General features: G+C 39.9%; 2 protein-coding genes across 2 annotated transcripts; one reads left to right on the top strand and one right to left on the bottom strand.

Moving 5' to 3' along the window:
* Positions 1-31,398: 31,398 nt before the first annotated feature.
* Positions 31,399-32,540, top strand: TSBP1 (testis expressed basic protein 1). Its single transcript, XM_040987568.1, has one exon. The coding sequence runs from the start codon at positions 31,399-31,401 to the stop codon at positions 32,446-32,448; it is 1,050 nt and encodes a 349-aa protein (XP_040843502.1). The 3' UTR covers positions 32,449-32,540.
* Positions 32,541-47,630: 15,090 nt separating this feature from the next.
* LOC121161261 (butyrophilin subfamily 3 member A2-like) lies at positions 47,631-60,636 on the bottom strand. Its single transcript, XM_040987569.1, has 8 exons — positions 60,577-60,636; positions 59,191-59,212; positions 56,864-57,211; positions 54,865-55,146; positions 54,561-54,761; positions 53,620-53,724; positions 53,509-53,535; positions 47,631-48,283 (listed from the first exon to the last, which is right to left on the bottom strand). The coding sequence occupies exons 1-8, from the start codon at positions 60,634-60,636 to the stop codon at positions 47,631-47,633; spliced, it is 1,698 nt and encodes a 565-aa protein (XP_040843503.1).
* Positions 60,637-61,653: the final 1,017 nt, after the last annotated feature.

The raw sequence follows: 61,653 nt of genomic DNA on the forward strand, positions 1-61,653 counted from the left end.
ACATTCCCACTGTCCCTTAAAACAGGCAGATTCATAACTCTGAGACCTTCTGGAACCCTGAAACCAGGTAAGTTTGTGATCTCCAGGATCTCGGTTGGCATGGAAAATTTGATGCTCTAATGGAACTATCCTGATGTTTGCATTATGTAGACTATCAACAGAGATCATCCTTAATCATAACACTAACATTTAATATTTTAGAATCTCTGCCTTATAACTGTCTTTTTATTTACCTCTAAAAGCTGGAAAGTGAATACTTTCCTACAACATTTCTAAAGGATTTTTTCAGTGTTTCCATCTGTTATTATTGCTAATTTTTCGATATAACCTTACACTGTGACAAAAAATACAGTCCCATGTTAAAGATGAGGAAATTCCTGTTCAGAAGATTCAGTGGCTTCTCCAATGTCATAGAATTTAGAAAAGGACAAAACTGGCACTTAGGTCTTTAACCTCATAAGTATTTGTACATCACAACTGGAGAGGAGAAAAAGAGACTCACCTAAATCTCCTGGCTTCTCAAATCTAAATCATAAGATAATATTTGTCTGTTTTCATCATAGATCATACAAAATATGGAAGAACTCAGGAACCCTTGTGTAAGTTTCCAGTATTTACAGCTTAATTCTTCTCTCTGATGGTTCTACATAGTGCCCACTGTTGAAGCATTTAGGAAGGAGATGAGAAGATATATGAAAATGAAGGAAAAAGGAAAAACTGGCTGCTTTAATTGCCTTCCTTTATCAGTATGAGGATCTTGAAATAGATTCCAAAATCCCTTAAATTAACTCACTATTTTTGTTTAACAAAGTGGAAGTGCTGTTAATAAGGCATTGATTTAAATTTATTAAAAGAATCTTGGGGCTAGATAGTTTATGAAAAGGATAGCAAAACTTAGAACCAGAAAAGTAACTGCAAGGCATGTGACCTTAGCAGTCTTCTAAGGAAAAATAGGGAAATGCAGACTTATCCTTTTGTTGTCTTTCCATGAAAATACATTATGCATTAAATGCTTCATCTGAAACTCCCTAAGAATGAACATCCTGAATCACACCAAGTGTTAACTTTTCGTGTTTGTATTTCAGCTGGTGCTGTAGGACCCATCAGTAAGTGTATTGCCCTGTATCTAATTCCTCTGTGCCTTTCTTTGCTACATTGTTAGAGAATTAAGACACTTACATTCTTAGATGTTCTTATTCTTATTTCCTTCCATACAACTTTTCCATTAATCATTCTCTATTCCTTTTTATTGTACATTTTTGTGGAGTACATCATAATCCTATACATAAATCTAATGTGTAATGATCAAACAGTATCAGTTAGCATTTCTACTTCCTTAGACATTTTTAAAATTTTTTAAATAACACATAATAGTAGTTCATATAGTGGATATAGAAAATGATGCCTTAATAGATGTACATTATTTATTTTTTACCTTAGGAAACTTTGATGTTCTTGTGAGAAAGTACTAGCACTTACAATTTTTCTAAAATGATGAGAATCTGCAGCAAAGGCAAAAGTGTGAAAAACAAAAGTGGTTAAGAGAAAGATTGGAAGGGTCTGCTTATTGAAACCTCAGAAACCCTCAGAGGAAGAGACTCAATAGAATTGCTTTCCTTAAGACCACCAACACCATTTCAGTGGAATGTAATGAGTCCAGCTCACTGACAGACCGTCTCCAAGTTGTCAGTGATGGTTATGTAAAATCTGCCCTGCTATGGAAAAGAATAAATCTGGAAGAAGTGCGCATGCAGATAGAATTTTAGAAAATATTAAAACAAATATCTCTGACAGAAACACTAGAAGGAAATAACAAGTGAGGGATAAGATTCAGTTGGAGGGCCCGGCGCGGTGGCGCAGTGATTAAGGTCCTTGCCTTGCTCGCCCAGGATCCCATATGGGCGCCGGTTCTATTCCAGCAGCCCTGCTTCCCTTCCAGCTCCCTGCCTGTGGCCTAGCAAAGCAGTCTTGGACGACCCAAAGCTTTGGGACCCTGCACCCGTGTGGGAGACCTGGAAGAGGCTCCTGACTTCAGATCTGCACAGGATCGGCCGTTGCGCTCACTTGGGGAGTGAATCATCAGAGGGAAGATCTTCCTCTCTGTCTCTCCTCTCTGTATATCCGCCTTTCCAATAAAAAAAAAATAATAAAAATAAATTTAAAAAAAAAGATGCAGTTGGAGAAAGAAAAAAGAAAATGAAATCAGTGATATACAAATTATATCACCACTCCTTTATGGCCAGGCTCTTGAAGTGAGTCCAAGGACCTGCATTAGCTATCCTTAGAATGCCTGACCTACTGAACCCAACTCTGCAGTTCATCAAAATCTCTAGGTGATCTGTGTATGTGCTAACTTTTAAGACAAAATACAGAGCTCTCAATCCATTAAGAAAGAAAATTAAAAACTAGTGCAACTGGTTCCAGAACCTTCCATTTCTACAGAATCTCCATGCAAAAGTAACATTAAAATCAACAAGAAAGATGAAACTTAATTAGTGTTTAATTCATTTCTAAACCCATTTCTATATATCATTTCCAAGGAAATTAACAGTATGAACTTCCATAATTGGGCAACTCAAAAGAGAAGAGTAGAATGATTTGAAGGTTGGGACTCATAATTTGTACTGTGTCTGCTCTTCTATGATCACTTACATAACTTACATACATGAAACATGATTAAAACACTCAAAATTCAAACTTCAATAGCAAACACTGACAGTAAATCATCAAAAATTGCATTTTACACAGTGTGTAGAAGTGAGTGTATGTGAGAAAGAGGGACAGAATGTTGAGAGGCATGTGAGTCTATTGTTTCAATCCATCAACCCACTAACCCTACAAATGAATGTTTTGAAAATATAATTATTAGCTTCTACTACTTCATGTACCAAAATATTACAGCCCAAGTTAATCTGTTGACTCAAGGGCCAAAATCACCACAGACAGGAATTACTGCTACCTATATTGAAACATGAGGCTATTATTGCTAGTCAAACAAGTTCATATCAGCCCAGAAGGAAGAAAGGTTGCAATCCTCTGATTGAAAGATTGTAACCCACAGATACACAGACAGGATTCTCTCCAGTTCACTAGGGAATGGAACTTGACCATTGAATTCAGTAGTTCCAGTTATAAGATTCCAGCAGTAATTGGGGACCCCTTAAGAGAAATTAAATATAAAATTTGTTTCTCTAGTAAAGTGGAAATTTTGCTTTTGGTTTTTTTATGTGTCCCAGGAAAAAATATATACAAAGTATATTTACTCAAACCAAAGAACCATTCTAATCAATGCTTTGTTTTCTCATTTTCTAGGTGGAACTATTGGACCTATCAGTGAGTTCCTCTTCTGTTTCCTAATTCTAATGCTTGTTGGCCTTTGATGGCCTTGGAGCTACATTATACACCCTATTTGTTTCCATTTTTATATTGCAGGGTTTCCTGCTAGTGTTTCTTAATTGAATTCAATTATCCTGGCAACTTGAGATGCCCAGGATATCAGACAGAATTATCACCGATTTTAAAATGAGAAAAGAACAAATAATTCATACTTTAAATTATCAAATTTTATTCTAGTTTTTTAAATTATTTAGGTTCCTCACTTAAGATGAATACTGAAAGATTTGATCAGATGGGTATGATGGCTTCCATGATAAAATTATTTTTAATCCTGCAATAGCTATTTTCCTCTGTCTGAGTTACTATGTAGAGAGAATATTGTTGGTAGGAAATTTATTAATGTCTTACCACACTGACTTCCCTTGTGTTTTGTATTTCAGTGCAATTCACAGCACCTGTCCGTAAGCACCAAGCTTATTTCTTCTTTCTAAAAATTTTACTACTGGCCTAGAAGGTTTTAGGAACTAATCTCTGACTTCTGACACCATCCTTCTTGTCTTCGTTAGCAGTCCTACTATAGTTTCCAAACTGGTCATACAAAGAAAAAAAAAATCAAGAAAACACAAGCCTTAGACTAATGTAAAATAAATAAATACTTGGTCTTAGAAACTGTCATGATGGCCTATCAGCAAGGGAAAAGGATATACTATATTCTGTAAGGCAATGAGAAAAACACCCGAAAGAAAATAGAGCCATCATAAATTACTATAGAATAAGTCTATTCCAGTCCTCAGAAGGATTTTAAACATCACTAAATGTGGAGGGAGGCTTCAATTCTTATAGCTCCCCTATGCTGTACAAAGGGAACCTGTTTGAAAATTCTCATACAAGCAAACCTTGCTCTTCCCAGTTTTTCTATAATAAGGCTGCCTCTAGAGTGAGTGCTGGGAATGGATATTTTCTTCAAGGTAGTGAAATGTATTGAATTCTCTCTCTCTCTCTCTCTTTCTCTCTCTCTTTCTCTCTCTCTCTCAGCTGGAGCTACAGGACCAATCAGTAAGTGTGATGTCTGATTTTCCACCCTGAGGCACTTTACTTTTCTACAATATTTTTAAGGAATCTTTCTGTGTTGGGATTTCAAGGGTTGTTTGGAATTCACATTTTCTTAGTATTTTGGTTTTCTTTCACCTAACACTTTAAGTAAGTCAATGATTCTATGAGAATCCATTTTACTGACACAAACTATGAAATAAACTCTTGGACAAGGATCCCAGTCACACAAAGGATTTGTAAAAACAGAGTGAATTGGGAAGAAGTTAAATGAGAGAAATAATAAACTTTAGGTGGAAAAGGATTTTCTAATCTTCCAGTGTTTAAATAGGCAAAAGTGTTTAGCTGTCATTAAAACCTTTGCTACTCATCCTCCCAATGGATGCACTAAACAAATGGGAATGCTATTCTATATATTAGCTTGCCATAGTATCCCACCAAGAAAGTCAACCATCCAACTGCAGTTAATCTCTACTTTATTGGTACAGATTCTTAGGAGGGAAACCATACGATTAAGAATTTTGTTCTCTAGAGCCTTCAGTACATACTACTTCTGATTTATCTCTTTTTCTTCCCCTAGAGCTAACTCAAAAAACCATTGGTAAGTCATCTAAATTTCAATTAAATTGCCATTTTGCTCTTTACTGTCTTAGAACATCAATCTTTCTTCATCTCAATGATTTACGCCAACAGGCTCAAGAACCGAGCATTTCCATCATGTCATTATCCCACCCATAACTCCTCTAAATTGGACTCATCCAAGTTCTGTCATAAAAACTGTACAGCTGAAATATAAAATGAATAATTTAACTTCCAGGGATGGTTGCTCCTGAGTTATGTCCATTTATAGAAAGAACTTAACTATTTAGGGTCAATGTGTGTTAAAGATTTAAAATATAGTACCTAAACATCTTGTTTTCCTTGCAAATGACTTTTTGCTTATAAGATTTATTTATTTTCTTTTAAAAATAATGTAAATATTAAGTTTATTTTCATGTCCTGCTACTCTGAAAGGTTCAATACAGATTCAATAGGTTTTATTTTCACCAATTTTAACTACTTGCTTTATTTTGCATGAAAATATTGTAAATAGCAGTTATGTTCCAAGGTAGAATTGTTTACAACTTCATGTTTGCAAACTAAGATGTGCCCTCATATAAACAGTTATAAGTTTATTTCACATACCAAATTGTAATATAATTCATCAAAGTAAGAAGTTATTAAATTACAAATCCAAAAAAATATTATTTGTCCTTACTTCCTTTTTCTATATTCATGTGATAGAATGATAAGCCCTATAGTTGTTACATTATTTCAGTAAGTCTTGCATTTTGTCTTGCATTCATGTGCATTATTTCATTGGGTCAATAAATATTTCAATGATGATGATGATGATAAGACAAAAACAATAGAGATATTTTAGAGATAGGAAATCTGAGGCTCAAATGATATTTCTAAAAAATAATAAGAGGAAGAAACAGTTAATAACACAATTTGGACTCCTGTTTATTGGCTTTTTATTTTCTCCATCTCCATGGTTGAGGAGTTATTATTAATAGTGAGCAAAATGAACATCTACCATGGAAAATTAAGGGACAAAGGCTTAGGGAAAAGAAATTCAGAAACAACAAAGCAAAGTAAAAGAATGAAGGTACAAGGTAAAAATAGGAAAAATAGAAAGAAATATACAAAAGTAGGCACAAAATTGGAAGAAGTTTGAATGAACTGGCAGCCAGACCAATAAAGAGTAAATGAATATAAAGTTGAGAAAACAAAGGAAAATGATATAAGAAGTCAAAAATTGAGAGACTTAAAGACAGGTAAAGAAAATATAGGAAAAAATGAATATGTAAAATGAAATTTCAGATTATTATCAGCAGAACCTGAGAAACTCCTGGCTTTGGACTGGCCCAGTTCCAGCTGTTGCAGCCATTTAGGGAGTGAACCAGTGGATGGAAACACTTTTCCACTCTGTAACTCTGCCTTTCAAAAAATCTTAAAAGAGCCCCCCCTCCCCCCCCCGCCCATAGCCTAGCAGCTTAAGTCCTTGCCTTGAATGCCCTGGGATCCCATATGGGTGTCAGTTCTAATCCCACTGGCCCTGCTTCCCATCCAGCTCCCTGCTTGTGGCCTGGGAAAGCAGTCAAGGACGGCCCAATGCCTTGGGACCCTGCACCCCCATGGGAGACCTGGAAGAGGCTCAGCTCCAGCCATTGTCACTTGGGGAGTGAGTCAACAGGCGGAAGATCTCTGTCTCTCCTCTCTGTATATCTTTGTAGTAAAAATAAATCAATCTGTTAAAAAAAAAAAAAGGAATTTAACCATAGCATGTTGCTTGGAGAGCTTCGGTGCCTTCCTCAATATATATGATGGGTAAGAACATCACATCCTTATGGTCATTTGGCTTTAGTAAGACTGGTGCCACACAAAGATTATGGTCAACTTTTGTTCTATGAACAGTAAAACAGCAAGGATAAGTGGCTTATGCTAAGAGGCAGGTGTTCTGAGAGTTCTATTCAGCAGAAAGGGTGTATATTTACAGATACAATGAAAATAAATATCAATGCACTCTACAAAAAAACCTGCATGTTTAGTTTTTCCACTACTCACAACTCAGAATATGCATAACACGAAAACCACCTTATAGATATATTTTCTACTGGAATTAAAGGTCTGGGGCTTAGGGGTCACATCTGGAATATTTCCCATTTTGAGAGTGATGAAGTGAGAGGCTGTGGGAAAGAGACACTGCAATGTCCACATTTCAGATTCGACCATATAATTACACCCAGTCTACTCCAGATCTAAGGCAGGAAACACAGCTTTCCATCAGACAGAATCAGTCTTCCCACACCTATGTGAATTGTCCTCACAGTAGAATACACAGGTATCCACACAGCCAACTTTGGCCTCCCATTAGCTAGGAGTGGGCACTTCCCTAGCTTAGATGCCCCAAAGTGGCCCCAGGAGCTAGAATCTCCTTCAAGAAGCACTACATTTTATCCTATGAATTCCATAAGTAACCTGGCTAAAATGCATGCCTAAATACACATAGGATAGCATGAAACATACCTTACTTATTTTTAATATTTATGTTATGTATTTTAAAGGGATAGTTACAGAATGGCAGAGGAGAGAGCGGGGAGGGAAGGTAGGAGGGAGAGAGAGAAAGAGGGAGAGAGAGAAATCTTCCATTCATTTGTTCACACCAGAAGTCCAGACTTCATCAACTTCTCCCACATGGATGACAGAAGCACCTGAGTTGTTCTTCCCAGTCACACTAGCAGGAAGCTGGACCAAGAGCAGGAGAAGCCAGGACTAGAACTAGCAATCCAACATGGGAGGGGCGGCTCAACCTGCTGCATTACAATGATGACCCCAGCAATATTTTCCTAATAGATATCTGTAAATATCCCAGTTCAGACTCCGTTTACAAATCCAGGCTCACCATGCATAAACAATGTGATAAAGTAATATAATAGGCTTTCTACCTTTGTCAGTTTGCCAGGGGATCAGAGCTAGAAAAATCACCCTAACAGACCCTATTTAAAAACAAGGTTTTTTTTTAATCCCATGCTCACAGATTACAAAGTTGATTAAATCAGCAGTCACAATTGTGGGTCTCCAATAAAGCTAGAAGTTGTAAGAAGGTAGAGCTGAATCCTTTCCTCCTTACTCTAAACATACTTCCTGAATATACTAATTAGTCAGAAAGATCTAGTACAAATATCATCTATTGAGAAAGCAAAATCATCTATTGCTACTAAAAAGCAAGGGTAAGTGCATAATTTTCACTTTTTGCCAACATCATGCAAGTTGACACAGATATCTCAAAAGTCTCATTTCAGGATGACATATTTTAATGAACATTAAAAATCCCTTTTGCTCTATAGTTAACACAAGTGAGTTTGTTCTCTATAATCTCACAACTGGCTTCACTTCCCCTATAGTCTACCTCCCAAATCCCTAACTATAGAATCAAGTTAATCAAAAATATTCTTCAAATGAATAAACATACTAATGTGGTGATTTGAATTTCTTTATAGTGCAAACCCCAGGACCCATTGGTAAGTTGCCTCTCTCAACTAATTCTAGTGGCTTCTTACTACATATAAAGGATTTTTACTTCAACTGATTGTTTCAGGACTAAAGACACAATCATATTTGCCAAACTCAGAGCAACCAATCATATGTTAGAAAATAAAGATATCACTGTCTTACAATTCACAGTAGACAGTGTAATATTTTAGAACATTAGTGAGAAAAGTTTCCTGATGTAATGGTGCAACCAAGAGAGTCAGAAGGTTGTAAGAAATGAGCAAAAAGAAAAATAATGGTTGAAGGAATGAAACAGGAGTGTTATGAAAAAAGGATAGTGGAAGCAAGTAAAAGAATACAATTAAGGATCTCTCCTGCCACAATTGCAATGAAAGGTATCAATGAAGTAGATAGCCATACAACTACAACATGAGTACAATTTTCCAAAGAAAGATCAGATGGTTCTGAGATAGAGGTAGTCATAAAGAAAAAATGCAGCAAAATTATCAATGTTTAGTCATTCCTGTGCAAATCATCTTCTCAAATCTTCTCTGAAAGAAAATGTCAATGATAATATAAACTATATATACAGTAGTTTAATATAAACTATATATATAGTGTGTATATATATATATATATATATATATATATAACTCTAAGAACTTTTTTTTAAATTTTTTAGTTCAATATACTGGATCCAGCAGTGGTAAGTCCTGTACATCTATTTCCTCCTTTTTGTATTATTTCATCTTATCATACTTCTTGTTTTCCTTCATTATGTGCATCTTGTAAAGGGTGGCTTTGGGGTAAAAGGACTTTTCCTGAGGATATATCTTCAAGTGTTTGGTTTGGTACAACACTTCGACCTTATTTGCAGTAGAGTAATATCCCCATATCTCTTTCCACTGTACCACTGTGTTTAGCGACATCAGTTGGGAATGTGGGCTTTCCTTTCAGTTCCAAAAAGACTGCATATCTTCCAAGTATAGTCCTCCAGGTTGGGGCCAGGGTCACAGGAATACCAAACCTCATTCCACTGAGACTGGGGTCCCAGTAGCACTGACTCAAAGTCCAACAGGAGCATCTCCTGGGTACTGGCAGGATTAGGACAAGACTACTACAAGATTAGCCTAAATTCCAGTGGTGGGATAGGATTGAGTCATATTTCCCTAAGCATATATAGAGAGTTAGGAAAGATGAGCTCCTAGTTCCCCTGGAGTAAGTGATCCCACTTCTAAAGCATTCATGGACAAGTCAGCCTGCCACAGCAAACCACCTGTCCTCAACTCTGCAGGGAACTGCTTGAGCTAGGGTATTAAGATCATAGTTGTATTGTTGGATTTTGTGTCCTTATTGCAAATATATCAAGATGTCTGTGTGACCCCTAGGATTTGGAATATGCCAGGGTCTCTGTAACCCAGATCAGCATGGATTTTAAAAGTGGCTTCAAGAACCTGTACTTAGTAGGTACAGGTGGGAGACAATTTAAGCTGCTTCTCTGAGCGAATTACCATGCAAACTCCAGGTAGTTCCCATAAATGGGCCTCAAGCTTGTGGCTGCTACAGATCCCTCATTTGGCTAGAACTGTCAATATCTGCCATCCCCACAGATGCAAACTACCATTTCTCTCCTCTACTGCTGAGAGATTTCTCCTGCCAGTGGACTAAGGTTGTAGTTCCAGGGGCATCTTGTTTTTCTGCTTATGCTGCCAAACTAGATCTCCATGTCCCACATGATTCCCTGGCTGAATTTGAATGTTCTCCCTCAGGCATTCCTCTTTTAAAAATGTTGTTTACTTATTATTTTGGTTCTACTCTGTAGAGGAGTAGGCAAATGTTAATCACAGCTATTCAGCTGTCACGGAGTTTCTATAATTGTAATTTTTAAAATATAAGTGACAAGAAAGACAATAAAAATTAAGCAGGCTAAGATCTTAATTTACTGAGGCATAAAATAATAAACAATGCAGAGAAAAATGTTTTGTTTCTGATGCCATGGAGTAACCAAGCATCCAAGATAACTTGGAATAACAAATATAAAATTAAGAGGACCCACAACTTCCCACACATCATGACATGATTAACTAAAGCTAGCCATTACCTGCCTTAAATGCTAGTTCTAAATATAATTCTCATATATGCATAAAATACATTATTGATTGACTATTCCCTCAGATTAAGGCTCCTCCTTGAATACTCTTAATTATCTGTAAGACCTACAGTATTGAAAATTCTCACAATTTCTATAGAAGAAAAATCCAAGGCACCCTACTTCAGAGGATCTCCATCTAAGCATCTGATGGGAGAACTGATTTATCTTTGTTCTAAATATGCTGATTTTTTTTCCTTTTTCTTCCTTTTTGTTTTTGCAACAGCTGAAGCTTCAGAAATGAACAGTAAGTTCCTCTGCCTATTTTTATATAATAGCTGTCTTTGGCCTCCTATATGGATCCTTTTCCTCCTCTTATTTCTTCCTTGTGGTATGGAAACTCATGTTGCTCCAACTCCTTTTCATAATCCACTGTCTAGTTGATGCTCTGTCTCATACAATGTAACTACTGTTGACTAGAGGGAAAAGAGAGGGGGACAAGGAAGATCAGGGAATTAGGATTGTCTGATTGGAACTGTACCAATGGAACATGTAAAATCCATTCTCTTAAAAAGTGAAAGTCAAACACAAACCCTGTCTATCAACGCAAAATATTGCAATCAAAAGAAGCTAATATTGTAATTATCTATCAACAAGAAAGAGACAATATTTGTCCCAATAATTGAAAGCCAGCAGAAGATAACAGCTATTTGAAGAATAAAAAGGAAGGCAGCTCAATTAAAAGACATTGTCAGTCCCATGCAAGATTTCAAGCAGTTTTAGCAGTCACTGCAAAACGAGAAAAAACAAGTCATCTCTTTCCTGCAGCCCCCTCACACTGGACAGGAGTTGGATGACCCAAGGTGTGGTGGCAGCTGTTCTATGCCCCTCCATTGAGAACGGTCATGCCATTGATATTTCTGAACTTCCCTCTCAGAAAAGTAGAAAGAAGATAAATTCCTGTTTGACCAGTTCTACACTAATTTTTCTTTTTGCTTTTCAGCTGTGGCAGCCACTTGTAAGTTTCACTGTCCCCTACCTTGTGGTAATCAATTGTTTCTTGCAGCATTTAAAGGTCTGAATCTGAAATATATCTACCCTTGTTAGGATACAATAGCTTAAAACTCAAACTTTATTGTCTGCTTTTTTTCCCTTAGCCTAGAACCTTACTAGGTTATTTATAAGTCTCCTGAACGTTCACTGACTCACACAAAAATTATCAGAGTGCGGGGGCGAGGGGGCGGGGAAGACTCTGCATAATGCTAAAGAGCTTCACTCAGGGACTATTTATAGGTAAGAAAAAAAACAGATTTATCTAAATAACATTTTTGTTTCCAGCTCCATAACTACGCAGGAAATGAACAAGCCAAAGTCTAACGAAGACATTATTACCCATGTTTTAATACAAAAACGTTAAATGTGTATTTGTCTAGCCATTCTTTTCCACTATCTAGAAATCTACCAATTGATTAATAGTTTTCTAGAAATTTCAAATTTTCAGCTGAAAAGTTTTTCATGCATGCAACTACAAAAGGTTTCTTCAAAGAGTTCATATGGAAAAGCCATAAGTGAATTTCAATTTTTGTAGTTAAATTTATTTCCACTGTCCACAAACTTTTTGATGTATCCTCTCACTACTAAAAACTTTTATCAATTGGGGAAAAATAAGCAAGATAAGAAACAATGGAGATTTCAAAGGCATTTGCTTATTTGGTGCCCGGGTTACATCCTCAGGTAATCAATAAATCTGTGCTCATTTAATTCTCTTGCACAGGACTTTGGCATGTAAAAGGTTGATGTACATCTTGACCTCTTGCTATTATTAAATCAGTATTAAAATTTCTCTGGGAAAAGATTAAAACTGATCAAAAAACAGGATCAACACCACTGCATGATAGAGTAATCCTCCACATACATTGCTGACATCTCGAATATGTATCAGTCAAATCCCTGGCTGTTCAACTTCTGATCCAGTGCCTTGATGTACCTGGAAAAGCAGTGAACGACTGTCCATTGCTTTGGGTCCCTGCTCCCACATGGGAAAGTCTGAGGCAGCTTCAGATTGGCTTAGCTCTAGCCAGGGAGGGCCATTTGGGGAGAGAACAGTTAGATGAAAGATCTTTTCTCTGTTTCTCCTTCTTTCTAACTCTGTCTTTCCAACAAAAAGTTAAAAATCTTTTTTTTTCAATGAACAAAAAGGAAATGGAGATAATTTTTTCCTGCTCTATTTAAAATTCCACTTGCCACAGTTAAGTCTTTGTGGGGCTCTTAGAATCGCTTTGCTCTGGCAGGGTTGGGAATGCCAAATTTGAGGTGCCTATTACATTACCCACTTATCTTCTGTTACCAAAACCCCAAGAGGTTATTAATGATTATTTTGAAAGTTTGCACTCTAATTCACATTAAAAGTAAATACACACCTACAGCAAAGTCTAATATAATAACAATTCACTAAGAGCAAATTCTCTAAACCAAGGGGAAAAAAGCAATAGAAAAAAAAAAAAAGAGTTGGTAAGGTATGTGTGTTTTTCAGCTGACCCTCCTCCAATACCCCATGGTAAGTTGGATTTTGCCTCTTATTTCCTGTTGCTGTGTTCTCTAAGATCCAGCTCCATGTGCAGCAACCTGAAATTCATGACTTCCAGTTTCCTTTGCCTTTGGTCATCCAATCTTTCCTATGAAGGAAGTTTACATTTAATGACTTTAAAATATGTATTTTCTTGTTATCCCCTATAAGAACTATATAGATGCCTTAATTACATTGTTTCATTTAATCCTGAAGTAGCTCCACTAACCCCTTTCGTAAGGAGTTAGAAATTGAGATGAAGCACCCAGCAAAGAATACATGCTTATAGAACCACGGATCTGGTGTAACAACCAACCAAGCTTCTACATTACACACATGCATATCCTTAGAAGGAATCTTGTACCTTTCAAACAAATCTCTGCCAATTTCTAAGTTGCTTTTTGTGTCTGTGTTTGTTTAGGTCTCCCTCTAGCACCCCTGAGTAAGTATTACTTCTGTGTCTCGACTTTAGTTTTCTTTGGTCCTCTTACACTTTGGTCCCCTGCACTTCTGTTAAATTAATTCAAGTTTCTTATCTCTGTGTTGTTTCCTCATTACCAGCTGATTTAATAAAATACTGACTGTAAGGAAAGTGGCACAGTGTTTAAGACACAACTTGGGATGTTCAAATTCCATATCAAATCCTGGCTTTTCTACTTACACATCAGCTATCTGCTAAAGTGCACCCTGTCTGTCCCGGTGTGTTCGGTGTGTTTTTGTGTCTGTGTATCTGCCTTTCAAAAATTGAAAAATTCGCTTTAAAAAAGGAAATATAACTTGGAAGAAAGTTGTGGTGCAGCTGATAATGCCCATGCATGGTGCTAGCATCCCATATGAGCATGGGTTCAAGTCCCAACTTCCCACTTTTGATCCTGCTCCCTACTATTGTATTTGAGAAAGCTGCTGAAGATCTTACAAATACTTAAACCCCTGCCACCAATGTGGGAGATCTGGATGGAATTCCAGTCTTCGAGATTCTGCCTGGCCTAGCCCCTGGCATTGCAGTCATTTTGGATATGCAAGGCGATTAAAAACAGTCAAGTATTTTAAAAAGAGAAAGAGGTGGCCCATCACTAGTTGTGGATCTGTCGCTGAATAACATCCCCAAGACAAAGAGTCTCTCTTTACCCTTCTTTTTTCACTACTATTCAATATGAGATGTTCATGCTAGAAGGGACATTAGTGAAAACCTATTTCTGTTTCAGCAATTATACTAATTAGTTTGTTTATTTGCTTTTATTAAAGCAAGACCTGGGCAGCCTACAAGTAAGTCTCCTCTTTCAACTTTAATATTAATATTTATTCATTATGCAACCTATTTAGAGATTTTTTGTACCCTCTTGTGACTTAAAATTGTATTTCTGATTCTATGGTTTACTAATTTTTCAGTTTTAATCACTTTCATCTTTTAGTTTCTGTTTTTCTTATTCCTATTTCCGGTGAATTGTTCCATTTTTGGTGATTAATATCCATTTAGAGACTCTAATTGAAGTTTGTATATGATGTGCTACTATAATAATAAATATTTATTCAGTACCAGCAATGTACCAGGCACTGCACACAGGGTTTTACCTATGCACATAACACTAGATAAGCAATTGTATTCCTATTATAAAGAGAAAGAAATTGTGAGTCTAGGTAACTTGTCCAGGGTCACAAAATGCAAGCACTGTCTACCTGCCTGACTTTAAAACGGCAACTCTACCAGCCAAATGGTAAGAAATCTGGTCATGTTCATAAGATATTTAAGCAAATGGATGAAAAATGTTACCATAGTTAACCTAAAGACAAAGTTATTAGCAAAATGTTAGTGCAATAATCATGATAAATCAAGATAAGCATTTCAAAAAAGTGAAAGGAAAGGACAGCCTAGGAAGAAAAGGTAATGAGACATTGGCAGCTCAAAGCAATATCTGAAATTTTGAATTAGCAGAAAGAAATCGGATAAGAATGATTCACTCCTTTCTTTCCAAAACGGTACCCAAATTACAAGAAATTTAAACAAAATATTCTGAAGATATTTGTTATCCCAATATACTTGATTCTTTAAAAAATAATTTATTTGTTTGTTTGTTTGAAAGCCATAAAGTGAGGGAGAGACAAAGATTGTCCATCCTCTGGTTCGTTCCCCAAAAAAATCCCAACAGCTAGACTTCATCAGACCAAAGCCAGGAGCAAGGATTTTCGTTTACGTCTCTCACATAGGGGCCAGGGGCCCAAGTAACTTGCACCATTTTTGCTACCTTTGCCAGGCCATTAGCAGGAAACCTGGTCAGAACTAGGATAGGAATTAGTTTCCATACAGGATGCCAGAATCACAAGTAGCAGTTTTATCTGCTATGTCATAGAGCTGGCCCCTGGTTGATGTGAAAGTTTGTTTATCTCTCAAAGCCTTGTTTTTAAAACTTTAGCAGAAAGAGTTTGAGAAATAATACCTCCATATTTCCCAAATATCTCACTTATCTGCTTAATTTCTTTTTCATAGTAACACAAGAGTGAATTAAACCCTCCATTTTTTTATGAGTTCTGGGGTTGGTTCTTGTTCTTCTCCAAGCTCTTTTAAAACTTTCATGTTCAAATTTCCTGATCTTTTTTTGTCTTACATTCTACTTCTTGTCAAGTTGCTAATGAACATCTCAGAAAGTAAAAAACCCTCTGAGGGCAAATTAAGATATGATCTGAAATTACAGTTACTTTTGAACATATTTTAACTCAGGCTACTTAGCTGACTCATAACTGTATATATTTGCAGTATTCAGTATGATAATACATGCATGTAATGTATAGTGACAAAACCAGGATAATTAGCATTTGCATCTACATAAATATAATTTCTTTGCATTGAAAACCTACAAATTCCTCTCTTCTAGCTCTTTATAAATGTGTAATACATTGTTAACTATAGGCATCTCATTGTTCTATAAAACACTAGAACTTATTCCCTTCAGAAAATTGTGTGTAAAATGTCACATGAAATTACTTGCTCTCTTTGTTACTATAGTATATAAATGATTTGGGTAGAATGGTTTTTAAAAGGAAATGAAACAAACGCAATTAAATTGACAAAGGTAAACTAATTAAGAATTTGCTCATTCAGAAAAATTAATATGTATTGAAAGTCTATCATGTGCCAAACAGGGGGATGAAGCAAGAATCAAGAAAAATAAGATATTGCCCTCTCAAGGTTCACACATGAATTTAACTTTTCTATCTTTCACATCCAGTGAAATTGAGAATAGGAAAAAACATTTCTTATCTCTCCCACTCCTAAAACAGTTTTTACATCTGAAAAATAAGTGGTACTTAAGAGTATATTATTGAAGATAATTTATGAGAACTATGTTCTGAAACCTCACTTTCTTGATCACTACAATTGCAAGAAATTATACATTCGCTAAACATAGCTGTTTCCATTTTAAGGAAAATGTTGGTATTTCTATTTTTTTTTTCCTGCCCAGAATTCTACTAAATATGATTTAGGCAAAGAATAGGTAATAAAGGAAGGAGAGGCACAGATGGGGAACATAGCAGGAAGGAAGCAGGTAGGATGGGAAGTATCACCCATTTCAAGTAAATATAAAGTGAAAATACAGAGAAAACTGCAAAAATTCAAGAGTAAACAATGAGGACATAGAGTAGCTAAAAAATGGAAGTAGAATTTAAAGGAAATGAGGTTTTCCTGCTCTGTAGTATTTCAATTTCTTAGATAAAATGAATGATAGAAAAATACCTCACCTCTCTTTAACCCTTTGAAATTGTTATACTACAAAACAGACACTACAGGAGGTCATCTAAAAGGCTTGGAGTTGCTTTTCCTTTTTATCCCAGAAATTCCTCTATGGAAAAAAAATTTTTATTAAAAAATTGTATTATCATTGTCAATACTGTTACCACTGTCAACTGTTTAATACTTTGTATTTGAATTTTAGCACATGTAGCAGTGCCTATCAGTAAGTCACTTTTCTTTTCATAATGTGATACAGTTAAGGCCCCAAAATATGGAGAAAGTTTTTCTTAACTCTGACCCAAATTCCATGTAATGCTTATATTTTAAAAATACCCCTCTCTTATTCGTCAATTTATTGAGCTACTCAATGAAAAAGATAAACATTTCACTAGGAGATGAGGTAAACAAAGAAGCATTTTGCTTTCTTTTAAAAGATTCACACAGGGTGGTTAAGTATAGTAGAAGTAAGATAAATAATTGCAATCAGCATTTAAATTGATGCTTGTCTTAAACTTTCTGAGTAGTAGCCCTCCTATCCGGCTAAAAGGAAGAATGATCTAAATATGTGTTAGTTGCCTTCTGTCTTTGTCAAATTGAAATATTATATATAGTTAGTCAATAACATCTGATAGAATTCTTCCTTTGCCACAAAATTAATAAAATTAATAATTTTTAAAAAACATATGTATAAGAGAATAACTCCTCTTATTCTGTTATACATAGATATGCTATTATGCTTTATAAATATAAAACATATATACATATATATGATTATATAAGTGTGTATATCATATATGTTTATCATACATGTGTATATGTGTTTTTATATATGGGAATATTGCTGTCCTCCAAACATTTCTTTGTTAACTCCTGGAAAGAACAAGGAAAAAATCATTATTCTTGATCCAAAAACTCTGCTAACATATTTTTGTTTCATGTCATCCTACCAGTTACACCAATACCTATTGGTAAGTTATTACTCATATATTTCTGAACTCCAGTGTCTTTTACAAAATTTTGTTTTAAGCTTTTTTCCATATGTACTTCTTATGCCCCCTTGTCTCTTTAGTACTGACAACTTTAGAGATCCAATGAGTCACATAAAATAATAATGAAATAAAAAGTGAAGGAAAACTTAAGACCTTTAGGCAGCATTTTTCATTTAACAAAGGGAATTTCAAACATAACCAGTGCTAGCAATGCTGTGGCGAAATTTACACAATCATATTTTATTTATAATATAATTTTTTGGAAAGCAAATTTGTTTAGACTTATAATTCCATTTCTACCGAGATGTTTTAAGAAATGCTGAATATGTGATAAAACTATATTAATGATGCTAATACATAAAATGATCCAAAAGTAATAAATTTTGACAGTTATAAGAGTAATCAAATGGATCCAAGTATAAATTCTAGCTAAAACAACTACGAGATTTTCATAATTTATTCAATCTCTAAAAGATTGCAATTTGTTTTTTCTCTACTCAGCATATATTCTGTTTCCAAGAAAACAACTTCTCATTTCCCTTCTTCCACATTACCGTAATATTGAATTAATTTAACTACAAATCGACATAGAGCACAACTCTACTAAGAAAAATAACTGAAAGAAGAAAAAACAAGTATTGATGACAGTTTAAATATTTTATAAACAATAAATTAAGTCACAAGTTAAATTTGAACATGGGGCTAGAGAAAGATTATCAGTCAAAAAAGGCAAAAAATTTGATAGAGTCTCAGCTAGAACATGCCAACAGTTAATTCAATCCTCTTACTACGTGCCAAGAGTCTACTTTAGCATGCTATACATTTGAGAATTTTTCGGGGAATTTTTCGGAGAAACATTTTTTTAAATTAATAATTTTGAAAAAAACATATGTATATTTTTTCCTTCTCCTATCCATCTCCCATAGATATTACATTTATTGTGAAATGATAATCTCACCAACATCTACTGTATTAGCAAGAGAGATAAAGTTAAATACTATTTCAAAATATCACTCCCAGGCAGGATTGATTTGATATGTTTTGTTGGGAGACTCTGAAGTTTCTGTGTACTTCATTTTGTCAGTGGTAAAGAGCTTGGACCAGATAATAAAACCTTTGTCTATTCTACATTTATGCACCATTATTTAGAAAAATTCTGGCTAAGACACTAAGTGGAATCTAGGTGTGATTTTCTGGTAGATCTGCCCATCTTGCATCAGCTTCCATATTCCCTCTACCTCACACACAAAACTAGCCATTCAACTCTTTTCTAAACAACTCATGAGTTGAGAATAATCTTTTTCACTTATTATAATAAGAATCTTTATAGTCACTCCCAGCACATAACTTATAAATATGATATTCATTGCTATTGAATACTACTACAAAAATGCTGATAATACTGCATGCCATTACAGTTATCTACAAACTACATGAAATGATGTACAGATAACAAAGACACAAAGAGAAGCTTTCAGAGAGCTATGAGAAAATAGATTTTTTTAGGCCTTCCATGCAAGCCAGTGTAATGACCCATTTAGGCTCAGAAAAGATGAGCATTCATTGGTGGAACCCAAGTACAAGGCTCTGAAAGTTTAAATGGATCCTTTGGCTGCTCTATTGAGAACTGACTATGAGGCAAAGATGGAAGCAGGAAGAGTAGTTAGAGAGATGATGATCATTTGGAACACAAGAAGATTTAGAAAGTCAGTAAAAAATACAGAGTTCTTATAACACACTAAAGGACTATCATACCACCATACATCATTTTCTACTAGAAATCTTAATATTCAAGAACAACTGCAGAAATAAAAATGGGGAAAAAATTGTATTTCTTATCTGAAAATTCAACAATTAACCCATCTTCTTGTTTTTTCAGGAATAGCTCAAATACCCACTGGTAAGTTTAATTTTTTAAAATTTGTTAAATTGTTTTAAAGGCAGAAGGAGAGAGAAAACCCAGGAAGAGGAGAAGGGAGATTATCAGTGACATCTTCCATATGCTGATTCACTCCCCGAGTGTACAAAACAGCCAGGACTGGCCCAGGCCAAAGTCGGGAGTCAGAAACCCCGTCCAGGTCTCCCAGCCTGGTAGCAAGAGCCCAAGTACTTGGGCCATCCTCCATCTTCCCAGCTGTGTTAGCAGAAAATTCAGAAGCGGAAGAGTCCAGTGTAAAGAATCAATGTGCTAATATGGGTTGCAAATACCCCAGCAGCTGCTTAACCCATGGTACCATAGTGCCCACTTCCTAAATTTCTTGTCTATTTCAGGCACTTTAGTTTCCTCTAAGGGCTGAAGGGTAAGAACAAAGTAGTACAAACTTTTACCATAAAAGGATAGATAATAAATGTTTTTAGTTTTACAAGCCATAAAGACTGCCCCAACTATTCAAACTCATTGTAGTACAATAGCACTGCAATACATATAAGAATGACCACTGTTAATCACAGTAAAATATTTTTGTAGACTTTTTGAAATTCATATATTTCAGTATGTCACTAAATATTACTTGTTTGTTAAACCATTTAAAAATAGAAAATCCATTCCTACCCTCATAAAACAAAAACAAACGTCAAGCTGGATTTGATCCATAGGCTATACTTTGCCAGCCCTATGTTAGGCTTTACATAAGTAACTTAAAATTTTCATCCTTAGTTAAAAAAAAATAAATCTGGTATTATCTTTCTCACAACTTTATGGGGTTTTTATATTAAATACATCAAGTAATACCTATCTGAGGCATCCAAAAATCTTGAAGCCACAGAAAAATTGCTAAAGATTAATGAGAAGTGTGATTTAAAAGTAAGTTATCACAAGTTCTAAACTGTACCAAACTAGACAAGAGAAAGAGGAAGGGAAATGAAGGGCTTTTACACTTGGAGCATAGAATTTAGTTGTAAGGAACATAGTCTTTCAAAGCACTGGCTCAAGGATTGGGAAGAAGAGGAACCCCAATAGCTTCTAATGTGTTTGTCTTTGTTTCCTTCAGTGACCAGATCTGGGAAAATCAGTAAGTCCAGCCTTTCTTACCAATCTCTGCTTCTAAGACCTTTGTATTTTTGTTCTGAAATTTTCTTGCACGGAAAGTTCTTCACTTCAGAGTATGAACTGTTTCTTAAATAATTGGTTTCCTCAATTTTCAATTTTGATATCTTCTTGTTTACTTTTGTGAGAAAATTCAATCATCTTGCATTGTATTATTTACTACCAAAATCACTGATAGTCTATGTTTTCAGCCACCCAATCTGTGCTATGATCTAGTAAATGATGACTGTTACTCTAAAGAAAATCCAAAGTTGATGTAAAAATAGGTATATAGACAAAATTAAATTGATAAATGACAAACAAAACATGGTTTTAAATTAATCATGATAGTGGAATAAAGAACTCACTTGTGAAAGAACCAAGAAATTTTAAAAAACAGCATGTAGTTTTGAATTTTGTTGGAATTAATATTACAACAAATATTATAATATTGTTGGGATTGGATTACAAGAATTCAAATACTTACACTAAACTAAATGACATCCAAATATAATTCTCTCTGTGGAATGGAATGCAGAGCTTTGGTGAGCAGAGACAGGAATATGAAGCAGAAAATGTTACGCGCTCGTTAGATCCTGTTTTTGCATTCACTTAGAGAGGTATTATAGGGAAGCAAGTTCTCCTTAAGTTAGAAAATCTCCACTGATCTTGCCTTGGTGTTTTATTTTTAGCACTGTCTCCTGTGGGTAAGTTTCTTATTTATCTGCATCTCTGGTAATTTACATTGCTTATAGTTGCCCCACTCACCAGCCTTGCTGCTTCTACTCCTAAAATAGTCTAATCTTTATAGGTTATTGTAATATATCTTTTATCTATAATCTGCAAGTCGTTTTTAAAACTACTTTGGGAAAGAGTGCTGCACAAAAAGTGAAGTTCACACAAAAGAATACAATCCCTGGATATATTCTGGATATATTCTATATTTTTAATAAAAATCATCACTGATCCCAGCAAAGTATATTAAAAGAAAGATTGGTTTCTGAATTTCATTAATTCATTATTGGGAATTGAAAAAAATTAGTTATAAGTGAAGGTCACCTGAATAATTTTGGATATTAAGTATTCTTTTAAGAACAAAATTTCACCTATTCTGATGCCTTCAGAATGCCTTGCCTTTGAGGAGTGATAGATATTAGCATCTGCTACGCACTGTGCATTCGCACAAATACAAACAGCAGTTTTCATTACTGCCATTGCTCTGCCTGCTAGCTATTACTGTCTCCTTTACAGAACAGGAAATAATTTGCACAAAGTTAAAAAGTTGGAAAACAGCAGCATCAGGATTTAAACCCAGGTCACTAAAGAGAATACTCTTCTCAGATTTGCCCTTTTAATGATTAATCATGAAATATATTCACTAATCAAATGTTTCTAGACAAGACACATATCAACTAGAGAAACCAGATAATTAAACACACAAAAGAAATTTTTTTTAAAGAGACCTGCTATTTAATCAAAGATTGGCTTTTTAGCTGTTATCTAAATTCAGATTCCTTTATCTTATTATTGTTTAATGCTTGACTCAGCTGCTCAAGGAAACCATATAAAACAAAACAGAAAAGTATTTTAATCCTAAAAATATATAACCATAAGAAGCAAATAAGTGTTCAAATTAATGTAACTAACTTCAAACATTATAAAACATCAACCAACATAAAATATCCTCATATGTAATGTTTTAGGTTCTTTTTCATTCTCAAGACATCCTAGAGAGTGAGTTAGGTAAGAAAAGAGAGAGAGAGAGAATGAGCTGAAATGTGACAATCTGTTTTTAAATTCTGAGAATAAGAAACAATTTCCAAATGCTTAGTAATAAATATGCTCCTGTATCTTTCAAACACCTCCCTCATAGAGAAGGTGGTAAGACTGTGATCTAAGAGAAATTATCTATAACAGTTAACTTTATGCATCAACTTGACTCAAAAATAATTCTGGCAAATACAAAGGCGCCAGGAACAGATTAGAGTCCACATCTTCCAAGAAGAGAATTGTTTTTTGTTGTTGTTGCTTTGTGTGTGTGTGTGAGAGAGAGAGAGAGAGAGCGAGAGAGAGAGAGGGAGAAAATTTTTTCTTTTAATTTAAAGGAAATATATTTCATATATACAATTTTAGGATCATGATATTCCCCATCCTTATTCCCTCCCTGTTTTTTATTTTTACAATAATATCCTTCCCATTTACTTTATAATCACAGGCTTAACCCTCTATTAAATAAAGAATCTGACATGTAGTAAGTGTAGGAGTGTAGACAAGGAAAGTGCATACAGTCATATGTTACATCACTTAGATTTCTGAGAAGTCTGTATTGTCTTCCACAATGGCTCTACTAGTTTACATTCCCATCAACAATGCATTATGAAATCTTTAATTTCCACATTCTCACCAGCATTTGTTAGTTTTTGGTTTGGGGATCATAGCCATTCTAACCAGGGTGAACTGAAACACCCTGGTTATTTGCATTTTCCTGATGGCTAATGAACCTGGGCATCTTTTCATGTGGTCTATCAGCCATTTGTATTTCATGCTTTCAAGAATGCCTATTCAAATCTCAAAATATCAGCTTTGCTCATATAGATTACACTACTTTCTACTCTAGATATTAGTAACCACAGATCAGGGAAAATGTGTATTTGGCTTTCAGGAACTGGCATAGTTTAGTAAGTGTGATGGTTTCTGGTTCCATCCATTTTGTTACAAAAGATCGAATTTTATTCTTTTTATTCTTGAGTACTATTCCATAATGTATATACAAACAAATTTTCTTTTTAAAGATTTTATTTATTTAAATTGAAAGTCAACGTTACAAAGAGAGAGAGAGAGAGAGAGAGAGAGAGAGAGAGAGAGAGAGAGAGAGAGCATCCTCTAATTTACTCCCCAAATGGAGTGAGCTGATCTGGAGCCAGGAGCCAGGAACTTTTCTGGGTCTCCCACATGAGTACAGGGGCCCATGAACTTGAGAAATCCTCCTCCTAAACTATTATCAGCAGGTGGAACCTGAATCAGCATCCATATGTGATGCCAGCACTTCAGGTAAAGAATTAGCCTGCTATGTTATAACACCAGTTTTAGCGTTTTTTATGATGATTATTACATGGTTGACCATGGTGGGAAGAATTGAGGGATAGGGGTAAGTAGATGAAATCACTGCCTCCAAATTCTTTATTTAGTTCTTGTCTCTGAGGGGGTGGGGAGAGTTAAAGGTGGATGCCGCACCCAGCCTCCCAAATGCCCCACTAGAGACGGATGGGGAACCCCCACCAACTATCAATCCAGGGTTTCAATGTAGTGTATGTTCTGACCAAGTGGTTTGGATAGTTCTTAAATGCTGTGGATTTTGCTGATCCAGGGGTGAGGCAACTCTCCCAATGCTTATTGGCTAACATAGTGGACATCAGGGCTCCATTCACCCAGATTTTTACTGTCCTTGTTGTTCAGCTCTCATTCCTCTGGCAACCGCTAATGGGCTGTCATAGTCTCCACATGTGTCAGAGTCTGCATCCACTGTTTTACCTTTTTCACTTGCAGGCAGTTCAAGGGAGACCTGAGCCCCACCAGAAAACCTGGGGATCAGGAACCCATCAACCACTTTGCAGGTGGGCCATAAGACCCAGGCCAGGTGACCCAAGCCCTGCTGGATCCCCAACCTCCAGGGCTCATAAACCCAGCACTCACCTCACAAACAGGCCCCAGGCCAAGCAACCCAAACCCCACCAGAATCTCCACAGTCAGGGCTTATGAACCTGGCACCCACCTTGCTTGTGAGCCTCAGAACTGAAGCCAAGTGACCTGAGCCCCATCAGACTCCCTGCACTTGAGAATCATGAATCCAGCATCCGCTGCTCAGGTGGGCCAAAGGAACAAAGCAAGGTGCCCCAAGCTCCACTGAATCCCTCCCCCCACTCTCCCTGGGCTCACAAACCCAATGCCCACCTTGCAGGCAGGCCCCAAGATTTGGGCCAGGTGACCCAAGTCCTGCTGGATCCTCCACCCCCATAGCTAATAAAACCAGCACCACTCGCAGGTAGACCACAGGACCCTGGTCAGGCAACTCAACCCTTACTGGATTCCCCACCCTCAGGGCTCACAAACCTGGCACCCACTGAGCAGGCAGACCCCAGGACCACACCATGTGACCTGAGCCCTGCTAGAGCCCTTATGCCTGTGGCTCACACTCCCAGATCCCACAGACTTCATGCTGGCATGACTTGCCTCACCTCAGCATTCCCAGTGTGAACTGGTTGGCATTGCAGCCTGACCTGGCTCTTCCTGAACCTTGTCCTGCTTCTTAGATCTGGCAATGGATGTTTTGAACAGATCAAGTCTGATCTGTCCCCAGACCTGAGTAACATGTAGGCTGGCAGATATTGTAACCTGGCATGGTCAAGGCTGCTTCTTGACTTGGTTCTTGTGCTCACCTGCATGGACTACATGTCTACAAAGGAGTTCCCAAGGTTCCTCTGTCGGATCTCCTCCCAGTGGCACATCTTGCACACATCAGTAGGTCCTTGGCCCAAGCTGGTTTTGCCTACTTCTTGTCCTGGCAGGAACAGTGTCACCTTGCTCAACCAGCCCACACCCATTCTGGTTCTTACTGTTGAGTGTTGCAGCCCAGCCACACCTGGTCTGTGTCTAGACACAACTTTCACGTGGTTCAGCAGGACCTAGTCCAGCACATTCTACACCCACCCTAGTGCCCATGAGTACCAGTGTGTGTTGGAGTGTGATCCAATCTGTCACTCCCCAGTCCCAGTCCACACCCACGCCAAGGGAGGCTGTAGCCATGTCCAGCACAGCCTGCTGCCCTCAATCTGGCTTCATGTTCACCAATGGGATTCACAACCCAGCTGGGGTAGCCCCTTAGTTTCCCATCCAAGTCTGTTCCCATCCACAGTTCTTGGGTGTGCCAGCGGAGACTGCAGTTCCACAGGGGTGTGCCCACGTATCCCCACAAATTCAACTACAAGACCCAATTCTCGCATATGCTAGTTATTATCTTGGCCCATCCTAACTTCACCCTTCCCCTGATCCAACTCTCACTGGTGGTTATTGTGATCTTGTCCTGTCTGATAGGCCCCAGCGTTGGTTTTAGTGTGCCAGTGAGTGGTGCTCAAGGATGGTTGATGCTAGCTATCACCGCTCAGGTCTTCTACATGTGCTGGTGCTTCAGACTGACCTTTAAAGGTCTTCCTGTTCTCCTGTTAAACCGCTCAGACTCAGCACCCTCACTTACCTGAAAGTACAGTGGACTTGTCCATTGATGTCCCACAGTAGTCATTCCTCTCCTGGGCATGAACCCAAAGGTCCTGCTAAGCCTCAGATGTACAGTAACCCATATCCCATGTAAGCCTACTCACCCAAGTCCCTAGAACATGTCACCACCAGGTGGCCCTAGGGCTTTGCCCAGTGCTGTTGATGCACAGAGCACCCAGCCTGGAGCCACCACTAGCACTGCCAGCTAGGTAGGGGCAAAAAGACTCCCACAGGTCCCTGAAGATTCCCACTGCTCTTGAGGAGCACATGGAATCAAAGTGACTCCAAGCAGTCCCAGCCCAGATATAAATACTGCATTGTATCTTCACATATTGATATTATAGGTTCTATTACACAGTTTCTCTAAATGACCATATATACATACACATATGTAGGTCTTGTATTTTACATGAAGTTTCTCATATTAAAGATAATATACAATATTTGTTCTTTGGAATTAGCTTATTTCATTGAGCACAATGGTTTCAAATTGGAACCATTTTGTTGCAAGTGTTAGAATTTCACTTTTTTAAATGGCTGCGCAGCATTCTATAGAGGAGATATACCAGTTATTTTAACCATTTATCTTTTCATGGGAATCTGGGTTATTTCCATGTCTTCACTATTGTAAATTGTGCTGCTATAATAAAGGATTTCAGGTCACTTTCTTATATGCAGATTTCATTTCCCTTGGATATGTCCCCAGAAGTGGTATAGCTGGGTCATATGACAGATTGATTTGCTTAGCACTCTCCATACTGACTTCAATAGTTGCTATATTAGACCACACTCAACCAACAGTGAAGGAGGGTAATTTTCTCCCCACACTCACACCAACAACTACTGTTAGCAGAGTTCTGAATGTAGGACAATCTCACTGGAGCTAGGTAGAAACTCATTTAGGTTTTAATTTGTATTTTCCTGACAGCAAGGGAGCTTGACATTTCTTCATATGTCTATGAGCCATTTATTTTAATTTGTTCTTTTGAAAAGATATCTGTTCGTTTCCTTCACCCATTTCTTCAGTTTTGCTGCCACTAAGCTTCTGAAGCTCTTCTTAAACCCTGGATATTAATCCCCTATCTGTTGCATAGCATGCAAAGATTTTCTTCCATACTATTAACTGCTTAATGACTTTGTTAAATGTTTCCTTTACTGTACAAAAGCTTTTAGTTTGATGTAGTCCCATTTGTTTATTTTGGCTTTGGCTGATTGTGCTTTTGGTGTCTCTAACAAGTCCCCAGTTTCCTATGTCTCGCAGGGTATATCCTGTGATTTTCCTCTAATAGTTTGATGGGTTCTGGTTGCAGATCTAGGTCTGTGATCCATTTAGTGCTATTTTTAAGGTGATGTGTTGGAGTCTTCTTTCTCTGCAGACTGCAGTCCAATTGTCCCGATAGTACATGGTCTGTTGTGTTTCCAGATAAACCTTTCTATTATCTTTTTTCTTTTATTTATGAGAAGAATGATGTTGGGGTTTGCATTAGGATCACATTGAATCTGTATATTACTCATGATAACATGGATATTTTAATGATGTTATTCCTACCAATCAAGGAATATGGTAAATTTCCCCATCTTTTAATGTGTTCTATATTTTTGTATGATTTACAGTTATATTCATAAAAATTTTCCACATCTTTGGTTAGGTTAATTCCAAGGCATTCAAAATTCTTCTCTACTATATAAAAGGGGACTTTACTTACAAGTTCTTTCTCATCCATGGAATTATTTGTATATACCAATTTGTGTACATTAATTTTGTATTTTGCTATATTGTCAAATTCTCTAATGAGTTGCACATTGAATCTCTTGCTTCTACTATGTAAAACATCATGCCATTTACAAACAGATTTTTTTTCAATTTCAAAATTTCAAATTCTCATTTCTGACTTGAAATCCTTTCATTTCTTTTTCTTACCTAATAGCTCTAGCAAGAACTTCCAATACTGTATTGTATAGCAGTGGTGAAAGTGGACATCCTCATCTAATTTCACATCTTAGTGTAAAAGTTTTCAGTATTTTGTCACTTAGTATAATGGTGGCATTGTATTTTTATATATTGCCTTGATTGTGTTGTAGAATGTTGCTTCTATACCTGTCTTGTTTAGGTCTTTTTTAGCATGAAATGTTTTTAGACTTTATCAAATGCCTTTTCTGCATCTATTCAGATGAACATATGGTTTTTATTTTCCAATTTGTTAATGTGGTGAATCACATTTATTGATTTGTGAATGTTAAACCATCTCTGCTTGCCAGAGATAAATCCTACCTGGTTCAGGTGAAAAACTTGCTGATATATTGTTTGAGTCTGTTAGCTGGTAATTAGGATTTTAGAGTCTGTGTCCATAAGGGATACTGGTCTGTAGCTCACTTTTTCTTTGTATCTCTATCTGGCTTTGATATGGTTTAAATTCATTAATCAAACATCATAGAATATTTGTTTCTTGCAAGCAGCTATCATCTTGATGTTTGATTAATGAATTTAAACCATTTATACTGAGGGTTAATATTGAAATGTAGGAAATTTGGTCCTGTTATTTTAGCAGTAGGTCATTAATTGTTTGATTTAGTCTTGCTTTGTCGGATGCTCTCCATGTTAGACTTTGGTTTGGGTTTGTGCTGTTCCTTTTCTCTATGAAGAGAACATCTCTAACTGTTATTTGTTGGGTGATCTGGAAAAGGCAAACTATCTGAGCTTTACTTTACTGTGCAAAAATGTTTCTTCATTTTCAGACAAAGGAAAGCTTTGCTAGGTGAGTTATTCTGGGCTGATATTTTCTTCTCTTTAGAATCTGGAATGTGTCACTACATTCTCCTCTGGCCTATACAGTTTCCTCAAAGAGGTCAGTTGTGAGTCTGGTTGGGATTCCTCTAAATATTAATTGATATTTTTCATGGGCATATTTAAGGGTCTTCAACTGGAGAGGATTTGATTATAATTTGTCATGGTGAAGATTGTTTTTGGTCGACCCTATCGGCAATTCTGTGCCACTCTTGCACTATAATTCCCAATTATTTCTCAATGTTAAGGAAGTTTTCCTTATTTTATTCTTCTTATTTTAGTCTTTTAATAATATCCCTTGGGTCCAGTATGGTAGTCTAGCAGCTTAAATTTCTAACCCTCACAAGTCAGGATCCCATATGGCTATCAGTTTGTATGCTGGTGGTTCTGTTTCCCATCCAGCTTTCTTCTTGTGCACTGGGAAAGCAGTAGATGATGGTCCAAAGCCTTGGGACCCTGCACCCACATGGGAACCCCAGAAGAAACTCCTGGATTCAGGTGGGTTGAGTTCTAGCTGTTGTGGCCACTTGGGAAGTGAATCATCAGACATAAGATCTTCGTCTCTGTCTCTCCTCCTCTCTGTATATCTGAATTTCCAATAAAAAATAAATAAATCTTTTTAAAAGTCCATTAATCCTTGAATATTTTCTTTGCTTAACTCCATTCATCTTGCAGCTTTTTGACTGTTTACCCATTGTTTCAGGAATTGTCTTCCACTGAGATTCTTTCTTTTGCCTCATTCATTTTATTATTGAGACTTTCCACTGAATTTTTAATTTGCTCAATTTTATTCTTTTTTTTTTAAAGATTTGTTTATTACTATTGGAATGCCAGATATACAGAGAGGAGAGACAGAGAGCAAGATCTTCCATCAGATGATTCACTCCCCAAGTAGCAGCAACAGCTGGAACCGAGCCAATCCAAAGCCAGGAGCCTCCTCAGGGTCTCCCATGCGGGTGCAGGGTCCCAAAACATTGGGCCATCCTTGACTGCATTCCCAGGCCACAGGCAGGGAGCTGAATGGGAAGTGGGGCCGCCAGGATTAGAACCGGTTCCCATATGGGATCCTGGCATGTTCAAAGTAAGGACCTTAACTGCTATGCTATAATGCCAGGCCCTTTCATTATATTCTCAATTTCCGAAATATTGGCTTTCACTTGATTCAATGCTTCTATTTTCTGGGTAATATATGCTTAAATTTCTGCTACTTCTGTATGTGCTTCTCATTGTTTTGAGATTTATAACAATTTTTTTTTTGTCTTGTGGTTTCTGTTTTTTAATTTTAAATGATCTAGCTAGGCAGGGTCTTTTGTAAGCCCAGCTATGTTTATTCAGCTTTTAATTTTGATATTCTTTTTTGTAAGTTTCAACAACACATAGATTTTAAAAGCAAAATTATCCCTTAGTTTAATACCAAGATCTCATACAATTTTTCTTTGTAGCTTAGCCATCTCTTTATGAGTGGGCAGTTACTCCAATATATAAAGGTTTCAGTCTACAGCAAGGTACCTTAGGTTGAATTCCCAACTCAGGATTCTTGACTCTAGGATGCAGCCTAGCCCTGCACATGTCGTTGTGGGTATTTGGAAACTAGACCAATAGATGAAAGCGTAATCTCTCACATTCTATCTATATCTATTGCAATCTCTCTGCCTCTCAGACAAATAAAACTTAAAATATGTTTTCTTTACCTTATTCAAGGAAGCCAATTACCAAAAAAAGAGTAGAACAACAAAATAAATAATATTTTACAGAAACTAACAAAGTCAAGTTTATTACTTCACATGGAAATTGATACTTGTACATGAATAAAAGTACCAGAAGTGGTTAGAGTGTAAACTAGCAATTACTGCAAAGAACAGTCTAAAATGATAGCAACAACTGGACTATGAAGTCTCACTATACAGGTTCAAATTCCAGCTAGCTCCATCACCTACTAATTTCACAATCTTCTTCATATTCCTTTCTTGTGCATCATTGTCTTCCCCTTTAAAGAGAGAGTAATAATAGTAATAATAAATAGTACCCACTCTGATGGTTGTGAAGGTTAAATGATTTAATATATAAAACGCTCTGAGCAGTGCCTGGTATATGAAATCATTTGCCAACACCTTCAATTATTACAAAAGGAGATATGTGCTTATTTAATATGGAAAGTATATTTGAGTTTCCTTTTTCTGTTTTTTTTTAAGTAATTGTTGCTTCTTTCCACAAACTTTTCTTAAAATACATTTTATTTCTTTTCTGAAAACATTCTTTTTTAGTCCTTAACTTATTACTCATAAACTGGTGTACAAATATCAGTTCATTTATAATACAATTTGCTTTTTTCTTTCATTACCCTCCCAGTTTACTAACAATAGTCTTGAAGTTTATCAATACTTGTATAATTTTATACATAGTTTCCACAATTTTATATTTCCACGAATATCTCAAGGTACCTCCTGTTTGCCAGCTTAATTTTTTAAAAGGAATCAATATGGGGCGAAATAAGAATAGAGAATATATTTGATGTTTATATCATGCACTTTGTTGTATCCCCAGTTATATTTCCAGGTTATATGGATGGAGAATGTGCAAAGAAGTCAGAGTCCAAAGCACAAATTCTAAAGTGTGCAGGAACCGCAAGTTCTCAAAAGAGCCTACAGGACAGCAAGAAAGCACCAAAAAAAGAAATAGCCACAGATTCCACTGAATCTGTGCTTCCAATACAAAAAGGAGAGTTAAAAAGAACAACAAAAGGCACTGAATTGGAAAAACAGAAGAAAGGAAGAGAGGCCAAGGTAGACAGCAATGCTGAAATAACAAAAAGACAAGAATCCCAAATAAAGAAGATTGATTCCAGAATACCAGAAACACTTGAAGCTCAAAAGAAAATGAGAGGAAATGAAATATCAATAGGACAGGAAATCCAAAAAAATAAAAGTGAAATAGTCAGTGTGATAAGACGTGAGGAAGATGTACCAGGACAGAAAGTCCAAACAAAGAAAAGTGAGTTAAGAATTAAGATAGGAAATGAAGAAGACGTACCAGGTCAGGAAGTCCACAAAAAGAAAAGTGAGCTGAGAAGTTTAATAGGAAGTGAGGAAGACGTACCAGGACAGGAAGTCCACAAAAAGAAAAGTGAGCTAAGAGGTAAGATAGGAAAAGAGGAAGACGTACCAGGACAGGAAGTCCACAAAAAGAAAAGTAGAAGAAGTGAGATAGGAAGTGAGGAAGACGTGCCAGGACAGGAAGTCCAAACAAAGAAAAATAGAAGAAGAAGTGAGATAGGAAGTGAGGAAGACGTACCAGGACAGAAAGTCCAAACAAAGAAAAGTGAGCTAAGAAGTGAGATAGGAAGTGAGGAAGAAGTACCAGGACAGGAAGTCCAAACAAAGAAAAGTGAGCTAGGAAGTGAGATAGGAAGTGAGGAACAAATATTAGGACAGGAAGTCCAAACAAAGAAAAGTGAGCTAAGAAGTGAGATAGGAAGTGAGGAAAACATACCAGGACAGGAAGTCCAAAGGAAGATAAGCCGGAGAAAAGAGTCAGGACAGGAAGTTCAAAAGCAGACAAGTGAGGAAAATTAGGAGAAGGACAAGAAGCCCAAGAAAATAAGGGCTCTGCTGATAAAGGGTATAAAGGCAAAATAAAGAAGATGCAGAAAAAAATCGAGATGAAAGAAAAGATACTAAAGCAAGGAAAGTGGTAAAGGAAAAACAAAATCAGTAAAAGGCTCAATAAAGAACAGAGGCAAATAGAGAAAAGTGGAAGAATAAAAGTAACTTGAAGAAAAGTCCATAATATAATTGATCATTGTGATCCCTGTTCTCCAGATACAAGCCATTGTCTAAAGTCATAAGATCTCTTACAAAATTTCTCTTCAAAAACTTCATCAACAAACCTCGCTTCTAAATGCTTTTCTTATAACTTGATGCATATATTATTTGCTCAAGAGTAATAGCTACCTCCTAAATAAAGCATTTTGATTAACATACAATCATTCCTTTGGTGAGTGTTCCCTCTGCATAACAGCATGACCTGCCAACCAATACTACTTATGTTACAAGCTCCTCTTCTAGCGGTAAGAGATAAAATACAGAAAAAGAAAAAAGTGTCACCCTTCTAATATATACTTGGACAGTGATAAATGGGTATGCAACAATTTCAAAAGTAAAATGTAAGTGTACTTCATGAAGAAGGGAGGAGTGGCACATGGTGTGTCTCAAAACACAGCTATGATGTAATGTTAAAGAGAGAAAAGAACAAAGGCAAAAAGGGGATGAAAGGCTGTCATGCCATGCACAAGTAGCAACAGGTAACTTTTCTGATACATCAGAATTATGAGAGGCATGCTGGCATTTAATTTTGTAAAGCAATGTATTTAGGGGGTGGGGTTGAAACATAGAATAGGAATTTAATTTTGAGGACAGTTGGAAACCTGCTGCAGCATCTGAAAAGGAAAATAAGTGATTGCAGAAATGTAAATTTATTGTGCAAAATACATTGAATAAAATAAACATCATTCACCATATACATTAAAAGATATTTGCAATAAGTCATGGAGAGAAAATGAATAGGGAAGCTAACTATGACCTATTATTTTCAAGGAAGTATCACTTTATCCTCTTTTATATTATTAGAGTGGTGAGGGTCTAGGTATGAAAGAAGCTGAGTGAGACATGCATTTCAGTTCTATCATATATATACATATATACCACAAAGAAGCCTCTTCCAAACCCAAGAAATCTGTGTGTGTTACATAATATTTAGATCTTTTTTAATTTTTTTCATTTTTTATTATATTTTTGACAATCTGTACATAGTTAATTAGGGTAAAAAGGTTCAAGGGCTATAGGGAATTGGGTAAGAGACTATTATTTCCATATTGTTTCCTTCATGTATCGGAGGTAAAGGGGGATATTGAGGGAGAAGCCCCACCCAATTTCCCACCCACCACAGGTCCCAGATGTGGGGCATGCTCTGAGATACTTGCTCAAGTGTTTTTGATAGTTCACCAGTTATGAATCGCTGCCAATCTCGCCACTCCAAGCACAATAATGTCGTTGAAGAATCCACTGATTGACATAGTCCATCACAGAGTCTCCATTTGTCCAGTATTTCACTGCCAACATATAGCTGAGGTGGTTGATTGACCTGTTCTGTCTTCTGTCTTTTCTTGGTTAGGGTTCTGAGTCCAGCATTTCGATTGGGGAGATCCCAAAAGAAACTTTGATGTATTCCCAGACCAGATTCCTGTGTGTTCTAGCAAGCACAGGGCCCAGCACAGTCCACTGTCCCATTAGCTGGTGGTTGCAATTGCTGGGTTGGTTCTGTTTTCAGCCCCGAGTTCCACTGGAAGCAATGGGTGTTGCAGTCCATCCTGGTTCTGCCCAGCACACACTCTGCCCTCATGCAAACCAATCGGAGCTGCAACCTAGCCAGAGCGACTGACAATAACCCCCACCAGGCCTTCCCCCTACACTGATTTGCCAATATGTGCAGCAGACTAGTCCAGTCTGTCCCACATCCCATTTGGCTCTTGTACGGGTCAATGGGTATTGAAGCTTAGTTCATCCAACCAGGCTCAACTCTCCAGCCCTCTTGGATGTTGTTAAGTGCCTCTCTGTCTAGCCACCCCATCCCCTGTCCGAGTTTTCATGCCCTCCTGTGGGAATGGTAACTCAAGAGGGATGAGCCCACTATTTCCCTCCCAGGTCTCTCTCACTCCAGGATTGTGCACTCTCCAGGTGGCTCTGTGGTTTGACTTGACAGAATTAGCCCCCAGTGTCAGCTTCCTCCAGCTGATGCTGTGGCTAAGGCCAACAACCCCCTACCCACTCTAACTTATGCTTGCACCAGTAGGAATAATCAGCTCACCCTGGCTTTTCCCTGATCTGGTCCACATGAGGCCCACAGATGTTGTAGCCCTGCTTAGTCTGGTCTGCCCCCAGCCCAGCCCATGCTTTTCAGTGGGAATAGCTGTCTGGCAAGGGGATGCCCCCTTATTACCCTTGCCGGCTCCGCCCCCTCCCTTCCTGGTTCTCACTCATGCTGGTTGTGTGCTGTGGTCACACCCAGCACGGGCAACCTCACCTTGGCATTCTGTATTGTGCACTGGTTTCTGTTTCGACCGAACCTGGCTCGACCCACACTCTGTTCTGGTGCTCGGATTCGCCAGTGGGTGAAGTGAACTGATTCAGCCTGCTCTGCCCATGACCCATGCCAAATTGTATGCCAGTGGGAAACTTTCCATGTCCTGTTCTGGGCTGTTTCCTGTCATGCTTCTTGCACTTACCTGCCGGGTCTGTGTCCTGCCAGAGGAGTTGCCCAGGATCCTCCATCAGAACCTCTCCCAATGCCAGATTTTGTGCATACCAGGCGGTCCATGAACCAGTACTACTCAGTTTACCTCCTGTCCTAGCAGGAACAGTGGCTTTTCCTGGCTGGCCTTCAAGCCAAGCTGGTTCTTGCTATTAGATGTTTCAGCCCAGCCATGGCTCGTCCATACCCACATACAGCTCACACATGACTCAGTAGGAGTTGAGACCTAGCCTAGTCCATCCCATACCCACCCTGATCCTCCAGGACACCAGACAGTATGTGGGTCTGGGCCAGCTTGGTGCTTCCAGTCCCTGTCCACACTTGTGCCAAGTTGAGACTACAACCATTTCCTGATCAGAACTCAGCCCCCATTCCAGCCTAAACACCCCTTGGTGGAAACCTCAACCCAGTTAGGGTTGTTCCCTTAGCTCCCCAACCAGCCCTGTTCCCAGCCATAGATCACATGCATGCCAGTGGTTGCTCTGACTCAGCTTAGCCCAGCCCCTCACCTGTCCTGACCTCTGCCCTGGACACTGTGACTTAGCGTCCCTGGCTCATGCAGACCAGTAGGTGCAAGGGCCTGGCTCAGCATGACCTGTGCTCCATCCTGGTTTCTAGTTTGCTTGTAGGTTAAGGTTTGCTCAGTCCTGCCCAATACATCCCGTTCTATTACCAATTCACACAATGGCCAGCTGTTGGAGCTACTTTGCCCAGCTTTTCCAACCCCCAGGTCTGGACCACATGTTCACCAGTAGGAACTATGACTCGCCAGAGGAGTTTCCCAAGTTCTTCTGCTTGATCCGCTCCCAGATTCAGTTCTCATACATGCCATTGGGTTTTAGGCTAGTGCCCAGCGCAGTCTGACCTTCCTTTTGGCCTTGTATGAGCTGGTGAATGTTGCAGCCCAGCCCAGCCCAGCCCACACCTTATTCAGGATGCACATTCGGGTGTGCTGCCTTGACCAGTCCAGACTGTTGGGAGTTCCTTTACCTGTGATTGATGGCAGACTCCTTGTTCCCATGTAGTTTAGTCCATCACTACCCAAACACTTGAGCTAACCAGTTTGGCTAGAATTGCCACAAGATGTGTACCACACATCCCTCACAGAATCTTCCCCCGGATATGGTTCTTGAGTGCTAGTTGATGTCATGACCCTGCCTAATGTGACCCATCTGCTAATCCACCATCATGTCAGGTAATAGCATATCCTGCTGGACAAGCTCCAAGCCTTATCTTTTGCATGAACTGGTGTTCGGTGCTCAGCATTCTTAAGTGATTACAAGTTCTTCAAAGGAAGAGTTACTGTCATTGGGAATCTTTACAATTGACTCACATCCCAGAAGCACAGTGGGTTCAACCTGGATCTACCTAAGCAGAGATTCAAAGAACCAAAACTCCAGAGCTCCCTGGCCAGGCAGCCAACAGGCAGAGCCTGGCGCTAAATGGCACACTGGCTGACCCTGGAACAGCTCACCACATGCACATGGTGGCTGTCATCTGGAATCCAGGCGTGAGAAGCCCCATCCTGAAACCCACCCACAGCCAGGAGGCTGCAGAAAGTTTAAATCCCCAGGCCTAAGGTCGCACCCCTCCCCAATCCCATTCACTGTCTAATGAGGGCTGTAGGTGGGCTCTGGACATACCCAGTCACGGATACATCCCCCCTTGGTGTATTCACCGTGAAGGGAGCAACCCCCAGAGCCCAGGCAGACCTGGGGACAGCTCACCACGTGCCTGTGGTGGCTGGCATGTGGGATCCAGGCATGAGACTCCCTGTCCTGAGACCCCTCAGTTCTATCTTATTTTTTTCTCTTATGTTGGTGATAAAATGAGTTGCTCCTTGCTATCCAACAATATCAGCACTTGGGGATTGGGACAGTCATTTGATGATGCATTAGGGACCCTGAAGGGAAATAGTGTTCTGAGGCTGTAACTTGAGTTGTTTTGTTATTTTTGAGATACTATCAGTTTTGTTGCAACACGGTTGGGAAAACCTTACCAAGGTAATATTGGTAATATTACCAAGGTAATATTGGCTGACCAAGTCCACCTTAGTACACCTACACACCCAGGAACATGTTGTAGGCCAGGAGAGTTGTCCAAACTGTTCTTTTTTTCGTCCTCTGATGAGGTACTTAACATCCTCTGCTGGCTGTGGTGAGCTATCTATTATGTTCCGCATGTGCATCTGGACATGCTTTTCATTGCACAGGCATCAATGACTGAGGCTCAGTCCCAGTATACACACTCCAGGGTCAGAACACATGTTATGTGATTTTCCCTGTAACCAAGGTTTGAGTCCACTGGTGTAATTGGAGTCCCGCAAGAAACTTTGTATTGGGTGACCTCAGACTTGATTCATGTAAACCAGCTAATGCAGGATCAAGTTCAATCCATAACCTGTACCAGCCAATGCACATACCTGTGGATGCAGCTACTGGTCAGTTCTTCCTCATCCATTTCTTTCATGCAAACTAATCAATTCTGTAGCCTAGCCCAACTGAGCCCACCACAGGCCCAGTTCTCATATCTGTGGGAGCCATGGCTTCGTTGTGTCTGCATCCCAGTAATCCCACTAGACCTGTACCCAGCCTTGGATTTGGAACATGTTTGTATGTGCTGCAAGTTAGTGTAGCCTGTCTTGTGTTCCACCCAGCTCTGGTACAAATCCATGGGTAATGTGGCTTAACTCAGCATGCTCCACCCAAGACCCAGCCACACATATGCTGACAGGTGCTACTGTCTTGCTTAGTCTGGCCCTACCTCAACCCTGGCACTCATGTTCACCAGTAGCCTAGCAGGGATTTGCCCAGAATTCTTCCACCAAGCCTGTTTATAACCCCAGGTCCTGTGCTTGCCAGGGAGTACCAAGGTCCAGCCAGAAATGACTTGCACACTGTCCTGGCCCTTGCCAATTTGTTTTGAAGCCTAGCCTGGCTGCCCACCCATTCTGGCTCTTTCACATCAGTGATATGGTAACCTAGCCTAACCTGGCCCAACCTTCAGCTTCAGTTCCATGCCCTCTTGTGGACCTGACCTTGCCTATACCCTTCCCTGGCTCTTACTTGTACCAGTCCTGGCCTACTCCTAGATCTAGCCCACACACATGCTAATGGGTGCTGCAGGCTTGCCTGTCATGACCTGCTTCCATATGTGGCTCTTGTGTTTACCAGTAAGACCTGTGGCCCAGCAGGGGAGCTCCCCAAGTTCCCTTACCAGGCTTGCTGCCAGTCCCAGATCTCATATGTGATGACAGATTCTGGAATGCACATGACACCCCCAATCCTGGCACTCACCAGCAGGTACTATTGCCTAATCTGACTAGACTTCATGCCACAGAGTGTTACAATCTAGTCCAACCTGGCCCACCTCTAAGACCAGCTCTCATGCAAACCAGCAGGAGCTCCAGCCTAGCCCAGACTATTCCACGTGTATTGTGGCTTTAGTAGATGATGGAGCTTATCCCAGTCTAGCTTGCCACCATACTTAACTCATATGCATGCCAATAGGAGCTACAGGCTTGCACATCCCATTCCATCTACAGCCCAGTTCTTGTGTTCACTGGTTAGAGCTTGAGCCTAGCAGGAGCATCTCAAAGTTTCCCTACCAGGCCTGTTCCCAGCCCTGGGTTTTATACATGCTTGTGAGTGCTTCAGCTCAGCCTGGTATGTCTCAGTTCTAACTGGGGGTATTGAAGCCTATCCCAGTTTGGTATGGCTCATATCCTGTCCTGTCAGAGGGTGCTTTGACCTGGCACAGCCTAGCCAGTCCCCAGACTCTAGAACCACAAATACTGATGGATGCTGCAGCCTGGCATGGCCTGACCTGCTCCCAGCAAGGGCTCCCTTGCTCCCTGTGGTCTAGCAGGGGAGTTCCCCGAGTTCCTCTACCATGCCTACTCCAAGCCCCATTCTCACACATGATGCTGGGTGCCACAGCTCTGTTTGGCATGGTCCACACTCAGAGCTAGCTTTTGCATATGCTGCCAAATTCTGCAGCTTGGCCCAGACCAGCCCCTCTCACAACTCCAGTTCCCATGAGTGTTGGTGACTTCCAAGGTCCATCCTGGTTCGGCCTATCACCACCTCTAGTTTTTGCATAATCCAGGAGGTCCTTCAGTCCCAAAGAGGTTGCCCCACAAGTCCCTTACAGAATCTACCCCCAATGCTCAGGGCAATATTTAAACTGACTAATCCCTGCCCCCCCTACACACAGGGATATTATGTAAGCCCTGGTTCATGTCCCAACTGCTCCACTCCCCATCCAGATCCCTGCTTGTGACCTGGGAAAGCAATAGAGGATGGCATCAAAATCTTGAAACCCTACACCCTCATTAGAGACCCCCAAAATGCTCTTGGCTTCTGGCTTCAGATCAGCTCAGCCTTGACCATTGCAGTTATTGGGGAGTGAACCAGTGAAAAAGAGATATTTCTCCCTGTTGCTCCTTCTGTATAAATCTGCCTTTCAAAAAAGATTAAGAAAAAGGAGGAGGAAGGGAAGGAAGAGGGGGGGAGGAGGAACAAATACCTAGAATTTGTATGGACCCACAAAATCTCTGAGCAGCCAAAACAATCTTAAGCAAAAGAACAAATCTGGGGTCATCACACTGTGTAACCTCGAAATACAAAAGAAAACACAGCTATCAAACTACTACATTATTGACATAAAAACAGACATGTAGACAAATGGGACAGAAGAGAGCATAGAAATAAATCCACACATTTATGTTAAATTCATAGTCAAAAAAAAATACCAAGAATATACAATAAGGAAGACACAGTCTCCAGTTAATGACACTAACGCAACTGGATATCCACATGTATATAAAAAAATCAAACATTATCATATGCAAAAGTCAATTCAAAATGGGTTAAAGACTTCATACAAATGACTAACACACACAAACACACACACAAATGACCATCAAGAAATGCAAATAAAAACCACAATGAGATTTCAGCTCACCCCACAAGATTGGATATAATCTGAAAACAAATGCAACCAAAAACAATCTGGCCAGATTGTGGGGTAACTGTAACCAAATCCACTATTTGTGGAAATGTAAACTAGTACAGCCATTATGAAAGACAATATGGAATTCCTCAGAGATGTGAAAATAGATTTGCCATATTACCCAGTCATCCATTCCTGAAAATTTACCTAAGCAAAATGAAATAAACATATCAGGGAGTTATTTGTACAACCATAGTTATTAAAGCTCAAGTCACATCAGCTAGGATATGGAAACATGCAACTGCCCACATAATGATTGGATAAAGAAAATGTGGCATATACACATTATGGAAAACTACTTAGCCATAACACTGAATAAAATACAGCCTTCTGCAATAATATGAATGCAAGTGAAAACCATTAAGTTTAGTGAAATAAACTATCCCTCAAATTACAAATACGTTCTATTCTCTCTGGTCAGTGGAAACTAAGAGTGCTATATAAATATATGTGTATGTGTGTGTATGTATGTACGTATATATCTATGTATAATATATAAGTGTGCTCAATATATATGTACTCTTATATATACTATATGTAAAATATATACATATATATATTCCATATGAGCAATGCTGACATTTTCAAGTTTGCATATTGTTAATCGCCTTTACCTATGCCCTTGAGGAACAGTAGTCTTTTTTCTGTTTACTGTTTACTAAATTCTTTACCTAATGCAGTATAAAGTATGTGATTGGAAAGTGAACTGAAAGCATGTTTTGTTATTGAAAGAGTGGAGGATGGAAGAAAGGAAAGAGAGAAAAAGAAATGAGGACAGTAGGTAGGGCATGGAGATGAGTAAGTAGGGTAGGTATAATGGGGTATGTCATTATCCTCCTTACCCTGTATTGTGAAACATATAAAAATTGTCCACTTTATAAAATAAATAAAATCAGTTTCACACATTTTTGTTTTTTAATAGGAGGAAAAATGGAAACTTACTATGCCGTGAAGTTAAGTAACATGCTACTAGATAAAATAGTCTCCATTACACAGTTAAAATACATCCCCTTATATGAATAGCCACAAAACAAAATCAACAATAGGAAGAAAAAAAGAAATTAACAACATGAAATTAAATAACATGCTACTGAATCACTAATGTGTCACTGAAGAAATGAAAATAAAGAACATTCTTGAAGAAAATTATGCTACTGTATGATCTATGAGTCAGTGAAGAACTTAATGAGAAAAAAGTGTTTTAAAAAGATGAAACTAACAAAAAAGAATCAAAATCCATGTTCTGCTGATCTTTGTTGGTGAGATATGTCTTCTGAAAGCAACAAATAGATGGGTTTGTTTTTTCTTAATCCAGTCTACTAATCTATAATGCTTGATTGATGAGTTTAAGCCATTTACATTCAGCGTAATTACGTGTGGTAATTTGGTCCTGTCATTTTAGCAATGGATTATTCATTGATTTAGTCATCTGTTGTTATTTTACTAGGATGTTCTTGGCATTTACCTTTGGTTTTGGTGGGTCCTATTCCTCTTCTCTGTCAAGAGAACATCTTTTAGGTTTGGAAGAGGCATATTCTTTCAACTTTTCTTGACTGTGGAAGTTTTATTTCATTTTTAAAGACAAAAGGAAGCTTTGCTGGGTATGTTATCCTGGGCCAACAATTTTTTTTTTTCTTTTACAATCTGGAATATGTCACTCCATTCTCTTCTGGCTGTAGAGTTTCCTGTGAGAGGTCTCCTGTGAGTTTAATTACCATTCCTCTATATATCAATTTGATTTATTTTCATGTGCACATTTAAGGATCTTTTCCTTATGTTCAATTGAAGAGAGCTTGATTATCATGTGTTGTGGTCAAGATCACTTTTGATCAGCCCTGTTGGGAGTTCTGTGCCCCTCCTGGATGTTGTTTCCCAATACTTTGCCTAAATTGGGGAAATTTTTCCTTATTATTTCATTAAACACACCTTTAATGCCAGTTTCTATTTCTGGACCTTCTGGGACCCCCATAACTCTTATAGTTGGCCTTTTGATAGTGTTTTTCAATTCTTGAATACCTTTTTTAGCCTGATCCAGCTCTGCTTCCAGTGTTTTATTTGTTTCCCCTGGTGACAAGAAATATCTTCGAATTTTGAGATTCTTCTGTCTCCTTCATTCTATTTTGGAGACTCGCCAATGTACTTTTAATTTGCTTCACGGTATTCTTCATTTAAGATACATCAGCTTTCATTTGATTTATTGCTACTATTTGTTGTATAACATATTCCTTAAATTCCTCAAACTCCTACTTTACAAACTTCTCATTGTTGATAAGAAGCTTTATAATGAATATTCTGAACTCTGTATCTCCCATTTTCTTGATGTCTAGTGCAATGCACTAAGCTCAGTGAGTTCACTCCCAGCTCAACACATGCACAGCTCACTATTCTCCCGGCAGTCTTAAAGTTTTCCACACCATACAAAATGGCATGCAATTAGGATCTAGGGGACAGACTGGACTGTGAAATCCACTCTTCCCCAATTGCCCTTCTGGGATCTGCTATTCTCTCTGCTCCTGGTCAAGTCAAACAGACCAGTAGGATGGGCAATTCTTTGTCTGAGCTCACCACCTGAGCTGCTGGAAAACACTCCTTCCCACCTTGTTGCTGGTGGAGTTCCAGCTGCCAGTGGAATTTAGATCATGGCTCACTGAATGTCACTGGAGTATCAGTCACTGCAACACCACACTGCTGTGTCCACTGCTTTCGTGTGTCTGTCAGTGTCCAGGTACCCTTCTGCTGTTGTTCTGATCTTTCCTGTTTGCTGCTTCATATTGACTAATATTTCTCTGTTTAAACATGTCCTTACCCCACTCTGCCATCTTTATTCTCTCAGTTAAATGTATTTTAAAAGACTTAAGCATAAGCACAGAAACTGCAAAGCTGCTAGAAGAAAATAGAGAAAAATCTCTAAAACATTGGTCTGGACTCTGGACAATAATTATAAGAATATTTAAGACATGACCAAAGCATAAATAACAAAAGAAAAAGCAAAGTAAACAAATGCTTTACATAAAACTAAGAATCTTCTGCACAGTAAATGAAACAGTTCCTGGATTGGGAGGGAATATTGTCAAACTGATGAGGCTATACTAAAAAGTATATACAAGTACAAAGAACTCAATTCAAAAGAAGGAAATAACTCAATTGAAAAACGTATCAGAGGCCAGCATTATGTGTGAGTGGGTTAAATCATAGTTAACGATGTTAGCAAATGAATGTTGGTTCAAGTTCAGTCTGCTCTACTTTCAATCCCATTCCTGTCAATTAACCTTGGAAAGATGAAAAATGGTTCAAGTAATTTGCCCTCTTCCACCCACATGGGAAAACTGAATGAAGTTCCAGACTCGGCTTTTTCTTGGCTTTTGTTTGCCATTTGGATATCTATCTATCTATCTACCTACCTATCTATCTTTCTATCTATCTTTCTATTTATCTATCTATCTATCTATCTATCTATCTATCTATCTATCTATCTTATCTCCCCCTCTCCCAAGGCCCAACATTTCAAGTGAAGAAATATTTTTTTAAGATTTATTTATTTTTATTGCAAATTCAGATAAATAGAGAGAAGAGGAAAGACTGAGAAGAAAATCTTTCACCCATGATTCACTCCCCAAGTGACCGCAATGGCCTGAGCTGAGCCAATCTAAGCCAGGAGCTCTTCTATGTCTCCCATGCAGGTACAAGATCCCAAGGCTTTGGACCGTCCTCAACTGCTTTCCCAGGCCACAAGCAGGAAGCTGGATGGGAAGTGGGGATGCCGGGATTAGAACTTGTACCCTTATGGGATCCTGGCACGTTCAAGGTGAGGACTTTAGCTACTATGCCACTGCGCCAGGCCCTCGATGAAGAAATATTTCAAAGGTCCAAAGATCCAAACAGATATTTCTCAAAAACTAGAAACCAAATGGCTGGCAGGAATATTTTTTATGACTAGTGTCACAAATCACAGAAACTAAAAGTAAAACAGCAATGAAACATCTGCAGACACCTTTAATATGTCTTTGGTTTTGATTGCCTGTGCTTTTGGTGACTTTTCTAAAAAGTCTTCCCTTATTTCTGTGTCTTAGTGAGTGCTTTCTATGTTTTTCTCTAATACTTATAAGTTTTCTGGGTAAAGAATTAGATCTTTGATAACTTGTGGTAACTTTCGTGTAAATTGATAGGTGGAGATCTTACTTCTTACCTCTTCAGGCTGCTATTCAAATGTCCCAACAGCATTTTTTCAAGAGAATAGGCTTTTCCCCGAATCATGTTCAGTTCTTCTGTCAAATTCAGTTGACCGCATTGTAGGTTCCCTGCTGGGGTTTCTATTCTGCCTCATTGTCTTCTCTGTTTCTCTACCAGTGTTGGACTATTTTGATGATCACTGCCCTGTAATATGGCTTAAGATCTGGAAATGTAATTCCTCCAGCTTAATTTTTATTCATTGGGATAGTGTTTGCTATTCATGGTCTCTTCTACTCCCAGATAAACTTTTGTACCATCTTTTTTATTTCCAGAAGGAATGTTGGGATTTTTAATGGGGTTGGAATGAATCTGTGTATTATTTTGGTAATACACAAATTTTGATGATGATCCTGCTGATCCAGTAACACAGTGAGCCTTTCCATGTTTTAATGTCTTCTTCCATTTCTCTTTTTTTTAAATATTTTATAACTTTCATTACAGAGGTCTTCCACATCTTCGATTAAGTTAATTACAAGTTGTTTAAGAATCCTCAGTGCTATTTTAAAGAGTACTATATTTATAATTTCTTTCTCAGGAATGAAGTTTTTTATGTATACTAGTGCCATCAATTTGTTATAAATTTTGAATCATGATACTTTGCCAAATTCTCTTATAAGTTTCAATAGTCTCTTAATTGAACCTTTTGTTTCAAAAGGTAGAGAATCATGTCATGTCAAAACAGAGATAATTTAAATTCCTGATTCCTGATTTGAATTCCTTTAATTTGATTTTCTTGTCTAATAGCTCTGGCAAGGATTTTCAATAACATATTGGATAACAGTGGTGAAAGTTGACATACTTGTTTAGTTCCAGTTTTTAGTGGAAAGCTTCCAGTCTTTCCTTATTTAGTATGAAGCTGGTATCAGGTTGTTTATACACACCTCTAATTGTGTTATATAATGTTCTTTTTATGCCTGTTACTTAAGCTTTTTAGCATGAGTGGTGTTGAATTTTATCAAATGCGTTCTCTGTATCTATTAAGATGATCACATGGGCTTTTTACTGTAATTATTATTATTACAATGCGGTTCCTTAGGCTCTGGTGTTTACCCTCCCCCTAAAAAACCCTTTCCTCACTGCTTTCTCCAAGATTATTGCAGTAGTATAGTCCCTCATATGGTTTTTATTTTTCAGTTTGTTGATATGATGTATCACATTTATTAATTTGTGAATGTTAAACCATCCTTGCAAGCCAGGGATAAATCCCACCTGGTCTGGGTGAATGGTCTGTCTGATATACTGTTGGATCCTGTTGGCTAGTATTTTGTTGAGGATCTTAATGTCTATGTTCAACAGGGCTATTTGTCTGTAGTTCTCTTTTTCTGTTTCATTTCTATCTGGCTTGGTTTTAAGGTGATATTGGCTTCATAAAAAGAGTTTTGAAGGATTGCCCCCCTTGGTATTGCTTAGAATAGCTTGTGGGAGATTGGAGTAAGTTCTTCTTGAAGCATTCAGTACAATTCTGCAATGAAGTCATCTGGTCTAGGGCTTTTCCTGGTTGAGAGGGATTTACTTACTGATTTAATTTCATTCCTTATAATAGGTCTATTTAGTTATTAATTGCTTCATGATTCAATTTTGGTAGATTATGTATGTCCAAAAATCTGTCCATTTCTCCTAGGTTTTCACATTAGTTGTCATATAGTTGCTTGTAATAGTTCTTAATAATTCTATGGTAACCATTATTTCCTTTTTTGTCTCTGATGTTATTGATTTGCATCTTCTTCCTTTTTTGATTAGTTGGGCTACTGGGAAATTTATTTTGTTAATTTTCTAAGAGAACCAGCTTTTTGATTCATTGACCTTATATATTGTTCTTTTGTTTTCTATTTCAGTTTTTGGTGATTTATTTTTCCCCACTAGTCTTGGAATTGCTTTGCTGTTGTTTTTGTAGCCCCTTCATCAGTATGGTTAGCTCATTTACTTGGTGCTGTTCTAATCTCTTGACATAAGCATTGATTGAGATGAACTTTCCTATTAACACTGACTTGATTATCTCTCATATTTTTAAAGGTTTATTTATTATTTTTTTAATTTGAAAGTCACATATACAGAGAGGAAGAGAGACAGAGAGGAAGATCTTCTGTCTATTGATTCACTCCCAAAGTGCCACAATGGTCTGAGCTGCACCAATCTAAAGCCAGGAACATCTTCCAGGTTTTCCACATGAGTGCAGGGTCCCAAGGATTTGAGTCATCCTCTACTGCTTTCCCAAGCCACAAGCAGGGAGCTAAATAGGAAGCGGGGCTGCCAGGATTAGAAGCAGCAGCCATTAGCGATCCCAAGGTGAGGACTTTAGACAATAGGTTATCTTGCTGGGCCCCCCATATATTTTAATATGTTGTGCTGTGTTGTTACCTTCCTTCATTTCAACAAATTTTAATATCTGTTTTGATTTATTTTACAAACCACTGTTCATTCAACAGCACATTACTCAAGCTATAAGTATTTGCATATTTTTGGCATATTTTAACTTGTTAGTGTCCTGTTTTACTCCATGATGGTTTCAAAAGATGCATGTATAATTTTATTTTTTTTTAACTTACTGAGGCTTTTTTGTGGCCTGTAATAAGATCAATCCTGAAGAAAGTTTCACATACGAATGAAAAGTATGTCCTCTCAAGCATGAAAGGTTATGTCAATATCAATTAAGTCCATTTGTATCAGGGCTTAAATGCCAGCAGACTTACAGGTCACTGAGGGCAAGACAATGATTTTCCTTGGCCATAAGAAACACTGGAGACAGGCTGGTGAGGAATGTCCATTTATTCAACACAAATTCTAAACACAAATTGAGTTTGAATGTTTAAGAATGAGAGGGAGCAGGGGAAGGAATATTTATGGAGAACAAATTGGAAAAATGAGAAAAATACAATGATCTAAAGCACATATAAAGGATCTCTGCCTTTCTCACAAGAGAAAGGAGGAAGAATCTTTTGGCTTCTAATTTGGTTCAGCTCCATCCCAGCCACTTGGAGCCATTTGGGAGGCAAGCCAGCACATGGACGATATTCTAAAACTATTATCTCATTCTCTCTCTTTCCATCACCCTCAAATAAATAACTAAATCTTAAAAAAAAATTAACAGATTTGATTATTTATTTTAAAGGCTACTGGGACATCCAGGACATTCCACAGAGGCTTTTGTCACAAGAAGTCAGCTGCAACAGAAGGGTCACACTAAGGTGTAAGGGAGGGAGGGGCCCTATGGGGAGCAGAGAAGTAATGGAGACTCAGCCCCTGGGGGAGCACCCACAGTACCAGAGCCAGGGTTGAGCCACTCCCCTGCGGGCGTGCCAGCTTCCACCAAAGCAGGAGAATCACTCGGGGTCACAGGGCACTTCTCAGACCCACCCACTGGAGAGCAGATGCTCAGGGTCACAGCTCCTGACTTAATACTGAAATATGGAAACAGGGGTTCAGAGAAGGATGCTGGGGGAAATGAGTGCATGTGGGACCCATCAGTCATGTTATAGAAGGAGATGTCCCGTTTATCATAGTCCAGGAAGACTCCCACTCTGCAGAGATCCTGCTTAGGGGATAGAGCTATATGTTCCTTGGTGAAGGCATAGTATTTATCTATAAATCTCCCTATAACCCAGAACCCCTTCTCTGGGGATTCTGTATATGGCCCTATCCTTAACACATTCTGCTTACAGACCCCCAGAGTCCACTCGCTGACTGTTCCATTGCTGATCTCTACCTCCCAGTAACATCTTCCTGATGTGATGCTCTTAAAACCCAACACACTGCAGCGGACATCTGAGTTCACACAGATGCCCCTCCAGGTCACACTGGTTCCTTCAGCAGAGATGGCAAGGTCGGCATGGGCAGTGCCTGGATCCAGAGTGACAGACCCTGCAGAAAGAACTCCCAATCAGGCAAGGTCTTTTCTTACCTCATAAACAAGGTGCCCAATTATTTTCAGAGCTCCAAGCTGCATGGGGAAAGGGCAAGGCCCTGAGCTAAGAACCCTGGAACTCAACCTTTTATGCCCAAGCGGGGAAAAGAACCACAGTGCTCTCTGACACTCATGTGTCACAAAGATCTGATAAGCAGACCCAGTATTCTTCTCTTTCAGTCCCAACCCCAGCACTGCTAATGGTATCAGCATCTACATCACCTCAGGGAACTAAAAAAAGAAGCAACAGGCATGGGGCCACAGGAGAAGCACCCAGGAAGACCATGAAGTCACTCACAGGCCTGGAACTCTTCCTTCCGCCAATCTACAAGAGAAAACACACTTATATCAGGCTCTGCACAGACTGCACACATCAACTCAGCATCTGCTCAACTGAGACAGGGATGTGCAAGTGATGGGAAATGTTTGTACATACACACACAGCAGAGCAGAATCCTTCCTGCAAAGGGCAAACATAAAGGTAACATCGCAGAAATGAGAAACTGGACTCTGACGTCAACAAAAAAAACCATTACCCACATTTTACTATCAATCTGTGTAAATTTCCTAGCCACAAAATCATCCTGAAACCTATATTTATCTGAGAGTAAATCAGGGGTATCAAAATCCCAATTATGTATATTATTCAATTTCATTTATGTACAGAGTACTGACTAATCTGAACTTCAGGCTGCTTCTAACCCATGGCGGAGGGAATGCTATTGACTAACTTGGGACATAGAGGCTGACTCCCAGAGCTGACCATATCTGTGTCCCTAGAACCTGTGACTGTGACAGTAAGAGAGCTTTGCTGGTGGGATACAGGTTCAGAACTTTAATTTAGAAGAGTTCACTGCATTATCCAATGGTGCTTATTCTAACCAGATGAACTCAGAAACGGTTCTCAATCTGTGTGTGCTCAGAAGTTATACTACGATAAAAACAAAATCTGTAAAATGCAAACATTGTTGAATTTAAAAACAGAGCACTGGGGCCCTGAACCACACCAGGCTGAAGGCTGGAAGAGGCCAGACTGAGAAAGGAATATGGACTCACATGCATTTATCCCAGTGAGACCTGTTACAATGCACATTACCCCTAAAAAGAATGAACCCTTAGGCACATAAGAAATTCTACTGAAGTAGGAGAAATGGGTGTGAAAAATACTACATCACATTTTTGTTCTTGTTTTTCTAAAAAAAAAAAAAAAAAAAAAAAAAAGCACCTACTAATCGGTAGCCATTAGGCTTCATGGCTTACAGTAGAGCTACTGATTAGGTTCTGCACTATACATGTCTGAGAGCTTGGCCCTGATGCCCAAATCCAGCTCCAACTCCCAATGCTTTCTTCCTGCCTGCACACTGTTGGAGGCAGCAGATAATGGATCACATAGTTATATCCCTGCCACCCATGTGGGAGTTTAAAAACAAGTTCCCGGCTCCTGTATTTGGCCTCAGAATAGCACTGAACAATCCTGGATAATTGGATAATACGGCAATTACAGAGTAGAGAAACAAATGAGAGTGAGCTTTCATTCTCTCTCTCAATTTCTCTCTCTCCCCTCATTCAGATACTTAAAAGATAGCAGAATATGGAAAGACCACCTTTTATAGACAAACATTAGCATGGTTGAAGCAGAGAGGGGATCTAGAAAATAGTAAAGGACTGACAGAAGGCAGAGTAGCACCTGGAGACTGGCAGACATGGGAAAGCAGCAGTAACTACAATGGTGTTGTAGTGACCAGGTATCACACTAACATACCCAGCAGTGATCTCTACTGCACCAGTGAACTGCACCAGCAACCAGGTGGGAACAGGAGTTCATTGGGGATCAGCAGGTAAACCCAGGCAAGAAACTGCCTGTCCTGCTGGTTTGTTTGATTTGACCAAGAACAGAAACAAAGCAGCAGATCCCAAAATGGTAATGCAGAAACAAGACGGATTTAACAGTTCAGACACCCAACAAAGTTGATCTTGGCATAATGGTGTGTAGAGAGGCAAAGGCTATTGAGCAGAACTGTGTATGCAATAAGGTGGAAACAAACTCATTTCTGGCTCAGTGAATTGCAACAATGTGACATCCTATAGGTTTCACCCAACATAAGTCAGGTAGCCCCAGAACTAATGGCCAGTAGATCAAGAACTCCATGAGTGGCACATCAGGCACCATTTTGTACAGTGTAGTAAAGGCTCTGAGACTACAGGGACAACAATGAGCTGTTTGTGCACTGAGCTGGAAGCAAATTCACTAAGTTCAGTGAATTGTACAGGTGGCCACTCATTGGAGGGAGTGGCAGAAGTGACTGCAAACACAGATCTGGGTACCAACCAAAACAACTAAATTGAATTGTAGATCTGTGGGTGACAGATCTTAGAAACCTGCCCTAATGAGAAAAATCTGCAAACCAGAAGCACAAGGACCAAGAGCAAAAGAAGAGACAGAGGCACAATGAATATTACTGAAGAATCCCCTGCAACAGAGCAAAATCCTTTGCCAACCTCAGAGTTAATTTACGAAGACATTGTGAAAATGGGGAACACAGAAATCAGAAAATTCATTATAAAGCTTCTTATCAACAATGAAAAGCACATAAAAGAGTTCAAGGAATTTAAGGTGTATGTCACACAGGAAATAGCAACACTGAAACAAAATCAAGCCAAATTATTGGGAATTTTTAACGGAGCAAATTAAAAATTCAGTGGAAAGTCTTGATAACTGAACGCAGCAAAAAAAAAAAAAAAGAATCTCAGAATTGGAAGATATTTCCTGTCACCAGGGGGGAAACAAATAAAAAGCTGGAAGAGGAGCTGGGTCAAGCTAAAAAAAAAATTATTCAAGAATTGAAAGGCACTATTAAAAAGCCAAATATAAAAGTTATGGGAGTCCCCTAGGATGTGCAAAAACAGAAACTTGGTTTGAAAAACATATTCAATGAAATATTAAAGAAAAATTTTCCTAATCTGCAGAATGAATTGAAAAACAACATCCAGGAGAGGCACAGAACTCCCAACAGAGCAGACCAAAAGCGATCTTCACCACAACACATAATAATCAAGCTCTCTTCAATTGAACAGAAGGAAAATATCCTTAAATGCTAGTGAAAAAAAAAATCAGTTGACATATATAGAGGAATGGCAATTAAACTCACAGGAGACCTGCTTACCCTCATTCAGCCACTCCCTGCCTGACAAGTAATACATACAGAATACTCAGAATGCTGCACATCATTTCAGATATTTCACAGATACCAACAAAAACATCTATCCACAAACAACCTGGATGGTCTGTTTCCATATTTAGAAAATTTACTCAGAGTAACTCATTCCTCAGCAACCAAATATGTGTAGAGGAAGACACAAAGCTTGAACAGTGATCAAAGTATGAAACAAAAAGAGCAGCATCCAAGAAAACCAAGAAGAGATAGGAAAGCAAAACTGCTACTTGCAGCATAGCAATCTGGGGATAAAAAGGGATAGAACTAACAACCCTCTTAGTGACATCTGAGGTATAACAGGCGGGTGTGGCTTCCAGCATTTTTAGAGACCAGCAATTCTTGATCTGGAGAGCTGTCACTCTGCTGCTCTCTCACCGGGGGAATCACACCAATGAAGGATCATCTAAAGAAGGGCTTTCAGAGAGTGTCGCTAAACGTAACAGTGACCTGCAGTAGAGGGAGAGCCCAGAATGGAGGCAGAGCTGTGCTCCCAAGGACAAGCCCCTGTTGTCCTCCCATGAAGGCCACAACAGGGACAGGGAGACTGGGGACCCCTCTCTCATGCTGTGGGGGGTGGGGGGAGGGAGGTCCAAAGACAGATGAAGGGCAGGGCAGAGCAGAAGAGGGGGGTGGCAGAGGAAATGTCAGTTCACTTACCAGCATACAGAAGCGCCTTCCTCCAGGCTGAAAGGAAACACACCTGTGAGACCACAGCCACCACCTGCTCAGCCCCCACCTGCCCTCTGTGCTGAGGGGAGAGACAGCAGGAGGAGGGAGGCTGCAGAGGATGGTCTCCTGCGATGTCAGACAGCAGAGGACAGTGGGAAATTCCCTGGGCCATAGATCAGGAAGCCTGGCTACAGGTGCAGTTGCTTTCCCTTACCCTTGCTTTTTGACATGTGACTATCAACTCCCTGTCCTGGGCCTCAAAGCCCACAACTTCCTATGTCATTTACTCCTCAATGATGCTTATAAGAAAAAAAAATGAACTGCATATGATTTAAAAAGTTAATGAAAAGCATAACTGACTCTGTCACAATTGATTATTAAATAGCATTTCCAGGAAACAGATTTGAATACAAAAGGAGAATAAGGGGCTGACTCCATAGTATAGAACATTAACCTAACACCTGCAGTGCAACATAAAGTCCAAATTAAAACTCAGTAGTTCCGCTTCTAATCCAGGTCCCACCTGATGCATATTGAAAAGCAGAAGAGGAAAGTCCAAGTGCCTGGGCCATTGCACAAATGTAGGAAACCAGCAAAAACTTCCTGGTTGCAACCTTTTGTGGAGTGACCAGCAGATGGAAGACATCTTTTTGACTCTCACTCTCTCAATGTAATTCATTCAACTAAATAAAATAAATCCTCAAAATGAAAAATGAAACCAGAATGAGAAGACTCAAAATCCTCATACAATATTTCTGGAGAGAAGCATCACTACTCACAGAAATATTCACCCCCCATTACATTCCCATACCTGGTCAGCAGCCCAGGCCTCTCCCTATCCATTCTCAAATGTACCTGTGAGAAACAGCAGAGAAATGGTTCTGCTGGTGGCATTTTGGGAATAAGATGGGAGCTCACATTCCCAAAATCAATGAGCCATTCATTTATATCCCACCTCTCATGAAATCTAGAGCGTCTGCTTTTGGCTTCCTGGTGCACATCAATGGATCAGTGCATTGCAGGCTAAACATTAACAATCCTCATAAGAAGAATGGGACAGAATTGGAGTAAAACAGGATGCAGTATGCTCTGCTTGGGACATTTCATACCCTTGTCCTAAAGCATAGACAGGAAACAATTGCACAGATGAGAAAAAGCACTGTGAGCAGGTCTCTACCTCCCACCACCAAACACTGCAGTCAGCAGAGAGAAGGGCCTGTGTCTAGACACAAACAAGGAGGGGATACAGCTGGGCTCAGTGGGACAGGAAGCCTCAGGACATCTCCAAAGTCACTCACCAGCCTGGTACGCTGCCTTCCTCCTACCTGAAAAGCACACAGGGAACAAGTGAACTGAGAGCCACAGTGTCCTCTCCAAGGGACAGAGTCAGGAGGGAGAGCAGAGCTTACCGAGTTCTGCCTGGAGCTCATCTGAAAGAGAGTGGAAACACCGTGAACTCCACACCAGGAAGAAGAGAGACAATGTGTCTGGAGACCCCACAGCAAAAACCTTCTCTGGTGAGGGAGCAGTTTTTTGACTCAATACATTAACCCACTGCCTACAGCATTGGCCATCCCATCTCAACGCCTTCCAAGTACATGCTGTTCCATCAGAAACAGTTTCCTGCTAGTCACTGTGGGAAAGCAACCACATGGGCCTTGCTTGGATAAAACTAAAGGCTCTTAGCTTTGGCCTCTCCTAGCCCCGGCTATTATGCCCATTTGAAGAAAGAAAAAAAAAAACACTTAAATGGAAGATTTCTCTCTCTCTCTCTCTCTCTCTCTCTCACTCTCTCTCTCTCTCTTTCTCATATATCTGATTATATAAATATACTTACATAAGTTTATGTATATATATGTGTGTGTGTGTGTGCTTCCAAATATTATTTTTAAATCTTCAAGGTAAATAAATCTTAAAAAAAAAAAAAAAAAACAGGTCCTGCTCTGCAGTCATTTGAATGGCCAAAAGCAATCTCCTCAGGGACCCTTCCATTTGACACTGTAGCCATCAGACTTCTACCAGCCACCCTCCATAGATTTGTTTTTCTCTTTAATAATAAATCCAATTTGACTATGAATGCCTACCCTGTCCCTTTCTCTGTTCTGCATGTGATTCCAAACATTCTCTGTGTTCTACAAAAGTTTTGACTCCAAACCCACTCACACCTTCATACTTCTTCCCCTTTTACCCCATCTTTTCTGTTCCTGCACAGCATCTGCTCTGTGCCTGATGTCCTGGATGCCCCCTGCAGCTGCACCCATAGACACCAATCATTCAAGGTTGTCCCTCTCAGCACATTTTCTGCCCCCACCCTGCCTGGCCCAATCCTGCCTGGCCCCGCCCTGCTTACCTATGACCTTCAGAGCCTCCTCCTTTGCCTGCTGGTCTTCCTCCTTAGCCCGTTTCAGATCGTTCCAATTCTGCCTCTCCTGCACCTTTGCAGAATGCTCTCTCTTGGTGACAAAGCCAGCCACAACCAGTAGCAGCCCCAGCACAGTCAGGCTTACAGCACAGGCTGCCTTCCAGGGAGAGGCCTGAGGGAAAAAGGGCTCTGTGCCCAGTGGGACACACAGTCAGGGGAGGACCCAAGCCCAACCAGCACACCCAGGGACACCCCCTCTCTAAACCTGCTGAGAAGGACAGACAGCACTGACCTGGGATGGGAATGGCCATGACCTTCTCCTGGCCCAGGATGGGATTGAGGATGGAGCAGGTCACATCCCCTGCAGAGCTGTCTCTCACCACCAGAGCAGCCTCCACGCTGAACAGCCCTGCTGCATCTTGGGTGTTGGTCTCAGAGAACTCCAGGAGCTTCTCTCCACGGACGTCTCTCCACTGCACCTGGGGCTTCGGGAACCACCCTGAGGCCTTGCACACCACATGAACTCCGTCCTTCTCTGGCCCTTCAATGTGCACTTGTGGGGCAGAGCCCAGGCCTGCAAGAGGGGAGCTGTGGAAGTCTTGGAGACCCATGTGGGGCACATGGTCTCAGCAAAGTCTAGTGCTGCCCACCTTCAGGAGTCACTTGTGTTGCATTCTGGGGACGCCATGGAAAAGGCATGCCACAAAAGAGACCAAGAGCCCTGGGACCTTTAGGAGGCATGAGCTATGGCACTTTTATTACTGAGAGTCAGAGACAACAGTAGATGTTTTTTCCCAGGACTGCATCCTCAATTTCTAGTCTTCATCTCACACACTCCTAAAGCATCTACTTCTATCCCAAAGCTTCTCTTTTAAATAAATCACTTTCAGAGTTATACACCTCCTCAACTTCTTTGCCTCATATGTACATCACTATGAACTACCTCAACTAGGTTTCCTTAAAGACTCTTAGAACTAAACATTTCAGAAACAAATATACAATGTTGACTCATTTGTGATAGAGCTTGTCCTCTACCAAATTCCTCACACTCTGACTCTGGTGTTGGTCATGTGATTTATTTGGCAGTAGGAGATTAATGTGACAAGCAGAGGTCTGAAAAGTATTGGTGCCATTGTCTTTGCCTCAGCACTACTCTGGTATCTTCTACATTTTGACCCAATTTATCTGCAGTACTCCAAGCCCCAACATCTTTGCCCTTAGGACAGACACACCTAGCCTGAAGAACTGCTTGATTAATCATGATTGGCCTCATCAGCAGGCTGTGCAGGCCACTGCCCTCTCATGTGCAATCCACAGGGGACTCTTGGAATCTCACTGCAGTACTCAGGTGCCTGCACAAGTACTTAGGCTGAATGATTTTTCCTGTTCACAGTGAACAGTGTTATTCCAGGACAGACCATGTCTTAATTACAATATAGTCATTCTTGCCATCTCCATCATAGCTCCCACCTCCTCCAATGGCCTCCTGGTGTGCCAAGAGTAAATCTCACACACACTCCCACACCAAGGGTTTCACTCTGGGTACCTCCCTGTATCAAATACTGTGCCTCCAGAAACATGTAAGACACTATACCTACATCTTTTGAGCCATGCTCAGATCATCCATAAAGCCACGCATGCAACACTGTGTAACTGCACAGTTACCTTCATTCCCCACCCCATATCCTGATCCCCAACTCCTGGTGCACTTGTCCCCACCTAATATCATCCGTTTATTTATTTATTTTGCTTTTTCTATCTCAGCCTCTGGAATATACACAGCAAGGGCAAGGATCTTTACTGACCTTGGTGCCTAGAGCAAGGCATGGCATTCATAAGGAGCTATACATTTGGGATTAATATTGACAAGGTTGGTGCTCTGCCTCAGCAGCTGAGCTTCTGTCCCTGTTTCTGCCTCATTCCTCATCCAGCATGCTGTTAGTGAGTCAGGGAAAGCTGTAGAAAATGACCTAGGACTTGGAACCCTGCACCTACACAGGAGACCTGTAAAAACCTTCTACCTCCAATTTCCACTGCATTGCAGTCAAATGAATGAACAGGTTGGGAGAAGATCTCTCTCTCTCTCTCTCTCTCTCTCTCACGCACATGCTCTCTCTCAGGCTGCCTTAAAAAATAAATAATATTTACTTTTTAAGATTAGTATTTCAAATATAAATCAGTAAATGAACTGGCTCTTTCTCACTACAAAGTAAAATGTTAAATTGCATGAGTTTTCTGCCAAAACCAATCTACCCAAGGTCTGTGTCTAGAATACAGACTAAGACACCAACCTGCCACCTTCAATTCTAAAATGTCTTCTTCATAGTAATCTCCCTTCTGGAAAAAGCAGGTGTACTTCCCGTTGTCTGAAACCTGGATATTCTGGATGCGCACAGCAGCCTGCCCCAGGGAAAGGAAATCCCTCACCAGTGAGGTCCGCCCTGCATACTGGGGCATCAGCTCCTCATTCTGCTCCTGGCCATTCTGATAGATGAGCACTGCTTCTGAGAACTTGGAACGGAACCACCGCAGATCCATGTCCGCTGCATTCATGACTGGTGACAGGAAGCAGGGCAGAGTGGCATCACCACCCAACACTGCCACTATAGGGTCGGTTGGACCAGCTACCAGGAATTCATCTGTGGACGCAAACACAAGACAGAGAACACTGGGAGACATAGATCAAGGACAGACACACAGACCATCAAGAGGGGGAACAGGCAGACTGGGAACAGGTGCTGAAGGTGGGACCCCAAGGATGAGGACTGAGTAGTGATAACTCTGTATCTGAATAGGATCTCAGATCATGAGTACATGGCCCAGAAATGACATCATGGATGCCCTCAATTGCCTGGCTACTGGCCCCAGGCTGTCCCATGAGAAGAAACCTCTACCTCTATGGGTCTCATTCCTGAGCATACACCAGAATCAAAAGTCAGACTGTAAAACTCAAATCCAAGACCCTATCCTCATGGTGCACGTGTCTGGAATGAGTACAGAAATTTCTAAGCACCCCTCCGGTAGCTGACACTGTTGGTCCAGAAACCACACTTGGAGATCCACAGCTCTGACTTGGTGTGTATGAGGACATGCTGGACACTGACCACAGCACATATCTGGGGCTTCTTCAGAACTCCTAAATCCTTCAGCCACACCCTTAGAAATGTCCACTCCCACATCTAAGTTTATTGCTTCTACACATATTAATCTTACCCACTAAATTTGAAATTAATCTAAAACAAACTCCAAGGATATTTCTACAGTAACCCTGCCCTTGGGGCCAGCACTGAGTATAGCTAATAAGGCAGCCAACTGGGACACCAGTGTCTCATATTTGGAACCTGTTTGTGTTCCTGCTTCTCTGCTTCTATTCAGTTCCCTGATGATGTGCCAGGGAACGTAGCAGAGGATGGCCTGAGTGCATGTGCCCTGCACCCATGTGGGAGGCCCAGAAAATGCTTCTGGCTTTAGACCAGCCCAGCTCCAAGCATTGTGGTTCTATGGGGAGTAGAACAACAAATGAAAAACATCTCTCATTCTCTTATTCTCTCTTTCTCTCTCTCTCTCTCTCTCTCTCTCTGAAATTCTGCCTTTTTAAATAAAATAAACTTTAAAGAAAAAAGGGGGAAAGGAGAAGGTCAGCCATCATCTCTATGTCCTCTCCCTTGGCATCTGAGCCTCGTGACAGAGTCACGGGAGCACCCTGCTGCAAGACAAGTTACCATGCGCCAAGATATATATGCCAGGGGCCCCCTCAGCACTGTGCTGCTCCACCCTGGCCCAGCCAACCTCGTCTCTCACCAGGTGATGGCAGTAGACCAGGCACATGGCTCTCTCCCCAGTACAATATTTGAGATCTGCATCCCTACTCTGCCCAAGGCACTTCTGTTCCCCAGTGTCCCCAGGCCCAGCAAGTGTACCCAATCCTGCCCCGACCACAGTTCCTGCTTCTCCACTCCAGAACCAGTATGCTCTGCTGCTCCTCATACCCAGGCACACTGCAGCCTCTCATAGGCTGCCTCTGTGGAACTATCTTTCATACCTATCCTCACAGCTAACCCCTACCCCACATCCTGATCCGCTCTCTATCTACACTGCCTGTCTCTGAATGTGGCTGCTGCTCTCACACACCTCCGGCACCCCTGCCTACAGGTTCCCTGTCCTGCCTTGTTTCCCTATACTTGTTTCCTGTCACAGACACAGGCCTGAGAGCTGCTCACTGTCCCTGATAGAAGGAAAGTCCCAGGGGGAAGAGCACAGCTCTATGTGAAGGGCTCTCAGACAGTACTGGCACAGAGTGGGCACACAATGACACGGCTTGGGGGATCAGTGACTGCTGAGCATGCCTGGGCAAGAAAGAAACCAGGAATTAGAAAAATGTAATCTTTAGGTTTTTCTAATGCTTACTTTTTAAACACATATCAGAAAAATACTTGGACATTTTTCAAGATCCCTCAAACTCTTTAATGTTTATTGACTTACCTTAAACATGTAACAAGCCTCAGGGTTTGGGAGCACCATACTCTTTCAGACCTGGGCCCCCAAATCTCATCCCATCCTACAAGAGAGCATCAGGGCCTCCTTCAATCAAAGGGAGGAGAGACAGGGACACACTTACCTGCAGAGCCCCATGTGGACAGCTGCACAAGGAGAAGCAGTGAGGGGAGACTGCATAGCAGAGTGGGGCGGTAGCCATGTTCCATATCCTCAGAGCTAGGAGATGGGTAGGGGAGGAGGCAGCTGGACCTGCAGACAGGAGCAGGAAGCAGGTTCAGCACAGAGGGTCAGTTAGGTGGTAACAGAAGGGTGAGGGTCACCTCATCATCCTTCACAGATGACGGTATCTCCTATAGGATCTTCAATCCCAATCCTCACAGAGCCCATGTGCCCATTACAGGCACCCAGCAGCCTGTCTGGCTTTTTGCCTGTGATGTCAAATCACTTGGAATCCCAATCCAGCCCCTTCCTGCATGGACCCAGAACAAGCCCCACATTCAACAGGTACCCAAACAGTTCCCCAGTGACAGGTGAATACCCATTATGTGTAGGATGATTTCTCCATGAGCATTTAAGGACCCTGGAATGAGGCCACAGAGACAAGGACATGAGCCATGGTCAAAAAAAGATCCCATCCACTGTAGGAGAAAGGGGAAGAGGGCAGCTTTGATCCTAGAAGGACAGGTTCAAGGGCCCCTCTACTGGGCTCCACGCAGCTCAGCCACAGTGTCACCACTTCAGGCACAGTCCTTGGCATTTCTTGGTTCTTTTCTTGTTGGCCAAAGAAGAGGTAGCAGCCTCAACCACCCACAGTGCAGTTAGAGTGACATGACTTTGTATTAGAACAGTTACAACATACAATTTGAACAGAATGTAAGGGCCATTGCTGTGGTATAACTGTATATGCTGCACATTGCATATGGGTACTGGTTCCATTCCCAGACACTCCAGTTTAGATCCAGCTACCTAGTAACATGATTGAAAAAATAGCAGAAATTGGCCCAAGTGCTTAGGAAACTGAAACCCATGAAGGAAACCCAGGAAAAAATTCCAGACTTCTGGCTTCAGCCTGATCTAGTCCTGGCGATTACAGCCATTTTGGGAATAAACAAGCAGATAAATGATATCTTTCATTTTCTCTATAACTGTGCTTTAAAGAAAATAAATGAAATTTTTTAAAATAGGGAAATTAGAAAGAGGGAAAGAAAGAGAAAATAAGAAGGAAAGAAGGCAGGAAGGCATAAACAAATGAACAAATGAACAATGGAAGGAAGAAAGGAGAAATGTAGTCCTAGATGGTAAAAAATAGAATTAAAAGAAATGAATAAGGACACGTGGCATACTAAGGTTGTCCTTGGTCTTCTTGGGTCTTATCTACTTCCTGGATGAGACTTGTTCCAGCCTCCCTCTCCTGCCACCCTGTTCCTCTCAACATTCTCAGCCTCTTCCCAGGCAGCTGCTCCCATCCACCTCCTCCTCCCTCACAGGCATCCTCAAGCCAGCTTACCTGCTCCTGTTTGTCTCCAATGTGAATGGCAGTAGCTTCCTGCAGAATCTCTAAACACATCAGATCCAGAAACTTCAGAGCCACAGAGACCCCAGAAGCCAGGATATCTACTCTCCAAGGTGCCACCTGCCCTCAGAGTCACTGAATCCACTTCCAGGTTCACTGCTGGGCTCAGGGCTCCTACTCTGAGGATACCATAGGCTCCCAGAAGATCATTGCAGCAGAGTGGGCACAGCTGCAGCAGCCTCAGCAGAGCCCTGGCCCCGGGGTCCACTGAGCCCTCCCAGCCACGAGCACCAGCCCCTCTCCTGGTTCTGGCACTATCTAAAGCGAAAGCTACCCCAGCAACCTGAGCAGGAAGTGCCTACCCTGTGGACTTTGCTCCCTGCTCGAAGCATAAGCAGTTACATGGATCACCCAGCAGCTGCCCTGGGTGTGGTGGTAGCACAGGCTCACACAGCTAAAGCAGGCCCTCAGACACTCCTCTCAGTCACTACCTCCACTATATATCAGGGAAACTTCCCAGGGTCATGAAATGTTGGAGATCCTTAAAGAAAAAAGAAGTAGCAGCAGCTAAATCTTACTCAATGTATATTAATTGTCAGGATTTAAACTACATACATAAGATTCATGCTACCTTCTTATCACACCTGTATTGAAAGGTAGAGCTGCAGGGAGACTACAGCCTCCAGATTCCCCAGCTCTCCCTCCCAGCCCAGCCCAGCCCCAGTTCCAAACAACACAAAGTGAGAAAGAGCTAACAAAAGGGACACAGACTTTAGGGCCTCCACTTGATATACTGCCTGGAAGCTCCTCTCACGCTACAGCCCAACCCTTTGCTCTGCTTATCAGGGAACAGAGGCAGTGCCCAGCCCAGGTCAGAGTTTCTGTAAGACACACCCAATGGCCCTATGAGCTGTGCAGGAGGGCAGCAAGCAGCAATCCTCTCCTTCCAGCTCCCCAAGACACCAGCCCAGCAGCTATAACATTACTTTGTTCACTGAGCCACCAATGATTTCTTGCTGAAATTACAATACACCTTGGATTACAACCTTAACTCCTTTTTAAAACTTCTTA

The sequence above is a fragment of the Ochotona curzoniae genome, unplaced genomic scaffold (genome assembly GCF_017591425.1).
Source record: "Ochotona curzoniae isolate NIBS_2020 unplaced genomic scaffold, NIBS_Ocur_1.0 contig_4772, whole genome shotgun sequence".
In the NCBI taxonomy this organism is placed as follows: domain Eukaryota; kingdom Metazoa; phylum Chordata; class Mammalia; order Lagomorpha; family Ochotonidae; genus Ochotona; species Ochotona curzoniae.

What these genes read in the sequence shown, in the direction of transcription:
- TSBP1 (XM_040987568.1), top strand. Translation starts at nt 31,399, where the DNA reads ATGCACTTTGTTGTATCCCCAGTTATATTTCCAGGTTATATGGATGGA.
- LOC121161261 (XM_040987569.1), bottom strand. Translation starts at nt 60,636, where the DNA reads ATGTGTTTAGAGATTCTGCAGGAAGCTACTGCCATTCACATTGGAGAC. An exon ending in TTGGAGACAAACAGGAGCAG is followed by an intron (nt 59,213 to 60,576) that starts GTAAGCTGGCTT and finishes CTCCTTGTGCAG; the next exon opens with CTGTCCACATGGGGCTCTGC. An exon ending in TGAGCTCCAGGCAGAACTCG is followed by an intron (nt 53,536 to 53,619) that starts GTAAGCTCTGCT and finishes TGTGCTTTTCAG; the next exon opens with GTAGGAGGAAGGCAGCGTAC.